This window comes from Rhipicephalus sanguineus, chromosome 1, assembly GCF_013339695.2.
Source record: "Rhipicephalus sanguineus isolate Rsan-2018 chromosome 1, BIME_Rsan_1.4, whole genome shotgun sequence".
Lineage (NCBI taxonomy): Eukaryota > Metazoa > Arthropoda > Arachnida > Ixodida > Ixodidae > Rhipicephalus > Rhipicephalus sanguineus.
The window spans coordinates 129295129-129367217 of record NC_051176.1 but is presented as its reverse complement, the minus strand read 5'-3'; the positions used below and the strand labels follow the sequence as shown (position 1 = coordinate 129367217).

Below are 72089 nucleotides of genomic sequence, written 5' to 3'. Positions count from 1 at the left end.
ATATTGGCGAAGTTTGTGAGGTTCGACAGGAAGTTTTATTAAAAGGTGCATTGCAGCGAAACCACCTTATAGGGGTGCATTCGCTTCATAGTGTTTTCGGTGGCCCCAAAGCACGTGAAAATGTCAGTGTTTTTATACAAGTTTGTTTTTCTTGAAGCTGCTCAAGATATAGAGTATATGATTACTGTGGAGGTCTTCAGTTGATAATTAGCAGTGAGAAATCGTAGGTTAATTAGAGCAGATAAAGAACGAGAATAGGTCCTCGTAATTCAAAGCAAGTAAGAATTAACAAGAGACATTGATACGCATGCGAATATTCCTCTATTGAGTATATGTAATCAAAGGTAGTAATGAATTTAACAATTTATTTAAGACTTAAAAACATAGCTACTGTTATAGCTAATTTCGAATCAAAGGTATAAAAGATATGGTAACCGTACTCCGGAATTAGAATACTTGCACTTAGTGTTAAATAGGAAAGGGGTAATTAAGAATGAACTGATCGGAGGATTGCGTTGTAATGTGTCACATGGAGTGGAGACGAAGAGGATGAAAGATATAAGAATCTTAAGTTGCGATGTCGACAAACAGTCATCATGCCGGCGCGCTAAACATAGCTGTGCCTTGCTAAGCCAAATGAATCGTAGCCAATCCTATTTAAGCCTAGTTGAGCAGGGCAGAACCTAATTAGCCAGGCATAATTAAGTCAAAGGCTAATTAGCCATAAATAAAGGGACACTGAAGCACTTTTGAAAAAAAAAAACGAGGTTATCGTGTCATGTTAAGTAATTTCGTTGCGGCAAACTCGAAAATCATGTCGAAAATTTGCATAGACTAATGCAAATAACTATTTTGCCGAAAACGAGCAACAGGCGCCTTGGGAGGCATTGCGAGTCTCGCCGCCGCCTGTGATTGGTCGAAGCTCCATGACATCATCGACGGTGTCGTTAAGACAGCTGACGGCGCATTCCAGCAGGCAATGCCGTGTTTGAACAACATTAGAATTCAATTAACCAAAGGACCAAGCAGGATTTCGTACAGGACACTCGACAATAGACCACACTGACACTATCAATCATGTGATAGAGAAATGCGTGGAATATAACCAACCCCTATTATAACCTTCGTAGATTACGAGAAGGCATTTGATTCGGTCGAGTATCAGCAGTTACGCAGGAACTACGGAATCAGGGCGTCGACGAACCATATGTAAAAATACTGGAATACAGGTGGTCAATAATTGCGGAGTCAACCCACTACGGCGTCCCTCATAATCATATCGTGGTTTCGGGACGTTAAACTTCAACAATTATTATTATTATTATTAACACTTGATACTGGTAGAGTATTGGTTTATGTAAATTGAATTACCAAAAATGAAAGCTCGAAGCCTTCATATTCAACCTGGTTGAATGTTTTCCCCGCAGTGCATTGGTTTAATCCGCACTCGTCTTAAGCGTCTAGTCGTGTTTTGGATTTATGAACTTGCTATATGACTGAAAAAAAGTCAGTTTCGCCGCAAGGGCGAAGCAATGAATGCGATAGCAAGAAATTAATGCTATACGAAGTGAGGCTCGCCAATGGATACTCTCAGTTTGAACAGCGCTCCTGTTGCAAAGGCGGCCGAAGCAGCGAAGGAAACTAGCGTGCTTCAAGTGTCGAGCTCCGACACTTGATAGTTCGCGCTCATCTTCTGTGTGCTCGTTTAGCGGCGTCTCTTGAGCTCGAGCGACTTTCGTACGTTCCGTAACATGAGCGCGGACATCACGGTGAAAGGTTGAAACATCCCTCTTGCCCTCTCCACGAGAAAACCGCGCGAGCAGACAGCGGAAGGCGAAGGTTCTCTCTCCGCAGATATACGAAGAAGCGAGCGAGCTCGCCGACGACTTTTAAATGCACCCGTTGCGCTCCTAGCGCCATCTCGCTGGTAATGAAGAAACGCTTATCAGCGCCGGCCGTCTCTGAGTCCGTCCAGCGGTAAAGGGTGTGTATATAACGCTCGCCGTTAGCTACGTGGAGGATCTGCGTTTCGTGGCGTAGTGGAGAGCGCCACTCGCTGCGGAGCAAGAGGTCCCTGGTTCGATTGCGCGCTTCGGAAGCATTTTTCTGGATTATTTTTCTTTGGGGCTTTTATATATATATATATATATATATATATATATATATATACATATACATACTTGTACATATACGGTGCATGACGGCGGCGACGGCAAAATCCAGCCGAGACTGTCCATATAATTGCTATCGCAATAAAAAGAAAACAAATATATATAATTATCCTGCGGCAAGAGCATCCACATGTACATACACGTGGATACTTGCGAATTATTAATAAGCAGATGACAGAACATGCCCAACATTAATTTAGGCAAAACTCGGTGCGTGACACTCTGGCGTTAATGATGAAGCGTGTGTAGGGGGTTGTTTTTCACGTATTATTTCTGTTATCCCCTAGCATCCTATGTAAATAGTAATAATTTAAGGGATTTTACTTGCCATAACCACATTGTCATTATGGGGCAAGTCGCAGTGGGGAATTCTGTAATAGGTTTAAACACCCGGGGTTCTTGAACGTGCGCCTAGGCCTAAGTGAGCGGATGTTCTTGCATTTCGTCCCCGCTGGAATACGGCCGCCATGACAGAGAATCGAACCCGCGACCTCGCGCTTAGCAGCGCCACACTTTATCTGCCAATCGCTCGCCCGGCGAGTATATACATTGTCTCGGCGGCGCTGGAATAAAATGTAACCCCTTTAGCTCACGCTAAGGAGACCACAGTAGCCTATGCTCTGGAGAGACATTCATTAAACTACTTTATTAGTCGATTGCATTGTTCGTCCCACCCTCACCCTGAAGCATTTTCCACATCACCCGTTGTTGCACAGCCTGCGGTATCGGCCCACTCGAGTTTTGGTACCAATGGTATTCGCGCCGCCGAACGCCGGATATTTAAAATCACGAGCCATACAACACTCTCTCTTTAATGAATGATAGTTACTTAGCACCCTCTGACGGTGCGATGTGTTTATTGACATTACTGTATAATTGCGACGATGGTGATGAGTGATATGGTAGTCGAGGAAACCGTAAGGTTTCTGACAAATTAGGTCTGTAGATTAGTAGGTGAACATCGTGTCTGCCAAGCATGAAAATAATAAAAAGTAGTCCGCGCATCTCAGACGGAGCCACACTTCCTGCAAGACGCGCGTCGCGCACTGCAGCACACTGCTTTCAGCGTCATTGATTACAGCACGTGACTTCAGTTAACTTCGCATTGCGAGACGCTCAATGTGGTCACTCTAAAGGCGCCGCGAAGAAAAACAGAAAGAAGGTGGGGCTCATCACGTAAGCAGAACAGGGTACATTGCCTACGATAGCAAGGGAAGGCAGGGAAATAACTCCGCTTGCAGGCCATCACCTTGGCAAAGGTAAGAGCAGCGTTAATGATACTATCAAGGGTTTTACGTCCCAAAACCCCGATATGATTATGAGAGACGCCGTAGTGGAGAGCTCCGGAAATTTCGATCATCTGGTGTTCTTTAACGTGCACTGATATCGCACAGTACATGGGCCTCTAGCATTTCGCACCCATCGAAATGCGACGGCCGCGGCCGGTATTGAACCCGCGGCCTTCGGGTCAGCGGCCGAGCACCATAATCACTGCTCCACCGCGGCGGACAAGGCCTGCGTTGACAGCAATGTTTATCTTCTGGTGGCACGGTAACAAGGCAGTTCAATGCCTTCCAACTCTTACTAGTGCACAGCGAACTTATTGTCAAAAAAAAAAAAAAAAAAAAAAGGACATTTGTGAAAGGTTGCTCAGCTTGCCCCAAACATCGCCTGGTGAGGTGCTATACGTTGTCTTACGGTAAACAAACACGACACAGCGAATAAAAATAAAACGGCTTTTCGAGAACCTTCCAGGTGTCCTTGCTCACATACATGAAATATTGCAGCTCGTAATCAATATATTAAACGGGTACTGACGAGGGGTATTTTAGCGAACTTTACCACGTAAAAATAGAACGCGCTATTCTGTCCCGAATAAAGCTGGCCGCAAGAGCGAGGTTCCAAGCCGCGACCTCCAACATTTCTGCAGACCAGCATAGGCAGTCAAACCATGCGGGTTTCTCGATACGTTATAGGAATCTAATCTGTCTCATTACTCCTTCACCAACACCTAACAGAGTAAAACGCGGCCTGTGTAGCATGTCATGCGTATAATGAAGTCAGTGCTTTCCGACGTCTTTAGTTACGTTATTTAGAAACAAAAAGTGCGCTTTTGAAACTAAAGCGACTTTATTAAAACCATTCTTTTTAAGAAGATCATCCAACACTATTCTGCTTGCAAAGGTATTTTTCCGTTCCTTCTGCTTCTTATTGAGCTTTAAAGAAAAATGTCTGTGGCAGCGAATATAACACGGCCAGGCGTCTTCACGTAATAGTGCGAAATGTCGATTTTATAAATTGACGCCAACAGAAATTAGGGACGTCAAGACTCTCTGCACATTCAGAAACCCGCGATCGTCGTTACCACCTCCCAAGCTTGCATTATTTTCTGGAAGTTAGCTTTTTTTTTCACATTTACAAAAACAGCAGCGCTAAAAGATGTCCTTGCTTTCTTTTAAGAAACCCGTTGGAGCGAACATCATCGGACGAAATATTTTGAAGAGGCAGGGGATGAGAGGAAGGGCAGCGCTCTCTTTCAAGAGTTCGTCGTCACCAAGCACAGCCAAGCGACTCGTACACGTGTGCACCCTTTCATTGGAACAGAACTGCTGATTCACAGTCGAGCAGCCCAGCCGGCCGCTCGTTGCATGCGTTGCGGTTATCTGTCGGCGACTGAGGTTTGCGCTCGCTGGTTGTAGTGGATGTCGTCGTCGTGCTTTTTTTAATGTATTGTGGTGTTCTCAATTCGTGCGATTACGGCAAGCGTCATCGCGCGAATTTTGAACGCTGATGGTTCGTACGCCACGTAGTGTGAAAAACTGAACTAGACGCGATGGCCCGAATTCCTGGGTACGCATATAGAGCACGTCAGAATATTTTTCAAATCCGCCAAGTTCGGTAATTAACAAAGATTGCTTAATGAACTTTTTAAATAGTAGCTCTAGAAAAATTTCAATACAAAAGTTGTAGCGCTTGTTTAATCTATGCTAACTCGCCTGCTTAATTTTTTTATGGCCTTTCTTTAAAGCACGCGAATGTTAAAAAATACCACGTGACTGCAGCCTAACGCGCGGCGCTTTTAGTGCCCTCAAATGCAAGTTGAACGAATTATCAAAGGCTGCTCCGCGCACGAAGCTCGATGGAGCAGGCTACCGGTGACTGCGATGGACGCTAAATGATAGGGGCGTACCGTCTAAAGAAAAAAAAATTGCAGTGGCTTAGCTCGGCTATGCCAGGATATACGTAGCGTTAGCAAAGGTTCAGCTGATTATTCTTAGCTTTCCAGATCGTCTAGGATTATTAGCCTTCTGTTCATTCTTCGTACGCTGAACCGCTAATTGCCAGGCAACTACTTCGGGATCCGATGAGAAGTTCTCGGCTCTTATGCGTCGTTGAGCAGCATTTGCGCTCTCCTGCTCCATGGCGTTACTCACTGCAAACGGCAGTCAGAGGCGCTATAAAGCGGCTCCAGCACAGTGTCAGACGGCGACTGCACAGCGAAGGCAAATAGCTGCGCGCGCGCTGGCGCCAATACGTCTGCCGCGGCTACGACGCCACTCCTCCCGAACGCGCAGACAAGCAGCGGCGAGCCGCGCGCGGCGTTGGCGGAGAGCGCGTGAGATGCCGGATCCGGTGAGCCAGCTATGTGACATTACTGATCCTCGCGCATGCGCAGCACGGCTCATGACGATCCACTCGAAATCGGCTCCGGCTAGGCAAGTGTAGCTAACGCTACAAAATCATACCATCTCCCGCTAAAGGGGACCATGAGGCGATGCGAAGCAGCGTTTCGGCATGTCGAGCCCGCGTTTCAGAGGGGGAGTGGAGAGGAGAAAGGGGCAGTGAGAGGAGGTGTGTGGAGTGTGTTTGCGCATGCGCAGTAAGGGTGGTCACGCCGCAAACCACCACCATCAGTTTGAACTCCGCCATTAAATGCTTCGCATCTAAAAGTCTACGAAAGAGCGGCCGCCACGTGTGAATGAATCTTATCTCGGTCCTTCATCGCGCTGTCACCCTCGCCCCTTCCAATGTCTGTTTAACAAAGTGACTGGTGCTGCATGGTAGACAAAGAACGAAAACAGCGCTAAACACGGGACGAGAAGAGGACACAAACACAGCGCCGTGTTTGTGTCCCCTTCTCGTCCTGTGTTTAGCGCTGTTTTTGTTCTTCGTCTTCCAATGTGTGTCTTCATCGGTGCGAAAAAAAAAAGAAAAAATGCCTACACGGCATAAAATGCTGCCTACGGTCTCATGTGGCATTTGCTCCGTGGCTGCCGCTTTTTCGATGAAGAATTTTTTTGTTGTTGAAACGGTATGCTCATTTTGTCGCTTAACGTCCATCGCAGTCACCGATAACCTGTTCCATCGATCTGCGAGCGCGAAGCAGCCTTTGATCATTCGTTTAAGCGCCGCGCGTTTGGCGACAGTCACGTAATATTTTTTTTTTAATATGTGCGCTTTAAAGAAAGGCCGAAAAAAAAAATAAGCAGGGGAGTTATCTTAACATAGATTGAAAAATTCGATGTTCCTGAGCAAGCGCTACAACTTCTGTAGTTGTAGTTTTCTCTAGAGTTACTATTTAAAAAGTTCATTAAGCAATCTGTTAATTGCCGAGCTTGGCGGATTGGAAAAAAAATGTTCTGACGTGCTCTATATGGCTCAGAACAATACTGCGCTAATTGAAGACGCGTAGCGCCTATGCTTAATTTTTTAATACTTGGTGCTTTTTAGCTGAAACACTCTGTATAGCATGACCTTTGAGGCTGGTCGTGCAGCTATTTGCTTGGTCTCGCGCAACACTTATTGTATCTGCGAAGCAAGTGATTGGGTTTGTTGCTCCCTACGTCACTGTTTCTGAAACTTATGGGAGCGATTATGCAGCACTACTCGCGATAGCACTTCGCGATAGCAAATTTATATATGAAAAAAAATATGGGAAGGTATAGCTACGTTAGAGCCGGCTATCCCATCATCATTATAGTAGTATTGAAGAAATACACAATGACAAGAAAATTAGCAAGAATAATAGAACAAGAAAATAAAAAATAATCAGAGGCACTTTGTACATATACAATATGTGGCGTATAAAGCATCAGCAGATGCTAAGGGCATAGTCCAGTACATATAGCGGATAGAGTCCGTTGAAACCAATCTTATGTTCAATGAATTAGTTAACCGGTCTTTTCGTGAATCACTTCCCTTGATTTTTATTTTTTTTTGTGTGAAAAACGTACAAATGTCCTGGGCAAGTGACAGGTGCGGAAAAAGGTCAGGCAGGCCGTGGATGTGATTGTACCAAGCTTTCTGAATAGGTTCGACTATAGCATCGCGCGGCGTTCTTCGCGATAACTTACCTATACCACATTTCGAGCCCACTTCACTAATGCATACTGTTGTTTTAATAATCGTTAGAAAGAAAACAAAAGGGATGCATCCTAAGTGCATCAGAAGGCCAACTGCAATGAAATTTAATTTTGTGTAATGTAGTTACAAGGGAGCAGTATTAGCCCCCACCACATCTCTCACTGCCGTCCCATCGCGTATGACGACAGCAGAGAGTCGTCAGCCGCGCTGCACGTGTGTTTGCTACATGAAGGATGCTCAACGCTATCGGCCAATCTGCGCCGCTTTTGAAGCAACACTTTTTCATGTTTTGTTGAAAAGTGGGCGAGATCATCCACAAAAATGTTACCCGCAAAACTGAATCGCAGTCGGCAGCACAATAAGGGTGGATTACTCCTGGTGGTCGCTATCAGTGGGTATATCTGCATGTGCGGTCTTACGGTTTTCGGTCACGACGATGTCGTGGCCGTGACTGCCTGCATGAAATGCCCCCCCCCCCCCCCCCCGCCTTTTTTTTTTTAGTTGGCGATTAGCTTGAGCAATCTGCCTTCTGCCACCATGTCTGCGCAATAGTTCGTACAACGTTTTCGCTCAACGCGCGGCGCGCATCCGGCACCGCGCTATGTTGGCCACAGATCTCTCAACTTCGCTGCAGCCGTGAGCTACAAAATGGTTATCGCTAATCGCACTTATGCAATTAAAAAAAGAACACAAGAAAGTGGCTGCATCGCGTTAATGGATGTACCGCTTTAGCGGGATGGGTTCAATCGGTCGAAGAGGTGAGTGAGCTTTCAAATTGCAGAGATGCAAGCTGAACGACCCGCCGCGGTAGCTTAGCGCGTAAGCTGTCGCGCTGCTAAGCCCGAGGGCGCGGGCTTTGTTTCCGGGCGATGCCGGCCAGATTTCGACGGAGGGGAAATGCGAAGAACACCCGTGTTCTCAGAACTGGATGCAATTTATGAGTAATAATATCTGGTTTTACGTCCCAAAAACGATACGATTATGAGAGACGCCGTAGTGGAGGGCTCCGAAAGTTTGGACCATCTGGTGTTCCTTAATGTGCAACGACATCGCACAGTACACGGGCTTCTACCACTTTGCCTCCGTCGAAATGCGACCGACGCGGCCGGGATAGAACCCGCGACCTTCGGGTCAGCAGCCGAGCACCATAACCACTGCTCCACCGCGGCGGACTTGCAATTTAAGTAAATCCAGGTGGGTCTACAGTAACCCGGAGTCCCCACTATGGCGTTCTTCAATCATATCGTGGTTTGCACATGCTTTCTCAGGAGTTATATCATGCAAGCGAAAGATGCCTCGAGAGCATCAGTGAATTAAGATACCTAAAATTGTGTTGCAGCAAGTCACGTACTAGGCCTGCCCAATCTTTCACAAATTCTTACTTAGAAAATGGCATTTGTACGTGAACTTGTACGGTGTGTATGGTTTTTGAAAAACAGCAACAAAAAAGTGACATCCGGGTTTGTTTGAACACCAGGTTTTGACCGCAGTCACACCGAAGTGCTGTTGTCTAAATTTCAGTGTATACCTGTGGCCGCCCCTACAAGAAAACGTTGCATGGTCTTATGGAAACACATCTAGAACATCTTGTACCCGCACGGACAAAATTTACTGGTAAGGAGACAATATTACGCAGTCATGTATTTGCTGCACCACTGACCACCTTGACTACGCCTATGATTCAGCTAACGTGCACATGTTAATCTATACAACGTAACGTCACTTATTCGCTCCTGCATTGCTGAATGGGCGCATTTCGAGGGCGAACTGCTACATCTGACAAGTACAGCATACGACAAAAAGCAAGAATCTGTTTGAGTTTTCAACAGAAGTTTTTGTGCAAGCGCGCCATTCAGAAACAAAAGTGGAAGTTATCGATATAGATCACACACGCCGTGTGTACCACTGATCAGCTTTCAACATGCGGTCTTGCACGGTTGTCTCCTTTTTCAGAAAGTATGGGAAACATGTACGTCATTTCGAAGCGCAGCGCCGGCAGGCGAAAAAGGGAGCGCGTAGCGAGATAGAACAGTTGACACGCCGCGGACAACTGAGTGAAGTGCTGGGTGTAAAAATTTGAAGACCACATCAAATATGTCCCTTTAACCGTACAGTGAATGGATCAAGAACTACTCGTCTTCGACGCAATAAAGATAGCGAGTTTGTTCAATCATGCGCGAGGAAGGCGTCCCAGTCACGCCGAAGATTTATAGCCAAATCGTGAAGCATATGTGGCGTTTTTTTCTCTAAAACAGCTAAATCCAGAAATCTAAAACTAGGCGAAATTTCATGGGAGCGTAAAACGCTCTAATTATCTGACTTCTAACACAGTTGGAATCAAAATGGGGCAATTCCCGATTATAACGTGAACTCAAAAATGCACTTCCGAATTTTAAAAAAATGAGCCAAATTGTACCTGTTTGAATCAACCTCAGCCAGATGCATTGAACCAAAGCTGCGTCAACAATAGCGAGAAAAAAAAAACATGCCCGCATCCAATCTCTTTCATTTTGTATCCTAGTTGATGCTATCGTGTCTTTGCGAGTTCGTACGTACAGCCGTGGCCACGTCTGTAGAGCGCGCGAGCAGCCGGTTTTTGCTCTACGGGGCGACACCCTGAGGCAGTTTCGGGATATGACGTGGTCAGCCTGACTACTAGGCCGCGCACGCTCCTGACACACCACGTCAGAGCCCGAAACTGCCGCAAGGTGTCGCCCCACCGTACCTATACTTAAAGTCCCTGGATATTTTTGGTAAAGTACCGTCTTTCTTTTAACCGAGCCGCCACGCCGAGCGCCCTCCTCTCCCGCCTTCCACCTCTCCGCTTCACGGGCCGTCGCCTGGGAAACGCGCGCGTTATCTGCGTGACATAGCATTCTTGATAGGAAGTGGCGCGAGCGGGGTTATAGGGCCGGCGCCCGCATGGTGGTCGTTTGGGAGAGGAGATAGATACGGTTTGGACACTTGGGAGAGGAGGATTGGACACTTGGGAGAGGATATGGAGGAGAGTGTCGCTACTTTCTATATATCAAGGGACTTTACCTATACTTAAAGTCCCTGGATATTTTTGGGAAAGTACCGCATTTCTTTTAACCGAGCCGCCATGTCGATCACCCTCCTCTCCCGCCTTCCACCTCCCCGCTTCACGGGCCGTCGCCCGGGAAACGCGCGCGAACATCTCTTTTTTCTTATGTTCTCATTTTTCGCGGAACCCGACTTCGCGGTCACCAACGTTGCGCGCGTTATCAGCGTGACATAGCATTCTTGATAGGAAAGTGGCGCGACCGGGTTATAGAGCCGGCGCCCGCATGGTGGCCGTTTGGGAGAGGATATAGATACGCTTTGGACACTTGGGAGAGGAGGGTTGGACACTTGGGAGAGGATATGGAGGAGAGTGTCGCTACTTTCTATATATACCCCCTCGAACGCTCCACGTGGATGCGTGAAGCTTTCAGGCCGGTTTCGCGATGGCGCTGCCACTTTAGCCACATCCTCTCGAGTCCAGCCGTGGCCGCGTGTCATGTCTCGCATACGGCTGTGTGTAATGATTCTCTTTATTTCTGCATTCATTTTCTCTGTGTGGGTGTGCGCACGATCTAATTCCCTTATAGCGCGCTAGAAGAGCTGCTGCAAGCCATGTACAATTTGTAGCAAATTGCACGTCGTTTACGGTTCTTTTCGGAGCGTAGCGTTCCCCGTGTATCTGGCGCGGATATCGTTAACTGGGTTTACTTAAAAAGGTTGAGATAAAATTCTGTAAATACGACGCCCTATTTATTGCATCGGTAAGAAATATTTACATGGCAGCTGTGATGTCAAGCCACGCCGTTTGGGAAGGAATAGTTCCCGTGCGTACAAACTATCTATCATATAACTGCAGCAATGCCTGCAATTCCCATGAAGGTGCCCGATCAAAACTTCATGATGTTTCACATATGTTACTTCTCCTCGGCCTGCCCGCCGCGGTGATGTAGCGATTTCGGCGCTCGCCTGCTGACCCGAAGGTCGCGTGTTCGGTCCCGGCCGCGGCGGTCGCAATTCGATAGAGGTGAAATGCTAGAGGCCCGCGTACTGTGCGACGTCAGTGCACGTTAAGCAACACCAGATGGTCAAAATTTCCGGAGCCTTACACTACGATGTGCCTCATAATTGTATCGTGGTTTTGGCTCGTAAAACCACATGTATCATTATCTCCTTTGCCTGCCCAATGACGTATGCTCGCAGTTCGTCGTTCTTGGATGTCTGGCCTGTGCGGAGCAGCTTGCACCCATTGGTGTATGCATGACGCTTATATGTTAACTGACAATAAATGAAGTTATTAAACCATCTATTTTCTGCCAATAGTAAGATGCAAGAAAGATTTAAAACCATTATGCTAAAACCAATGAAATTAAACCACTCATTCTATTGAAGTGTCGGATTTCAAATGGACATAAATTCTGCGAGCTAGGTTTTTTTTTTTTGTTATCGCAACTTTCATTCCGACAATCGCTCCGTTTTCGCCCTTCCATCTGCACATCACAGGGAAAGGTTAGTAGAATGTATGGAACACAACCTCGTGTTGCAGTGCACGACGCTCGTTCTTTCAGACTTAATATGCGGGGCTTTATGTGCCAAAACCGCGATATGATTATGAGGCACGCCGTAGTGGAGGGCTCCGAAAATTTCGACCATCTGGTGTTTCGCAAGTGACTGTCTTGGTGCATGACCAATTGCACAAAACTTCGCGTGACATTGAGTAAGTAATGCGCCAAATATGTCACACGTAGGGCAAAGCAAGACGCCTGTCAAGAGTAAAAACGCACGAGCACTTACATCACAAAGCCGCGCCGATCTCGGCTCGAAGTTTGCTCGACCTATTCTGTGGATCCAGACTTTGCGACGACCTGCATTCTCTTTTCCGCGCGGAATAGCAGAAACCTTTTCACTTGGGTGTCACGGTTATGGCAGCCAAACGCACAGCAACCCGCCATCACGACAAAAGTGAGACGCACACGTGCACTTCACACTTCGTGCACTTCACATGGGGTGAACTCGCAACACATGGCACGTTGGAGCCTTCAACATGGCGCCGAGTGGTGAAGGAAACAAAATACCGAGAAAGAGGGCGCGCCCTACCACGTGACCGCAGCCGCCCTATCAGAGGCGTGGAGAGGAGGAAGCGGCGTAGATCAAGAGAAAGCTGTACTTAAAAACCGGCTGCTCGCGCGCTCTACACACACGTGACCGCAGCTGTACTTGAACGGCATGCAGGGAAAAACTCGAATATACAGAGGAACAGGCCGACCTTCCTACTTTCTGCCTTTTAGTGTTTCTTTTCGAGTTTTTCGCTACGGTATCATGTCCTTCTTTCGTTGCAAGACAGTACATTTGAAAATGAACACAACTGAAATGAAGATTTTGAGCACCATGGAATCCATTCTTCGAAGTAGTGGTCCGAAAGGGTGCGGCATAAAATGAGCTAAGAATAACAAGAATAAGAATCGCTGAAGCATTTTTCGAAGGCCTTCAACAAATGTCAAGAACAAGAAAACGCTGCCGACAGTCCAGAATGGTGCGCCTTCTGCCTGGAAAGACCGCTTGATCTAGTCATCGCCATTAGAGTCATGCAACGAAGGACGGCACTGTGGGAAGCACGAGGATGGTGTTAATTTTATCGCAAAATATTGTATCGTTCATTCGTCGCGATTTAAACTTTTTACGAGCTACTTCAACCCAAATGCAATGTTCAAATGTATAAGAGCCAAATCCAAATTTTACTCCTGAATACCGACGATAGTGGGCTATATAGATTTTAGCCGCGTTATATATGTGAGGTAATTTGGTGACATGACCGTCCTGGCAAAATATGTTGGAGCAGCCCCAACCAGATTTGCAGCAGCAAAAAACTGCGTTTTTCTCGGTGGACCTGGCTATTTTAGAAAAAAAAAACGATGGAGCGCCACACATGTCTCGCACGAAGACAAGTTTCAGGACTGAATACAAAAAAAAAAAATAAAAACAGATCACCGACTGCTAGCTACTCCTTCATAAGGGTACGCGCCTGTACCATCAGCGAAAAGTAGTTTACCCAGTAACAGTCATCCTGGTGCCCCCCTCGATAAAATCTTAACACCAGCCCCCAGTTCCACAATTTAAACGAAAAGTCAGGATTATCACAGCTAACGTTGATAAAATGAGTTGCGTTATCATATGTACTGGACTACGTTTCAAACAACAGGTGCAACACTGCAGGGGCTAGTGAGACCTTGCAGTAAGCGCGTTCGTAACAACAAATAATTTAAAGTTTTTACCACTCGGAATGAGATTTATTCTTTCTTAGGCTGAGTAATGCGTGAACGTGTTTTGAGCATTAGAAAGAAACTCAGTTATACGAATATCAATGTATCGTTACGCATCACTTAGCGTTTGGTTGTTTTCGGTGTATCGCATTTCATTTCCAGCAGGTCGCGATCGCCTCACGCGCAGGCTCGTGCTCGACTCGAGCAGACCACGAGACTTGCGGAGTTACATTTTGTTGACTGGAGTTCTTGCATATCTGCGACAGCATTGCACCTCATCTGTTAAACTGAGTGTAAACGTAAACATTCTCTTTGCAAAGAGTATCGAACCTTCTTTCTCGCTTAAACCAAAGTGCGAGAGGCTTTCTTCGTTCGAGATATGGAGGAAACATCTATGCGCATGCGTGAATTTTGTTCCGCGCGCGGAAAGCGTCAGTTCCTGGCAAGCGGCCCACGACTGAGGACGTTTAAGGAACGCTATCCGGATTCCAGCAAGTTGTAAAAAGACTGAACAACAAGAGCAGCGATGTTGAATTGAGTTTCGCCGAAAGCATGGCCACACTTGAGTGGAAACCATCTGTAAGATTCATCAGGCTATCGGTGACGATGACACGAGCACCCCTCGGACACAGGAGTGGTACAACCGCTTCACAAGTGGCCGCACATCAGTGGACAGGGAACCGGGTTCAGACAGAGCTTCAACAAGCCGAAATCAGAATGTAACTGCAAGCGCGGAGTTTGGTGAAGGAGGACCGCCACATCACAGTCTCAGAACTTCCGAACGAGATAGATGGAGTTATGCATTGGATCAGTATACGCAAGGATTTGGGCATGAGGAGAGTGTCCGCAAAATTGGTACCAAAACTGCTTGCAATGGAGCAGAAGAAACTCTGTCAAGAAAACATTTATGCGATTCGTCAAGCTCCCTACTTCCCTAACAGGCTCCGTGTGACTTGGCGTTTCTCAAGCTGAAAATGCCGCCGAAACGAATCAGATCCGAGCCAAGAGATTTAAAGTGCGACGACCCGATTGATCATTCCTAAAGGTGCACATGCCAGAAGTGTGTCCAACAAGGACGGGAGCGCTAGGAGAAGTGTGTCCATTACAGAGGAGATATATTGAAAGGAATGAGGGTTTTGTACCTTCTACTCAAATTTATTTCTCATGACCTAAAATTCGATACTTCTCGGACGCACCTCGTATGTACAGTAGACTTTGTCAATGCTCCAGACACAGATCGCAACCTGGTGAAGGAAAGGGTCATTGCTCCTGTACACTAATGACTATTCTTCCACTGCAGGCCATCCTCTCCCATCCGCGAGTATGCAATATCTAGCTTCATTATCTTGATCATATGAATCTATAAGTACCTTGGAATATGCATGCGCTCCGCTACGCGAGAATGTGTGCCATAAGTACCCATACCTGCAGTTCACGTGTAATTAGGAAGACTACATACTTGGTTATACCTCCGCCGCCCTGTCCCAATATACCGGGTGTCCCAGCTATCTTTAGCAAAGGGTTAAAAAATACAATATTAGAGGCAGGCGAGTGAAATCAGTTGCAAATTGCTGACAGTCATCTCGTATGCACTACAGACAATTTTTTGTGTGGTAATTAATTTGTTAATTAGGATTATTTAACTAAATCGCTAAACATTGACTTTAGGGAAGAATTGCAACTTTCAAAGTTCGAGAGCGTCTTCAGAAACCCCAATTGCATTATTTGCTATAAAGAAAGTCTCACGTATACCATTCTTTCCAAGCTGCAAAGAAAGCCCGCGAAATACAAAAAGACCCACATGACTAGCGCATTCGCGCGCAGCGAACATGCTGCTCTCAGCCGTGGTTTGAGCGAACGAAATCAGCTGCGGCCGCGACACGCCGGCTCTGTTGCAGCGGTAGGCCGATAGCGCGTGACGGTGAAAGCTGTAGCGAGCGCGGGCCAAGAAACCACCGTTAACTTATCGGCCAGAATACAATCTGGCACGCATCTACGAAGTTTAGTTCTGGGTGACCATCAAGTCTTTGTTCTTTGCATGCAAGACATGATTTCAACTTCGTGAAGTGTTCCGTACCTTCCTGCATGACGAAAAACACCACAGGGGAACTAACGCACCCTATCGTATACCTAATTTGTAGAGCACTACATGCACTTCAATCTATTCCCAGTGTATTCCACAGAATAGAGAACAGAATTTTCATTACACTTTAGGGTTAGTTGATTCGGCGCAAAATGCTCATGTTCTGCCATAAAAAACAAACTAGCGTGACTAAGACGACTGGTCGACGGCACTGAACCTGCGGTTAGATTGTTTTCAATGGTTGCCAGCGGTGCGGCTACATTTATCGGCAACGGTAACAGATATGTAGCACCATATAAAGGAAACCACGACAGGACAAAAGTCACGGCGCTGATTTCGAAGCTGTGGAACTCGCTGAATCCGCGAAAACAGGAAGAGTGCAAACACGCGACTACCTTCGACCAAAACTGAAGTGAACACATCACGGTATCGCACTCAAGTTACCTTACTCGGTAGGCTTTGCGATGTATAGGACGGCAACATGCCAGGTTCCGACGGAAGCCGATCGAGCTGAAAGAAGCGTCGCAAATTCTTCGCAGGAGCAAATAAATGAAAGAATAACAGGACTACTGCGTATTATTAAAGCACTGCTCTCATCATCAGATTTCTTTCTCTGCAAGAGTAACTATCTGCTGCTTTTTTGTTGGCCCGTTCTCCGTTATTATACTGAAGCGCGTTCTTCATATTCATATTGTGGTTCTGGCACGTAAATCCCGACGAATTGTTATTACTCTTGAAGGCTTTTTGTGCTAATGTCAAATTTATTACTCTGAACAAATGAAACTTCGTTGGCACCTGCAGCGAAACACGAATGCTCCAACGAAAATATTACAACGCATAACTCACCTTCACTTAGAGCGCTGTTGGTAGAACCATGAGGCCTAGCTCCTGGTACGCAGACACCAAGCCATGCCGATACGCAGATGCTCGATCGGTGAATCGGTCGTCCAAGCACATCTGCAGGAAGAGGCGAAGTGCCCACCGCGGGAAGAAGCCGCACGAATCGTTGCCAACACAGAGTTACTTGTCGACCATGCGGCTTTGCCTTTTATACCAATGTCGCTCACACACGCATGCGCAAACTGCTTCAAGAATGGAACATTCGTCATGTTTTTTTTTTTGGCTGCAGTACGCAAAGTCTGGTCTGGAATGAACGCTATCAGAATCCAGTCGTAATTTATATTTTTATTTAAATTTTCGTTTTTATTTGTCCAGCAAGTGTCACGATTTCTTTGGGCTTATCAGCTGCCGATGCTGCCTGTACGCGGGACTGAAGAACAACGCACGCGCTTTTACGTGACCGTAGTATAACTACGTGCAATTTGCGTGTCTTAAGGAGGGGTGACAGAAAATTTGTGAACCTCTTTTTTTTTTCTCCCAATAAGTGGCGACAGTCTCGTTAATAACGGCAACGAAACTCATTTGCCCCGGCGCGAGACAAATGTTTATTTAAATGCTCGTATATTAGGACCTGAGGCAGTTTCGATTTCGAATAGCACTCCAGGGTCCCGTGACGTAGCCGGCCTACACGTTAAAGAAGTACTGACATTAATTTTAAACATTTTCGGATTGTTGCTCCAAATAAAAATTCGGTAGACAGGGGCGTAGCCAGAAATTTTTGTAGGGGGGGGGGGGTTCAACCATACTTTACTTTATGTATGTTTATGCGTGTGTTTGTATGTGTGCGTATATATATATAGGCAAGCAAAATCGAAAAATTTCGGGGGGGGGGGGGGTTCAACCACCCCCCCCCCCCCCCCCCTCCCTGGCTACGCCCCTGTCGGTAGATCCCATGCTTTCTGGGAATTGGTTTCATACGAAGCAGTCAGTGAGTACTTCTATGCTGTATTTTATGGCTTTGAGCCAAGCGTTACGAGGTTGATCAAGGTGATTTTGTAAGTGTAGTAGCTGTGTGCACATATTGGGCTTACCAGGCACGTCGAAAACACTGGCGTTTAAAGTTTAACTTATGGTGCGACGTAACGTCAGCCCTCGCGTTAGAGTACATACGTCAGTATTATCGAAACTAAATGCACTTTACGGTGCAATTATGGGAATATCATACGTAACTTTCGTTAATGTATTCTTCCGGGGTCGAGCAATGCTTCATTAGAGCTTGCTGAACCATGGGAATACAAATGTAATGTTTATTAGACTGCTATAAAAGCGGAGCCAACACTGGAACCACAGACGTTAACCTGACATGACGCCTGTATCGTAGGAGTACATGTTTATTGCATTGTTATACAATTATATACCCAGCAACACAACCACAATTGATGTTGCACGGACATTACGCCTGCATTGGGTGTTTTTCCAAAGCAGTTTCTAGACCTGGCGTGGCTCTGTGGTAGAATACCTGACTGCCACGCAGAATCCTTGGGTTCGATTCCTGCTGAGAACCTAGATTTTATTCTTTCCATTCGGGGGGAGGTCAACGCTGCCGATGTCGGTTTTTCTTAATGCTCTGGCATTTAAATTACCAATGTGTGTTCTCGCCGTTCCTGGGTAGATATAATGTGGCAATCACCTGTGGCGCATACCCGTACACCGCGGCCCGTGGTAAACGGGTGTGTGCCGCACGTGTCTGGAGGAAAGGGTTTGACGACGTACGTGACAGGATTTTCATATTATTCATGTCATGACCCGACAGTCATATTCGTCAAATCCTCTTACCTTCCCATGCCATTTTGGTCGACACCAAGTTAAGGAGGCGATCATGAGACCACCCAGACGTAGGCGGCTAGATAGATAGATAGATAGATAGATAGATACGTAGATAGAAACGTTCAAAGTGCCAAAGGATTGCTAAGAAATGCAGCATATAAGAGAATTCCTAAGCAGTAATCACAATAAAAGTGACCTATCAGTTGTTAGCATGACTCAGCCGGAGTGACATTCAAATTCGTCAATTGAGCGAATTGGTTAAGCATCATGTCATGATTCCTAGGTAGGTGGCGGTTCAAAATTCCGTGATCGAGCGTTTGAATTTCTTCGACGCGGACGGGAAGGTAGCAGCGGCCACACTACCGCACAAGCATTGTTCGTTGTCGAATTCTTCGGTAGCTGTTTTGCGCACTCCTTGAAATTATATATATATATATATATATTGTCACGTGGTTTATTCACGTACAAACGTGAAGGAACGTCGAGGGTCCAAAATCCAAGCAAGCGCAAGCTCGGGTCGCGTGGCTACCACCAACGATGCATGTGGCTTGCTTTCTTGGCTGCTTCGTCGTCGTCTGTATTGTTCACTACATTTGCCCCCGGTGAATAGCGTAGCTATCCTGGCGACTTAAGGCGTTGTCAGTATGGCGGGATCATAATAGGGCTTGAGGCGACTCACGTGGACGATTTCCCTACCACGACGACGTAAGTCTTGGGACGGTGTCAAAGGCTCAACCTCATAATTGACTGGGGACGTACGAGTGAGAATGCGGTAGGGCCCTTGATATCGGGCAAGTAATTTCGACGAAAGGCCAGGAGTGTTCGGTGGGATCCAAAGCCAAACCAGGGCACCTGTCGTAAAAGTAGGGAGAGATCGGTCGGTGTCGTGCCTTAGCTTCTGACGGCCTTGGTCCTCGGTTGTCAGCGAACGGGCCAACCGTCGGCAATCTTCGGCGTACCTGGCAACGTCAGAAATTGCAGTGTACTCAGATGAGTCAGGCGTGTAGGGAAGCATAGTGTCAAGCGTGCATGATGGATCGCGTCCGTACAAGAGAAAGAAAGGCGAAAAACCTGTGGTCGCATGCGTAGCGGTGTTGTACGCGTACGTGACAAACGGAAGGATGGTGTCCCCATTGGTCTGGTCTGATGCAGTGTACATTGTCAGCATATCGCCGAGAGTGCGATTAAATCGTTCAGTAAGGCCATTCGTTTGCGGGTGATATGCGGTCGTCATGCGATGAATGATGTTGCACTGAGCGAGCAATGCTTGAATAGCGTCAGACAGAAAAACACGCCCTCTGTCGCTCAAAAGTTCACGGGGAGCACCATGGCGAAGGACAAAGTTGCGTAAGATGAAAAACGCAACTTCTCTTGCTGTTGCTGTGGGCAGGGCTGCAGTTTCCGCGTGACGTGTGAGGGGGTCTATACGCCGACAATTATCCACCTATTTCCAGAAGAAGTCGAGGGAAGCGGTCCGTATAAGTCGATACCGACGCGATCAAATGGACGCGCCGGACAAGGCAGAGGCTGAAGTGTACTGGCTGGGCGTTGAGGTGGAGCTTTACGGCGCTGACAAGCAGTACAAGCACGTACGTACTTGCGCACAAAAGTATACATGCCGCGCCAGTAGTATCGCTGACGCAGGCGGTTGTAGGTCTTGAGAGCGCCGCATGAGCACTTTGCGGGTCGTTGTGGAAAGCAGTACAGATTTCCGTGCGCATGTGGCGTGGTATCACTAGCAGCCACCTCCGACCGTCAGGCGCGTAATTCCGCCGATAGAGGAGGTCGTCTCGAATAGTGAAGTGCGTGGCTTGACGACGGATAGTTCTTGAGGCTGGATGTGCTAATGGGTCAGTCAGAAAGTCGAGAAGATGGGAAATCCACGCATCCTTGCGTTGCTCCAACGGCATGTCTGCGAAGTCAATTGGCGTCAAGACAGCTGAAGAAGCTGACGACGAAGCTGTGTCAGCCGGTAGCGGCGAGCGGGATAGGGCCTCAGCGTCCGAGTGTTTGCGGCCGGATCGGTACACAACACGATTGTCGTATTCCTGTAGGCGAAGCGCCCAACGACCGAGGCGTCCCGACGGATCCTTCAGCGATGACAGCCAACATAAGGCATGGTGGTCCGTCACTACTTCGAAAGGGCGGCCATAAAGGTACGGGCGGAACTTGGCCAAAGCCCAGATAATGGCGAGGCACTCTTTCTCTGTGACGGAATAATTACACTCGGCTTTCTTGAGGGGGCGACTCGCGTAAGCAACGACGTATTCTTCATATCCTTGTTTTCGTTGAGCCAGTACTGCACCAAGACTGACCCCGCTGGCGTCGGTATGGATCTCCGTAGGCGCATTAGGATCAAAGTGACGAAGTATCTGAGGCGACGTTAATAAGCGCCGTAGCGTCATAAAAGACTCGTCTCACACTCCTGTGACCAAGCAGACAGGCCGTTGGAGGATGTCAGTAAATTGGTAAGAGGCACGATGATAGAAGCGAAGTCGCGCACAAATCGACGAAAATACGAGCACAGCCCAATAAAACTTCGAAGCGTCTTCATAGAGTTGGGCTTCGGGTATTCGGCCACGGCGCGGAGTTTCGCGGGGTCCGGAAGAACGCCTTCCTTGCAGACGACGTGGCCTAGTATTGTGAGCTGGCGCGCCGCAAAATGGCACTTCTTGATGTTAAGTTGAAGGCCAGCAGAGGTGAGACACGTGAGAATTAAGGCGAGTAAGGTGAGTCGGAAAATCGCGAGAAAAAACGACGATGTCGTCAAGGTAGCAGAGGCAGGTATTCCACTTGTAGCCGCGAAGGATGTTGTCCATCATCCGTTCGAAGGTAGCTGGGGCGTTGCAGAGTCCGAACGGCATGACGTTAAACTCATACAGCCCGTCAGGAGTGACGAATGCAGTCTTCGATCGGTCAGGGTCGGCCATCGGAACTTGCGTAACCCGAGCGTAAATCCAACGACGAGAAATATTCTGCTCCTTGCAAGCAATCGAGAGCATCGTCGATGCGTGGCAACGGGTATACATCCTTCCGAGTTATTTTATAGAGGCGGCGGTAGTCGACACAGAATCTAATTGATCCGTCCCTTTTGCGCACAAGCACAACAGGGGACGACCAGGGGCTCTGGGATGGCTGGATGACACCGCGCTTGAGCATATCGTCGACTTGTTCGTTGATAATACGCCGCTCTTCCGCTGAAACTCGATATGGTTGTTGGCGTAAGGGAGCATTACCACCGGTGTCACTGTGGTGCGTGATGCTTGTTGTACGCCCCAAAGATGGTTGAGCGCAATCAAAGGAAGAGCGGAACTCTCGAAGAAGGGCTAAGAGTTCGCGTCGATGTGTCGGCGATAGATCAGCGGCAACGGAAGGGTGGAAAATGTCTGGAGCGGAAGAAGTGGCAACAGATGGTGTCATGGCATTCAGCTGGAGGTCGGGTTGGTTTGCAGCAAACTCCAGAGAACGCAGCAGGTCAACGTCTTGTATGTTGCCCAAACATTCCCCGCGAAGTAATGTAACTGAGGATGTCAGTGAGTTCGCAACCAGCATAGTTGTAGCACCCGATTCAACGGCGAGTACGGCAAACGGTAGTCGCAAGCCGCGGCGGCGGAGAAATACCTCGGACGGGACGAACAGAACAGTTCCGTCTGGAGCGGCTTTACAGGTCAGGGCTACCAGGGTGGACGTTTTCGGGGCTATATCTGTGTCCGCAGCAACGACAAGTTTGTAAGCGTCGGGAAGGGGATCCACCGAAAGAGCAGTTTGCAGCGGCGTAAGGGCGACTTCTGCACGGGAGCAGTCTATGAGGGCACGATGACGCGAAAGGAAGTCCCAGCCGAGAATAACGTCGTGGGAGCATGACGCTAGCACGAAAAACTCGACGACGTACAGTTCGCCTTGAATAATGACACGCGCGGTGCACACAGCAGAAGGTGCTATGTACTGTGAGCTGGCCGTGCGAAGCATTAGTCCCGAGAGCGATGTGGTCACCTTTTTTAACTTGCGGCATAGGTTCTCGCAGATTACGGAAACGGCGGCTCCTGTGTCAATAAGCGCTTGTGCGGCGGTCCCCTCAACATTGACGTCGATAACGTTTTGCGGCGAAAAAGATGGAGGCCTTAAGCAGTTCGACTCGCATGCAGCTCTTGCCTCCGGAACTGCAGCGATCAGTTTCCCTCTTCCGTAGTAGGTCGGCGACGCATTGGTGACAGGGAGCGTCGTCGAGTGGATGGTGATCGGTGGTTGGCGTACGGTCGTTGACCGTCAAGGGTGTACCTTGGTGGCGCCCTTGACGACGACGCAACAGGCCTGACCACGGCGTCAAATGGAGGACATTGGCGACAGTAGCGGGCGACGTGTCCAGCGATACCACAGGCGAAGCAGATGGGCCTATTGTCTGTCGTTCTCCACACGTCTGAGCGGCGGTAAAATGGAGTCGAAGTTTTCGCGAAGGTATGCGACGCGGCGTTCACGGTCGTCGGCAAGGGATGGGGTGGCATGGCAGGTCGAGAATATGGCGTAGGCTGCTGCGGGCGAGCAGGTGGGAGGGCCTCCGCAACTTGGGTTCGAATGGCGTGTTGTAGGTCCGGCGCCAAAGCCTGCGCAGGCTCGTGCGTGAGCGGCAGTAATGATAGCCGGCGCGCTACCTCCTCGCGGATGAAGTCCTTGATCGTGGACAAAAGCGGCTGCTGATCGGCAGGACGGGCAGCTAGCTGCAAGCTTGAGAGCGTGTCGGGCGTCGTGAGCAGGGTGTCGGAACGGAACGAAAACCGAAAACGAAAAACGAAAAAAAAAACGATATTTTCGACCGGAACGAAAACGTAACCGAAACTTTATTTATTATTTCGTTCCGCAGTGAAACCGAAATTTTTTCAATCGTTTTTCGGTTCACGAGAAAACTTCCCTATCCGGAGCAACTGAGCCCATGCATTGTGAGCATATCTCAGGGTACAGTATTAGCGCCCCTTATGAAAATGAGTCTTGAGTGTCTAGTGTCGACTAGGTGCGCTCCTAATGAGTCACTAGACAGACATTAGACATGCAAAGCCTAATGTCGTTTAACATTAAGTGTACATCGGAGAGTCAAATGACCATGTGCACTTTAATTTCTGGTGACTGAAGTGTTCAGACTTTCAGTTGCCGTTCCTAATGTCAAAACGCGCATCACAACAAAGAAGTTAAAAAGCCTTAATCGCCACCGTAAAATCAGTTTATCACAATAGACTACAAGCAATAAACAATTTGTGTTGCAATGTACACAAATATCGTGTTTCAGTAGAATGCGTAAATATTTTACATATATCGCCCATGCACCCGCGATCGAAGAATTCTGACGACCCCAGCAAGGTTCATTATATTACCTGCCGCATATATAGAAGTAAGCATTTCCTTATTTTTAAAAGGCATGAGTCGATCACATATGCAAATATGAACAGATATGATCAAGTGACACTGCGAACACTCGCTCAGGGGCCCGTGTTGCCCATTTTTCCAGTAGAAGTTAACGGAGGAGAGTGGGGATTACCCGCACGGCGTCGCGAAGGATTTTGGGGGGCGGAGAAGAATTGGAACTGTGGACAATGGGTGACGTACAGAAAAAAAAGTTCGTTGTTGTTGTGATAAAAATTAGGGACTGTTCTTATGCATGGTGCACTTACATATATGTCCAAAACAGAATGTTGTTGGTTGCAAAGATACGCGGACAAGCGTTTTTCCCAACCTCAAACTACTGTCTCTATCTCTGCTCGCTGTTGCAACGCTGGTCAGAAGCAGCCGACAAGCAAAGTTCGATTTGGCCCAACGTCGCGTACATCCTTCTCCCGCCCCGCCTCCTCGTAATGTCGTCTCTACGCGACTCTCTTCCGTTCTCCACGGCGTCAACTCCTCTCTCCCTTCACTCCTTCCTTGTCCCATTCACCTCCTCTGTGTGCAACGTTGGGTGTCGCCTATCACACCCTACCCATTTCCTCCTCCCATCATAATCCCTACCTCTTTCTATCCACGGGAGAGGGCAGTAACTTGAAACAAAAAAAGCGTTTCTTTTGAGTAAGGACTCAGAGATGACCATCGTCTGGGATGCGAGTTTGAAAACTGCCCATTTCTAACTTTCATTTCCCCAAAACAAAATGTATAGTTGTATAACAAAATCGAACAGCCATAACACATTCCCAACATGCACACACGGGTGTAAAAAAGCCATAAATACACGTTTTTGTATGTACAGTGACAAATAAAAACAACATTGCTTTATTTTCTACGGAGCGCTGTTTGAAGAGAGGGTCAGCACGCACCAAGGAGATATTTATATTTGTTCTGATTTAAGCAGCGTCATTTCGCGTTTTTGCACTTGTGAAAACGTCGCACCTTTTACGTGCACCTCACAGTCAAAATAGCGCCTTCGTCTTCAAGTGAGCGCTCGTCACCCTCCAGCTTTCCCGACGACTCGCCGAGGGAGCTTCTGACGAATTTCACTAGCAAATGGCTGTATAAGCCTGAGACGGCCGCTCGAACAATGAAATGGCCGTCACATGAGGTACGGAAGGTTCACAAACCAAAACTAAATTCGAAACGCGCGCCGAACCGGACTATTTCGCGGAGCAGTACATGTGCAGTAGCTCCGCCCCCGTAGCCTTCCCTTCATTGCCAAGAAAAGTTGTCCTTGGGATGGGGGCGCTTTAGTTGTTTGACGGGTGCGCGCGGTTTGTGTGTGTGCCATGCTGTGTTCTACAATGCTTCGTTACCACGTTTATCGATTATGCACGTTGGTTACGTGATTCAATATCAAGTGTACCTTCCAAGACGATCTAGGTCCTAGTCTCGTGACTGACGGCGAGTGCGGACGTACAGCAGCCTTTTGACAAGACTGTCGCCGAGTGTACGGTACATTGTGGACTGTAAAGCTGAAGAGTGCGCAGTGGATGCCTGATTTTGGTAAGTTCTAGAATATTTCTGAATTACACAGCTAGGTTACTTCATTACATGACGTCTTTTACGCAGGAACCGAGTGTGATCGTCTGGGCGGTGTGTTCACTCTGCGGGGATGATGGCCAGAGGAAGGATGATAGACAGGTATGTTTTACGCTATGCTCAATGCTTTCTGTGCACTTTATACGGTCGTATGAAGCATTCACCAAGTGTGTTCACTACCTACAACTGCAACGGGTGGATGAAGGCGCGTTGCTTTGCGCGATACTCCGCTTCTGTAACGCAAGCGTTTCATGTAATGGCGCTCTTCTTCCTTGGCTGTTCGATTATTCCAAAAATGCCTGTCGCTCGGCCCGCCCGCTTCCCGCTTGCTGGAGTGCGAGGGTAGAGGGGGCAGAGCCATATATACCCTTCGGGAGAGTTTGGCGATTGTTTCATCTCGCCGCTCTCCGAGCTCCGCCCCAGCGCCGCCCTCTTTTCGTGACGTGAACCCTCTCTCCTCGCCGGTCTCGCCGGCGGCGGCGGGCGGCAGTGGCGACAGCGCCAGACAGCGCGGCGCGGAGTCCGGCGCTGCCGCGACGGAGAGACGCCGGCGCGCCGCACTTACACGATCGCTGAGGGGCGCGCGTAGGTTACGAAGCTCTTGTGCGAAGCCGCGCGTATTCATGGCGACTGCTCCTCGCATTCAAGCGTGAATTTGTTGCGTGCGATGGGCTGCTGTTGCGCGGTTGGCTGTTCAAACAGCAGAGCTCAGGGTTTCCGCCTTTTTAGGCTTTCGAAGGAAAAGAAGCGACGACGCCTTTGGATCAGAAACATCACACGCAGCAAATGGACCCCGACCGACTGCTCCGTGCTATGCGAGATACGTACCTGAGTATTTAGCTTGAATATTGTTGGTATTATAAACAGCGTACCATTAACACAAACTTATTATTTGTTGTGCGATGGGGCCCTTTCAGGCGCACAAACTTTAAAAATAATTTTGTCGCGCTGAAAAAAAGGCGTTTTATGGTTCGCGTTTCGATCGCTTGGGCAGATTGAAATTTTGCAGCGATCACGCTATAAGTGTCAAGCGTGATGTGTTGCGTTTACGTAATTTATCGCGCGTTCTGAGCACGAGCTTGGGATGTTACCGTGATGTTGTGAGGGCAAGATTTATTTCGATATCGCAGGTTAGTGCCGCCGCGCGTCAGCTGCGGCGGTTACCTGGCATGTGTTGTACGTTTTGTGGTCTGCGTTTCTGTGGCTGTCAGCCTATGGTGTCATTTACCGCTGTGTTGCCGCTTGTGTACTTGCTACCAGTTTCACGCTTAATTCGCGCATGTAAATTAATCTGCGCCCCTGTGCTAAGCGAATGTGCCTTGCGCTTTTTGGTCATGCGGGTATAGTGCACAATGTCTGTGCTCATGCAGGAAGCTCTTCTACTATAGCAAGGGGCCCTCATGTGCTCGATGAAATTTCATGATTAGGAAGTATAGAGCGCGAAGAAGTTGAGCATAAAAATGATTTTGTAAAGTAAACCAACAGGATGTCCGCTATCAGACTAGCCGAACGAGGTATTGTTTTCATTTAACACGCGCCTAAGGGGGGCCCTGCACATGCTCTGACGAAAACCTTAGATGCCTCAGCAAACGCGAAAATTGACCGCCGTCGTCCGTGGCGTCGGCGTCCCGCGTCGGCGGCGTCAACACGAGGGATGTCAAAAATCATCACGTAATGACGTGACCATACGACCAAAGATTGTGACGTCATCAAGACGTCGAATAACGTGACTTCACGCGATGCCGTCAGCACATGACCAGATGTGGGGTAGAAAGATTGCAGTGCCTCCGATCTTGGAAGCAGTGCAAGACAATGTTAGGTCACAAAGCTTTCGAGGGGGGGGGGGGGGCGTGTCTTAGGCGAATGCATAAGGGACCCTGTGAGTTCTTTTTTTCTCTTATTAGACAGTTTTAGTGCCGGGGACTCCAAGCCGCTTCCTTATTCACCCTCTTACGTTCCCTTGTACACTCAGCCGCGCCCCATGGACTATACAAAGGAACGCAAGGGGCTTACGTACGCAAGGCACTTTGGGGTCCCCGCACTAAAATTCTCTAAGAGGGAATTTTAGGGCTCGAGATCCCCAAGCCGCTTGTGTACGGCCGCTTTTACGCTTTTGTGGCCTTAATACAATTACGTGCGCTGGTATCTCTGTTTCTTTTAAAAGCAGAGCTGTTTAAGCTTGGAGAATCCCCGTTAGTGGAGAATAAAAATTGTCATCATCATGAACCGGCACGCAATCCGTCCTCTTCTTTATCTTCTGCTTTGCTGCCAGAACACGTGCACAGACTTTTCCGGCGTGGTATGCAATGAATCTCACGTAACACTTGTCACGTGACATGTTCCAAAAATCACACCTGTTATATATGCTCGTCACAGAGTCACATCACGCAATACCAATTTTGGTGTATATCAATCTGGCGGAACGGCCGCCATCGCACCATGAGCGTGGCACGTAAGTCATGCTGTACATGAAACGCGTGTCATGATATTCACATTAACTCCCGTTATTTATGTTCGTCACACAGTCATGTCGCGCACTACCAATTTTGGGGTATATCAAGCCAGCACAACGGCCGCCAGCGCACCATGAGCGTGGCACGTAAGTCGTGCTATACATGACATGCGTGTCACGATTTTCATAATAACTCCTGTTATTTATGTTTGCCATACGCTCTTGTCCAGCCATACCAATTTTGGTATATATCAAATTAACGAAACGGCCGCAAGAGCACCAATACTGTGGCATGTAAATCATGCTGTACATGACATGCATGTCATGATTTTCATGTTATGACCAGTCATTTACGTTTGTCATACAGTCACATTACGCCATACCAATTTTGGTATACACCCCATGTACGAAACGGCCAGGAGAGCACAAATTCGTAGGCGGCTAGATAGGTAGGTAGACAGATAGATACGCTTAAAGTCGCAGAAGTTCGCTAATAAATGTTTCGCATTTAAAAAAACCAAGATAGAGGCAAACGCACAGGTCTTCATAGCTCGAAAAGTCACCGATGATCACGATACTCCCTCATGCGAATTCTGAGCGCAGCTTTGTGTTGAGGCAACGCGAACTGTGTTTGAATTTCTGGCTATCCGCGTTGGAACATTCGTTACATATTGCCACAGAAACTGCCAGTGCTGGATTGCTACGCGCACCACTCTGTGGATTGCAGGCGTCATCGGCATCCCCGTCACGACAAGCGAGACAGTAGCAGCGCACCCACCAGCCCTGCATGCGCACGAGCTCCGACCGAAGGGCGAGCACGCATGACGGAGGAAGAAAGCGATGTTAGAGGCCAGTGGCTCGTGATATCGACAGAATCCACGTTCGCTGTCTTTCGTCTTCGTTCGCTCTATCGGTTACGCCGACTACGCCAACGGCGATGCCGAACAGCGCAGGAACAGACGCCTGCGTGTATCGTAGAACGTCGGGGACTCGAATCGGCGTGCACAACTCAGTTTCACGATGATTTGGACACGCCTAATTCACTCCATATTCTTCATTAAATTTGTCCAACAATGTTCTTGCACAATTTCGCTTTCGCAATTTGTTTAGGAGCGCTAGATTTGACGAATAAACAGCACGTACATAGCCTCAGCCGTGCGCCCGTCGCGCGGAAAGACTATATATGGCGGACGCCGGCGGAGCGGAGGCGTGGCGGTGACGTGAACAGCGTCATCGCCGCGCCGCGACGTCACTGCCCCGCCCATTCGCCAGACTCTCCCCATCGACGGCTCTGAGAGGGGGCATACAAAAGCGCCGCTGCCGCTTCTCTCCGGGAGCTGGATGACCTTGGGGACGCCTGCGCGATGTGTGTAGCAGGGAGGGTCACACTCGCGTTGTCCTTTTGGGCGCAGGGGACCGGAGTGGGGGAGGTGAGGAAGGAGGGGAGGACTGCAGTGCTTGAGAGCATGGCCAGCATGGCCCTTTCTCGTAGACGGGAGGCGGCCGCGACCGAGGAGAGAAAGTGGCCCGTTCTTGGATTCCGCCGCTCAGAAGCGATCGTAAACCGAAATAAGAATCATTTGCAAGATTTTTTGTAGCCCAGTTGTGATTCCGTAAGTAAACTTCTTAGCGTCGTCGAAAGTTATTGAAATCGACTACAGCTGTATACTGCACGAGATCATCGCCTGAAGCTACTTGTACGATGGCTTATCACTTCGGAAATAAAACTGCTTTAAACATAACGTTCATCGCCTAGCCTTCTCATGATGCAGGTACAAATGAAGTAACTCTTCAGGAAACTCAGTAATAATTGGCATGTAGTACGCGGGGAGGAAGATATCAAAACACGCTGCGGCTGCACATGCGCGCGCGGTGCTCTGCAGTGGCGTGTGTTTGTGGCTTTCTCCGCGACTACTGCACCGCGCTTGTTTTTGTTAGAAGTTAGTTGCACTATGGTTAGGATTTTAATCTGACTGTGCAAGGTCGTTGCTACGAGAAACGAACTTGCGTTGGGTGAAACCACTTGAAGATAATACAAGTCAGCGAATTACGTTATATTCTGGTACTAACACCATGTGTACATTAATTTGAAGTAGCACAAGATGTTTATAATTATCAATTCTAGACAAATATGCCAGTTAGTTGCGTTTGGCAAGGTGCCTTTTGTTGCAATATTTGTGTTTGAGAAAAATGATGTGAAATATTTTTCCCGTCGTTATATTGTTTCCTGAAGCATACTGGTTTATATTAACAGAAGTTGTTGTAATGGTTAAGCAGCACTGTTCCAAGAGCTTTTTATCCACTGTGCTGAGGTGGCAACAGCACACCTCAATTATGTGCTTATCTAAAGTTCATGTTTCTTTTGTGAGCTTTTCTTAAGGGAGCATGAAACTGAAAAAGCGCTCTTATTTGCAGGTTGTGCGACTAAGACGTAGCATTCATTGTGAGAGTGCTACTTTAATTTTATGAAGTAATTATTAGGGGAAACAAATCTAAATTCTCATATGTAACTATGTGTGCAGAAGTTTAGAGAAGGCTGACAAAAGTGGTTAACGGTTTTTTTTTTATGGCTTGCAGCACTACAAATTCAAACCGATATTCCAGGCATTGATTGGCTTTAACACGACTAGAATTACTTTCCTAAACGGCTCAAATTCATCATATAATACAATATGTAAAGCTCGGCATTATGGAGTGTGCACATGGGCCACACATACTCTTATTTTATCAATTTATGCATTTTATATTGTGTAGCAGAGCTGATGTAATTTTCGTCATTTAAATGACCTATATGGTAATCTGCGTTCTCCAACCACATAGTGTTTACTAAGTACATAACTTTCTGAAAGTTCGGCTTGCAATGGCACCATTACAGTTGTCTGCCATGAGCCGTTGCTCAGGTTATACCTGTTCTTATAGCGCAATCTGAGTCCATCATTCAAGGCCCTTGCTGGTATATAAACATAGACTTGCCTGAATACATTGTATGTATTGTGTGTGAGCTGTAAGGTCTGTGTGGTGCGCCAACTCATGAATGTTTTCTGGTATCCTTTACATATGTACCCGGTGATCTCACCTGTTCGTGGAACTGAAGCAGACGACAGCTTGCAGAAGAAGATGGGAGCGTTCTACCTGTGAGCCTGGTCGAGTTTATATTTTATGGTAGGCATTTGTTTCAATCTTTACAAAAAGCTTGGACATGTTGCGCCTGCTCATGAACCTATTGCACCTTTTTTGAGGGAATTCTAAGATCAAATAAACAAGACCCTAGACGTAACTCCATTAATGTATACTTGATGCTGGACTTGACCTTCTGTGTTGTTTTCCTGTTTTCTAACAGGATTTGCTGAAAGTTTCGATTGGAAATGCGATATAAGATGCAATTTTGACTAACTCTAACTTCACAAAAGTGTTTTTGTCAACTACCTGCACGGGGCCTTGGCAGTACATCTAAGTGTTCTAAGGTGCACGATGTGTTGGATAAAGTTTTCTTTGCAACTCTTATATATTTACTGCGATCTTTCGTGCAGGATACACATGCATGGATACACATACATGGATTCCCTACAAGGACCCTGCGCATCAAAAGCAATCTGTCATCAATGTTAAGTAGACAGATTAAACGAAACGAAGATATGACATGTGTACACCATATTTTTTTTTTCATTTAACCTCTGCATGTTTCCCAGTCAATAAATGTTTTTATCCATTTTCTTTTGTTGAGAAATGTCTTTCTACAGCACAGGTGTTGTAGAAGGTGCATACATGCACTTTTGTATGATGCTTGGCTGCATGTGTATCAACCAGCAAACACATTGTCAGGCACAACTAATATGTGATTCCGTACTATCATCCGGACATATCATAAATCTTATCATGCACTGTAATAGTTCTGTTTCAGGAATGTTATGAATGTCATTGGCCACGAAGCACAAGCTTGGCCGAGGGTCATCGCAAACAGGATGTTTCATACTGACAAGAAAGTCACTCATAAGGACACATTAGAATGACGGTGGCCAATATGTTTTTGAATGACATTATGAGTACATTAAAACAATTCTGAAGAAATACATTAGAGAATCAAATTAGTGTTGATGTCAAAGGTCGTTTCATGCTCACTAGACTATCACATGTTAATACGCATCGGACTATCACATGTTAATCCGCATCAGACTATCACATGTTAATACGCATCAGAATAATTGGCCAATATGTTTTTGAATGGCATTTCAAATACATTACAAAATTCTAAAGGGACACATTAGAGCGTCAAATGACTGAAATGTCAGAAGTCATTAGACTTTCTTTTTGAACTCGTCTCACATTTTCATAAGGGGCGTACCTCAGGCAGGAATTCCAAAGCAAAGATATGTTGAAATTGTGCGAAAAACAAAAACAGTGGCAGCCAGAGATGTTTATATTAACGCAAGTGGACTTTTGCGTGCCTGTCACGCAGGCCAGCGTAGAGAGGGCATTGTCGGCGGTGAAGTTTGTTACAACGAAAGCTGTCATGAGATCACAACAGCTGATTTTGGCGCCATAGTTATCCGCCGCCGCCGGTGTCCGTGACCGCTATCGCGTGATATAGAAAAATTAAATGAGAAAAAAATCCAGGATCGGATGGGATTTCAATCCGCGCCCTCTGCGTGGCAGTCGGGTCTTCCACCACAGTGCCACGCTGGTGCTTGTAACTCCTTCGAAAAAATACTCTATACAGGCGTCATGTCGGGCACGGAATCGTGTTGATATATGTAATATAGCGTGGCAGAAGAGTAAAATAACAACCGGTCATTACGCAATTTTGCTAATAGCGCAAGGAGTGTGTTGTTTAATGCTTCCAACCAGTGTTGCGGAGTTGCCCCACCAGAATTGGAATGACTCCGGAATCATTCCACGTTTTCGCGACCCCGGATTGGAATGGGGACAACGCTTGGAGCAATGGAATGGAAATGGATTAAGCGCCTTTTGCACGGAATGGAATGGGAATGGAATTACGTGTTTTTCCGAAAATAGAGCACGTTTTCATCTACGTGCTGTTTTTTTTTCAAACTTCAAGTATGAGTAAGTCAGAGCCTCCGAATTAACAAAGCAGTATTTTTAAAATGGCTTGGCTGATTACAAGCACGGTACATTTATAAGCAACGCGCCTAGTAGAAACCGAGGCTTAACTCAATAAAACTATCAAGATGCCTTTCCTACGTCAAGGAATTACAGGATTGGAATTGAACTGCCCGACCATTCCCAGAGTGCGAATGGGCTAAGTTTTTTTTTTCATTCCGAGGAATTGAAAGGGATGGAATTGCGGCAAGTTCTAATTCCCCGGAATGGGAGTGAAATGGAATGGAGGCGCCCATTCCGCAATACTGCTTTACCACCCACTGCAATGTGCTCAGCCATAATTCTTTGTCATCATCAGTCATAGCACAAAGTGCCAGGGGCGTAGCCAAGGGGGGGGTTGGGGGGGTTCAAACCCCCCCCGAAATTTTTCAATTTTGCTTGCGTATATAGGCACGCACACATACAAACACACGCACGAACATACATAAAGTATGGTTGAACCCCCCCCCCCCCCCCGAAAAAAATTTGTGGCTACGCCCCTGCAAAGTGCACATGCCTTACAGATGTGTAGCGTGTACCACGAGACTCCGAAGAATGATGAAAAATGGCATAGTGGGAACTTCTCTACTTCAGAAAAATTGGGATGATTTATGGCGTTGTAGGTACCTTGCATGTTCACTTGTATTATTGCCCCAAGAGACTCTCCGACGGGCTCTACAAAGTGTGCCCTTCCAGCTTTCGCTGTGACTGTGCTGCGTGTTCCGCGCAGGCCTGGCGATCTTTTTATCAGAACAGCGGTCTCGCCTATCAGAGAGTACACTCAATGACGCGCTGCTTCGGAGATCGTGCTCACTCCCTTGACAGAAAGCGTTGAGCCCACTAAAAAAAATCGTATTTGTCTTTTAAGAAAGTAAATACTATCACTTTGAAATTATTACTGGTTTGTGCTAGTTAGTAGGAATTCGCGGTACAGTTACTTCCGCTCCTATGAAGCATGTGTTTTAGCCTTGTCCCACTTTCCTAAGAGGAGGGCAAGTAACTACATCACAAATCCAATGTTCTTTATGATTACCTTAACTTCAAATGTTTGCATAAAAAACCGTTACGAACCGTTACGGAACATTTTTTTTCGTTCCGGAACAGAAACGGAACGGAACTTTTTGCGGTGGAACGAAACTAAAACCGAAACGAAAAACATTTCGTTCCGACACCCTGGTCGTGAGGGCTTGACGGACGATCGCGCGCTGTCTACGCAACTCGTCGAAGCTCTGGCAGAGTGAGACGAGTGCCGCGATCGTGGTAGGGTTTCTCGCGAGCAGCATCTGAAAGGCGCCGCTCTCGATGCCCTTCAGGATGTGCCTGATTTTGTCCTTCTCGGTCATGGAGGAGTTCACGCGGTTACACAGATTCAGGACATCCTCGATGTAGCCCGTGTAGTTCTCGCCCGGTTGCTGCGCACGTTGACGCAAGCGCTGCTCGGCGTGAAGCTTGCGAACCGTAGGCCGCCCAAACACGTCTGTAACAGCAGTCTTGAAAGCTGCCCAAGTTGGAATTTCAGCCTCGTGGTTGTGATACCACAGCTGCGCGATGTCCGCGAGATAAAACGTGACGTAGCCAAGCTTCATTTGGTCGTCCCATTTGTTATTGGCGCCGACTCTTTCGTACCTCAATAACCAATCTTCCACGTCCGATTCACCGGAGCCGGAGAAGATGGGTGGATCTCGCTGGGGATACACGGCGCCGCAGGTGACGTGGACAGCCGAAGGTGCAGCCTGAGGAGGGGTCTCGTTGGCCATGTTGGTGTCACGGACAAGGGGGAGCTTGCGGGAGCGAAGTTCCGGGTTCGTACGGAGAATCCACGTACCTCCACCAAATGTCACGTGGTTTATTCACGTACAAACGTGAAGGAACGTCGAGGGTCCAAAATCCAAGCAAGCGCAAGCTCGGGTCGCGTGGCTACCACCAACGATGTGGCTTGCTTTCTTGGCTGCTTCGTCGTCGTCTGTATTGTTTACTACAATATATATATATATATATATATATATATATATATATATATATATATATATATATATATATATATATATATATATTGCCACGTGCGTTTCTTTATTACTTTTGCTGTATTCGGTTTTCGGGCACAAAGACTGTCAGCAACACTCAGCGCGAACCGCGCCTCATTGTTCGAGAACCTTCACGATCATTGCAGATCGTTTTGTTAAGATTGCGCGCAAGACGCGCACACTCGAGCTTATTCTAGAATTTGCACGACAGCCAGCGATAACGCTGGAATATTCGACGGCACACGTTTAAATGCCGACGCGCTTCAGCGCTGGGCAGTTGATCGACGGTCGACGATCTGTACGCCGCTATCAGTGTATACAGTGTGTATTCCTGTAAATTAACTTTCCGTTTCCCGGCCACAAGTTCGGCCAAATAAACAGTTTCATCTTGACAACGCCGACTGCTGTCTTCGTCGACATCACGACCACGTGACAACATATATATATATATATATATATATATATATATATATATATATATATATATATATATATATATATATATATATATATATATATATATATATATATTGTGATGACAAAGAACGACACTGGGGTCCGGGCGCGCGGGGAGCTGATCGAGGCAGAGGAAGAAGAGGTTCAGATTAGAACAGCTTGCCCGAGAAACGGGTGTTGTCTCTGTCTGGTTCTTCACAATGGCGCAGCCTCCGACGTCAATCGAACCTTGAAGCGGAAGCCACATGTCCTCGAGGGTCATCGGCAGCGCGGGTCTATCCATCCAAGGAACGCCGTCCACGCTTCCTCTATCATGGACTCCACGACTCGACCGCTGCTGCCGCTACTTATGGAATCATCCGCGGACGGCGTCCATGCCTCTTCGGTGGTCCTAGCGTACGACCTTCCAGGAACCTTGCTACCACTTTAGCCTGGGAATGTGCACGGGCTCCTGTCGTCTGGGAACGTCGCGTACGCGCCCCGTGACACGCATCCGGTGCCCAGGACTCTTTCAACGCGTGGGCATCCAAGGGACGCTGTTCAGGCTTCCTTGGACATGGATGTCGCCGTCGGGAGCACTGCTACCACTGCATATTCCGGAGACGTGAATCCTGGCTCCTCGTGCGCTTCATCCGACAGCGCCGCGGAGCTGTTGCGTACCATCGCACAACTCCGCGTCGAGATTAACACCTGGATAGCGCGGTGCTCCGAGCTGTACCCTGCCGCTATCCCATCATTGTGCGCAACGAATGGCCTGTTTGCTGCAGCTGCCTCACAAGGCCTTGATTCCAGCTCCGTCCAGAGCCGTAGAGAGCTCCGGTGTGCCCTGACGCAGCTCGCATCTCAACTGGGCTCCTTAGCGTCGGCATACTCCAGACTTTCGTCTGCCCCCCCCCCCCCCCCCCCCCCCGTCGCCGGCTGTCTCACATCCTTCGCACAGGCATTATATATCGAGCCGAGACGCAAACCCGGAAGACGACGAAGTTAATCAGAAGTGCCACCGCAAATGGCATGCGACCAGCGCAAACGTGCGAGCACAACGTTACAGACACCGCCATCAACCAGAGTCATCGCATTGCCAGCCAGACTGCAGAGCGTCCCGAAACCTGAAACCGCTACAACATAGCCAGTGTCGGCCGCCGGAGTCATATTTGGCAAACTTCCAAGTGAAGTTCCAGCGTCGCCGACCCGGCCACTACGAAATAGCCAGTGCCGCCCACCGGACATACTTATAGAAGATTCACGAGCCAAGCCGCAGCGTGGCCGGGATCGACCACCGCGATGCCGCCAGCACCGTCCACCAGAGGCACTGTCGACAGCTCCGCGCGCTCGCAGTCATGGCCGAGTGTGATGACAAAGAACGACACTGGGGTCCGGGCGCGAGGAGTTATATACTACTGCCTGTAGTGAGCCCGCAAAGAAAAAAAAAGCGATGTGTCGAATTACCTTACCCCAAAGAAACACAAGCGGAGGAGCAGTGATAATCAAAATATTTTTTCCTGTATCTGCAAATTTAACCGTGTTGCGTGCTCGGCTGTTCTGAGTCCTTAGAAGAACTCAAAATTAGCAACCAGTGTTCAGAATCTGCGCGAGAGCATGTACATCGACAACAATAATTAAAAGGGTAACCTCCTCATGAAACGAAAATTCGCCGATGACGGGCTGGAGTAGTGCTTGAGATAGACATTCGTAAGTCATGACAGGCAATTCACCGCTATTCGTAAATCGGGATGTATACAACAATTGCGCATAGGTCGGCAAAAAAATTGGAGCTCACTCAGACTCACTGAAGAAATACATTTTCCTCCTAAGGCTCACTCGGGCTCAGACTCACCAATTTTCGTCAATCAGACTCACTCAGATTCACTAAATGTTTTCTCAACCGGACTAACTCGGACTCAAACTCACCAACATATTACTCAGCTGGACTCACTCAGACTCAGACTCACGGCTTGACCTGTGTCTGAATGAATCTGAGTGAGTCGATTCATGAGTCTGTTAGCGTTAAATTAGCTTTTTCGGTGATGGTGCCGATGCTCTTTAACGCCAATATCTCACGTAATCGGTGCTCTACGATGCGCCTTTTGATCTTGCACCATCAAACACGTATTATAAGTGGCTTAAATCATGCAAGGACATTCTTATGAAATACGCGACTCACACGAGATATATTATGAAGAACTTCCCGTGAAAGAGTTTGCATGGGGAGGTCAACCCCCCCGTGACACACACACCTCACATATCTGATCAATAAATATTGAAGTGGCGCATTAACGCTCGTGCGTTGACATGTGTGTGAATAGACTTGGGTATAATGGTAAGCCGATATAAGACTGATAGTAATACTGAAGATGAGTAGATATGACCATAGGTCGGCAATAGACGGTGTAGCCCTCTCAGACTCACTCAAGAAATATATTTTGTGCTTAGGGTTCACTCGTACTCAGACTCACGAATATGTTTCTCAACCGGATGCACCTGGACTCAGGCTCACTAAAATTTTCCTCAGTCGGACTCACTCCGACTCAAACACACCAAAACATTACTTACCCGGACTAGCTCAGAGTCAGACTCATGGCCCGATCTGAGTCTGAATGAGTTTGAGTCGACTCATGAGTGAGTTTGCCGACCTGTGCAATTTCGTATTATTGGTAGTAACGTACGGGGCTGAAAACTTGGAGGATAACAAGGAAACTCGAGAAAAAAGTGAATTACCGCGCAATGTATGACGGAAGAAAAAAATGGCCCGCATTAAGACACCGAATGATACGTAGAGAAAATAAGGGAACAAACAGGCGTTGCCGACATCCTAGTTAACATCATCAGAAAAAAGTGGACTTGGGCAGGTCACTAATACGAAGGACCGGTAATTTTTTTTTTTTTTATTGGCGCCAGTATGCCCTACGGCATAAGTGGACCGGTAATTGATGTGCCGTTAGTGCAGCGTAATGGATACCAAGAGTCCCCGTCGAAAGTGCGCTACCTAACCATATAGGCATAATGATCAGTCACCAACTAGCAGCTCTCAACCTTATTGGATACCAAGAGAACAGAAACGAAGTCAATGACAGCAGAGTGTTAGGTCTAGGTGATGAAATTAAGAATGTCGCAGGAATAAAGTGCAATCAACTGTCGCAGGTAGAGGGAATGGGAGATCGTTAGAGACAACCTCAGTTTTGAAGTGGTCACTGAATAGGCTGAAGATGATGATAATTATGTTTATGATGCTCACAGAGGCGTTTCTTGGACTGACCAAAAGAAGGCTTAATCACAGCTGAATGAACAGTGTGCCCTAGCTGTTGAATATACAAGGTAACTGGATTTAACGTAACCTAGCGTTCTAAGCTATAAGCCCTGATGAAATACGTCAAATCAGTTAAAACGGCCGTTTTTTAATTGTCAACTCAAGCTGCTAATGTGATCGTTTACACTTAATTGTATTGGCAAAAATGAAAGCTCAGAAGCTTTCCATTGAAGCTGGTTCAACATTGTCTGCTCGGTGCACCGGTGTACGAACAATGAGCTACACAAGTATTAAGCCTCTAATCAGGCTGTGTATTTCCCAACCTATGGCGCGAGAAAGAAAAAGAAACGCGGATACCATGAGAATTAAATTGCTTGACTCGTATCCTACGAAGTAAAATGCACTGCAGTGAAACATTTCACGTGCAATAGCAGCGCCAGAAGACAGCCTAGGGAGCAGAAGCAAGATTGGAGGGGCGGGATAAACATCCGCCGTGATGACTACAATACGTCATCGCGAAGCAATAGCGTCCGTAATCTGGAAAAGTTCACATGCGCATAGCATGCGCATGTGAACTTTTCCAGATTACGTACGGACTAACTTATGCTTGCAATGGAAGATTCCCAAGCTTAATTTTGGCGAAGCTTAGTGCGTGACACTTCCGCGTTAACGACGAAGCATAAATGTGTGGTTGTGTTAACGGGTCTTATCTTTTTGCCCCCCAGTGACCCATGTCGGCGACTTTGGAGTAATAAATGTTAGTACTGCCCTCTGAATTTTGTGAAGTGCTTATTGGTAGCATCGCATGACTGAATTTGTGGAGATGAGGGACAGCGTAGTCAAAGGCACCGAATAGGTGTTCTATAGAGGTTGTCTGAACAGGAAAAACTCAGAGGGTCCCTTATGCAATCGCCTAATAATAATAATATCTGGGGTTTAACGTCCCAAAACCACGATATGATTATGAGAGACGCCGTAGTGGAGGGCTCCGGAAATTTCGACCACCTGGGGTTCTTTAACGTGCACCTAAATCTAAGCACACGGGCCTCAAACATTTTCGCTTCCATCGAAAATGCAGCCGCCGCGGCTGGGATTCGATCCCGCGACCTTCGGGTCAGCAGTCGAGCGCCATAACCACTACACCACCGTGGCGGGGCTATGCAATCGCCCAAGACGACTCGAAGGCGAAAGCCATTTTCTTGTTCTTTTTCTTCTCGGTCGATGTGCTGATCCTCCACTCCACCGTAACATTCAAAAGCTTTTCGAGTTCAACGTGCTTTTGCACTGCCTCCCGGATGATGGATCGGAGGAATTAGAAGCTTTCTGCTTCTGACATGGTTTTGCAGAGCCTCCCTGATCGGCCGGCCTTTAATCAAGTGACGATGCCCTTCGATGTCGCCACTACGATGTGTCAAATTCTAGCGATCTGTGACGTCATGCTGACGTCATGTTACACTGAGGTCATGTGACTTTTGGTACGCCGACTACACGCACGCACGCACGCACGCACGCACGCACGCACGCACGCACACACACACACACACACACACACACACACACACACACACACACACATTCACTTGAGTATCACGTGACTCTGAACCCACTTTTGCTACTTTTTTTTTTTGCATCCTTCAACGCAACGCCGGTCTCGCGAAGTATCGAGAGATATTGCCAAATCTCGAAGACGCCGACGGTCACTTTTCGCGTTTGATGAGGCATCTAAGGCTTTCGCCATAATAGGGGCCTCATACCGGTTAGCTGATGTTTCGATGGGTGGTATATTCGTCAAAGGCGCCATATGTTTGAAAGGGTTAGTCATTGACGGCCTTTGACCAAGATAGGCTCACCTACGAAAACATCGGCTAGCCTGCCTTATGCCCTTATTCCTCCCCTGCACTTCGGATTTTCTCACTGTGATCAGTGCGCACTACAAATAAATGGGCAGTACACATCATTCTGCAGTGATCGTGTCTACAAAACATGAGTGGCTGGTTCGCAGAGGGGCGGCCAAAATTTGATACAGAAGGTCATGCCTTTCTGAGGGAGCCGGGCTTTCTGCGAATGTGAGCCACGGACTGCAGCGCAGTGATCGAGTCACTGACTATGACACGCAACTTCAGTTAACCCTCTAATCTGAGACGCTCAGTGACGACACTAGAATGGTGCCGCAATGAGAAATAGCGATAAAAACATGCGGGACCCATGACGTGAATATTACTACGTACTGAGGCTACAGTGTCCACAAGAAAGCGGGGGGTTCAAACCTCCTCCCCCTGACATTTTTCAATTTTGCTTGCGCATATATGTACACGCACACATGCAAACGCACGCACGAACATACATAAATTATGGTTGAACCCCCCCCCCCCCCCGAAAAAGATTTCTGGCTACGCCCCTGCAACTGCCGTAACAAGCAGGAAGTCGACAAAGTGCGGCAAAAAGTGGCGCAATGTAGCACACCGAGTTTGCGAATCTCCCTAACAAGATTCTACTTGTGCCGGGGAAACCCCTCATGCTTACTTCAAACATTGGCGTCACCGACGGTTTGGTAAACGGAGCAGTGGGAACTCTACGAACGGGAATCGCTGGGTGCCCATGCTGCGCACTTGCTCAGGTTTCACAGCAGTGCGTACGCTTGCTGAAACGCTTGCTGGCAAACGCAACTGAACTAACTTCTAGGGATGGGCGAATATTCGAGCGCCTCGAATTTTCGAACGAATACTTCAGTATTCGAATTCGCTTCGACACGAACTTGAATTATTCGAAATGAACGAATGGACGTATATTTGACCGCATGTGACCCGCCTGGAAAGGTTGTTTCACTGCAGCGTGGGGCTGCTATGCCTTGAAACCACTTTTCCAGGGGAAATCCGCACTGCCGCGAAGCCACACTTGAAAGTTAAATGTTTGTTTAAAAGCGTGTTGATGTAGCAAATTTTAAAATTTAACGTATTTTAAAGCTGATAACTTGCGCCCTATTACTATTCAAGTCCTGCCACTGTTCGAATTTGCTCCCACTTGGAATAAAAAAGGTGACAAGCAAGTTAGTTGGATCATGAGAAAAATGTTCATTTTTATTTATAATGTGTGATATGTACTATTCCAACTATTCGACAAAATCATTATTCGCTTCGAACTTTAATTTTACTATTCGCCAAATTGCATCGAATTACTCTATAGTTCAATGAAGGCCACCGGAAACGAAAGAAACGACTGTGAGTAATTTGCAGCTTCTTTTCTTATCCATTTCGTTGTTCAAGAGGTGCATGTGCAGTGACGTGTAATGCATCACATGAGGGCGGCTTGGCCTTCGCTCGGGATCGCTTGCGCACCGTGCGATGAGAGCTATCGGCATGTGCACAGCTACATTGGCTACGTATGTAGAGTGTACTCTATGCGGTACGTATCAAACCTGAGCGAGGGACACCGAAACCATATCGCCTGCTGCCGCAGCGGGCATATGCTTTCCGTCACGACGTCACGACACGAGGTGTTCTGTGACGCACCTAAAACTATGCCTAAACGCAAAAAGTTCCGTACTGATTCAGAATGTTCAGATGCGTGTCATCATGTAGGACGTGTAGGACCTTAATTTAGACTTTTTCAGCAAAATAAAAAAAAATCTCGCTAAAAATGTTTGTTTTTTCCCCCTTCGTTGGTGACCCTCATAGAGTTTCCTACAATACTTACTAGAGGGAACTCTGGCGCTAGTGTCTATGGGAGCTGCAACGCATGACGCTTCAGCCAGCATGGGAATGATGGGTAGTACACAAATTTGTCTGAACTTCGTACTTTCGGCTCCGTTTGGCTCTGCGTCGGCTGCAGCCGCTTTGTCGCAAAACGAATTTCAGTAAAAGTCAGCAGTTTCACTTCGCCACTTTATCTTCTTTAGGCTCAGCGATTCAAATCTGATCACGAAGTTCACAACGATCCATTCTTTTATCCGAAAGAAAACCAAAACATAGCAATAAACAAAGCCACAAGTACGTTTGAAGCCGTAAGCACGAAGACTAGGCAAATTTGTGTACTACCCATCATTCCCATGGTAGCTGAACGATCGCAGCGCCAGAGTCCCCTCTAGTTAATTTTAGGAAACTCTATGGTGACCCTAGCCCAGGATCATAGAGTTTCATACAATAACCTAGAGAGGAAACTGGCGCTGCGATCGTTCAACCACCATGGGAATGATGGGAAGTACAGGCTTCGGATTGGATAGCGTTAACTAGCGAACTGTTTACGAATCTTTTTCTACAGTTTCAGTTTCGTTCTTTGCGAGGCGTGGGCAGTGGGGTGCGTTGCAAAGCACTCAAGCAGTGCCTTTGTTGTTCAAAGAGGCTGAAAACCACTGGGTTTCTTGGTTTGCTGCCACGTTGCAGCTTTACAGGTTGTATTTGACAGTTTTAGCAAAGCGTCGTGCACTCACCGCTGCGCATAGATGTAGCGTCCCATGCCAGTGCAGGAAATTGCATGGAGTTCACGTTTTGTGATAAGCGCTATTTGCCAAACTCTTTCAAATCGACTGCAAAATGACGGCGACGCTAAGTAGACGCACCGTCGCGCTCATCTGACTCGACTTCACAACAAAACGAGAGCTGCGTTGGGGGCAGGCCACTTGGACAGACGCACCTGACGTCGCAGCAGACGATGCGTTAAGTGTTTCTCACTCAATACGGTACTGTTATTTCCATAAATAGGCAATGCGTACTTTCGAGGGAAAGACAAGCGCGTTTGTTTTAAGTGTTGTAAAGAAAATAATTCGTTATATTGTGCCGCCAAATCTGGAACACAATTGCAGAGCAATGCATACCCTGGTGGTTCAATCTGTCCAGGTTTCACTTCCATCTCACAGTCACGCAAACTTTTTGCTGTAAGTTTTACGTGTAAAAGAATGAAGCAAGTTTTAATGGGAAATAACTTCATATCGCTTTGTTTTACACTCGGCAAACAAGCGTTGCGAATCTCAAGAACCTAATCCATCCGAAGCAGATCCGAAGCCTGTACTTCCCATCATTCCCATGGTGGTTGAAGTACGGTCCCTAGAATAGTTGAAGCGCCGCTCAAGGATCCCGCGTAGACACTAGCGCCAGATTCCCCTCTAGGTATTAAATAAGAAACTCTATGCCAATGATAGAGTCACCCAGGATACAGTGCACCCAGGAAGCACAAGTTGGCTACTAGCCAGCTTGGTACGGCTTGATTCAGCCTGAAACAGCTAGCGCTAAGTCAAGCTACAAGTCGTGCCAAATACCCAACTGTTTCCCTTATTCTTTGCGTTTAATGTGTAGTGCTCATCTGTTTTTTTCGCGCTGTACCCAAGAAAAGGGCTTCCGCCTTTTCTTTTACTGTACAGCTTAAAACTAGGCGGCAGCCACTGCGGCGCTACTTCTCGCAGACAAGTGAAAGAGTTCTTTGCTTTTCATTAGAGTTTAACAAAGAAACAAATAAGCACTCCACACTAAGCGCAAAGAATAAGTGGCCCACTGGGGTATTTGAGACGACTTGGCGTTTTTTTCTGACTAAATTCTGCTGCGACGCGCCGTTTTTCAAAATTTGTCACGTGAGCTTTCCAGTATGACGTAACCCAAATGGCACATTCCCTTCGCACCCGGAGCGCTCAGTTCGGGTATCGCCTGGATTGGGGCCCTCAATTTCGATGATCAATATCTCAGACTACGTGTGTTTTTTTTCTAGATTAAAAAATGGGTATGCCATAAATTGTCACGTCCTACAACCTTTCAGTATAAACAACAGCCCTCAAGTTAATAATTGAAAAGCGAATTAATTAGTTTTTGTTAATTGCACATTTTTACTGTATTTTTAGGCTCGGCAAAGTTTTTACGCCTCGGGGTAGAGTTCGTTTGCGAAGACGACAGAGGCCTGGCAATCATAGCATTTTCATAAGAAATCTGCATTGTCTAAAAGAAAACACCCTAGTATATGCAGTGAAAACAAGTGTGCGAGGCAGGCCCGTAGCCGGGGGGGGGGGGTGCTAGGGGTTCCCCCCCCCCGACATTTTGGTGAATTAGGTGTTTTTTTACCAAAAATAAATAATGAAAATAGGTGTTTTCTCAAATAGTCAAGGTTTTCAGCAAGCGGGCCTCCGCCGAAAAAAATTCCTGGCTACGGGCCTGGTGCGGGGTTGTTTTGATCGTTTATCGCGAACAAATCAAAGAAAAAATAATTCTTAAAAGTGCTTTTTAGCAAGAGCACCCTCAGAAGCGCACATTGTTTTCACGGGAAATCAAAAATGGATATTCTGGTTTTTGATGAAAACTGGACATATCGCGACGGCGACGAATGAACCAAGCCTCTCCGAGTGGGTGCATTGAAATGAACGAGTTCGTGGATTTGAATATGGCGCCATTCGCGCTAGAGACACGGCGGCCGCGATGCGGCAGCATTGAACAACTTTAAAGTACAAATAATAAATATAATTTGCTAATAAAAATTTCGTTTTTATTGCATTTCCACTAGCGCATTTTCATTGCAGTAGCGTATCACGTTTACACCAATCTTTTTAGCGATAAATTTGTTTAGTAGCGCCACCAACGTCGTATGACGCTATTCGGCGAATCACGCGCGCTTTTCAAGGTTTCGGCGGGCTTCAGCGTGCGTCCTTGCCTGCAGGTTTCGCGCGCGTATCGTGGACGTAGTTTTCTTGTGCGTGCTGACAGATTTTGCTGTAACGCAGGATGGAGTACACTTCAGCTTTCGTAAGTGATTTGTTGTCGTTTCGTGGTTGAAAATTTTGCTCTTAATCGAAAACTTTGTGATATAGTTAACACGCGCAGCAATGCTACTGAGCCAAAGTTTCCTTTTTGTCGCTAGGTTTCCGGGGGTAATCGGCTAAGTAATTCGTTTCATGTTGACATACATGTTAACGTGAAAGTTTGGGCTAGTTGGTACTCCATTGCACAAGGCGCTGACAGCGCGAAAAATAAACGAAGCACAGCCGGCACAGCGCTTTTCTGTGTCCCCTCGATCGCTTGTCCGTTTATTTTTCGCGCTGTCAATATCTGTGCCGATTTAGGACTGCTGGCTTCGTTGGCAATTTTTAATTGGTTACGGTAGCGAGCCTGACTTGTGTGAATACAGCCATCTCGTTGAAATGTACAGTTCGCCGACCTGAACCGTTGCCACATTTTGTTATTTTTAGGTAAGTTAGGAGTTTTATTTTTGGGCCACTGGACACGCCAACATTCGTAAAGCGACAGTGAATTGATCAATTTAAGTCGTCCGAGCTAGTGTACGTACATGTGTTATTATAGTGTGTGCAATGCCTGCGTTCTGCGAATACGTCCGTTAACAAGCTGTGCGTGGGTTAAAAAAGAAAAGACTAAAAGCTGTAGTGAAGTAGTCATGACTACTTCACTACAGCTTTTAGTCTTTTCTTTTTTTGTTCTACTTCAGCCCGGCAGCTGACGAGTAAGAATCGCGTATCCTTAAGCGACGGCTGCAGATTATACACGATGGCGCCTTATAGAGTAAATACGGTAACCACATTGCTTGTTGACTATAAATAAATGAGTTCTATTCAGAACTTCAGACTGTATAACTTAATTAGCGAAATTGTGTGTTTCTGCATATCGTTATTGAAAGTGCTACTTTACATTGTCTGATGGACTCTGTGTATGTTTCAGAAGCTAGTACAACCAATTCAGCTTTCACAAATGCAACCACGCCGTAATGACAAATTTACAAGCTATGGCAGCGTGGTTGAAAAACTGCAGCTTGAGAGCACAGTCTGCAGCTAGAAAGTAAGTGGCACACATTGAATTATAAAAGACCTCATCCTATAAAGTACATTACATCGGTATTCACCCAGTCCTTGTTTTGACAAAAATTGGCTGCTTAAATCTAGAAAATAATTACATTTATGATAAGGAAATTATGTCTCGAGTTTTTAGACTAACATGACCCATTTTCCAAAGGAGCTGCCATAGCAAGGCAGCTGTATTTAACATCTGAAATCAAAACAAGTAGTCTTGGATGAAAGTGTGTCTTCACCTTTACTCGTAAAAGGCATGTAGCTATAAGGCAAGTACACAATTATACTTCAAGTAATTATTAAATTCATCACATTGTGAATATACCACGTTAATGCTGAATGTGATAGCCAGAGTACATATAACATCATTAGGACGGTGTCGGGCAATCATACCATGTTGTACCATTGCTAGCCATATTGGCGCAAGTGTATAGTTTCTAAATTTAGAGATGTAAGTTGCTTTATTTCGTAATACGGTGCAATACGGTGCAATTTAGAAGAGCTGTTGTGCTGTGTGGTATTAGAGGCACGCAAGATGCGATAGTAGTCTTCTGGCGACAAGGGGCTTTGGGAAAAGTGCACTGCTGCCTTTCGTCTTATGCAAGCTATTCTCACACAGAATATTCTAGACTCCTCGGCACATTTTATTGATGAGTACTGCAAATTGAGCATATACCTCTCGTGTGATTTCCCCATAGCCACTGTGGGAGGTCGCGAGCAGGAAAGATGCAGCCTGATACTGTGCCCACGATTTTAACAATTGCAAGGTGCTGTTTGGCCAGCTCTACTTTCAGTATATAAACAATAATGCATGGCAAAGATTTTCCAGCAGCACAATCGCCTGCCTCTATGTGCATAGGTTTGATTTAAGCCAGTGTGCATCAGAAACGCCAGCTTCGTGATCATTCATGCCCCTTCTTTATCGTTACGTACACAGTGTGCATACCCTTGGGAATTTTTTCTTATAGTTCACAGAGTAGCGTCTGGTGACTATGAACAGGGCTGGCTTAGTGAAATGCAAGCGGTGGTTCATAATGTTCATAGTCAATATACCACTGCTCACGCTGCTTGATGGCTCCGAGGAAATCACACAGCGCACTATTTCGTCAGTGTTTATAGTCTCCCAGGTCCTCGGGAAAGTATAATAAGGTAGACACATACACACCCTATATGGCTTGCAAAGTGCAAAGGACTGTGGGCAATAGTGATTGAGAAAGTGCCAGACTCAGGTGAAATACATCCCAAATGTAATAAATGCCTAGAAAACCGTGCGCACAATTTGTAACTGTTGCAAGGAGGTTTTACACATAGTTGCATAGGCTGATACTAACAACAATAATGACCAAACAGTGTTGGAAAGTAGGAAGCAAGCAGCTTCCTACATTCCTACACTAAGTGTCCTTTGTGATGTCCTGTGACAATGGCCATCGCTCATTGGCAGATCTGTAGGGGTTTTGTACACATGAAGAAACGGCTAAGTAAACAGTTGCATACACCTCAAACTCACTTGAAAAAATAACTGTAGGGTTTATCAAATGCTCAACCACATGTTATAAACCACAGTTTGTATTGTTTACAGCGCATGTTTGAAAATTTCTTTAACTTCATAAGAGCTGTGCAATGTGTGCAAAGGACCGAGTTATAAATACTACACATTAAGCTTCTGTATGTAGTTCAGAAGCTTTGGGGCACAATATAAGTAGACTCTCGTGAAGCAGAACATGAAGGGACCAAGAAAATGTGTTCCATTTAACAGGAGTTCCGTTTACTGAGAGATGAACAGGGGTGCAGAATTTAAGTGTGAAACCAATTTTAGTAGAGGCAGTCGTTCCATTTAAGCAGCAATTCCGTTTACCGAGAGTCTACTGTAAGTTGAACTTGGCTTCTAAAACTTTCTTGTAGTAGTGCTAGAAATTAACAGGATGAAAACAAGCTATGCTATTCCTGCTCATTTTTAGTACTCCAAGGAGAATATGCAATTTAAAAATTTGTAGGTGTTCACAATTTTGTGTACCATGGTTTTTGTTTAACTGTTTTTAGTGATGTACGTGGTTTTCGTGATGTACTCCCTAATTGTATTGGCATATTTAACCTCCAGGCAGCTGAAAGAGTCTGGAAGTGAAAACAGCCAAATAAGACGCATATTTGTGCCCACTATTTTCATGTAATCTTACGTCTCTGCCATCCTCAACAACCTTCACCTTTTGACATTTAACAGCGCTAAATGAAGTCCATTTTAGTTCATTTCAATTCTTATTTGTATCCTTCATTTTTGCATAAGGTGAAAGCAGTAAAACAACATTTTCAGGTATGCTAAGGCTCATGTGTAGTGTGTTTCGACTTCCAGTGTATAAGCTAAACATTATATTTTCAATGGAATTCAGGACACATAACGGAGTCTCTAGGATTCATTTTCAGAAGATCCCTTCTTTGACCTCCCATTTTCCTAAAAAGTACAGCGAGTTTGTATTTACCTCTATAATTTTAAATGCCACTTAAAAAACGTACGTACACACACATACACACCCACACACACTCACGCGTGCGCACTAGAAGTCTCCTCCTTTCCGCCATGGCCCTTGCGCCACAAAACCCCACTAATCTCTTCTTTTCCAGATTGCTGAACAAAATGCTTGGGGCAGCTTTCTTCGGCATTCTGGTAACAGCAAAATACACAAGGTGTACTACAGTGCAGGAACATACTTTCAAGGTGTTCTAAAATTCACCTAAGAAATCTTAGTTATTAGTAGTATGTAATCTAAACAACATAAATGTTCAGCAGAGGATGGAGGCTTCAAGTGAGGAAAAGTTGTTGAACAAGAGTGGCACGACAATGGAGCTTAGCAGCTGTCAATTAGATGTGGTGTGTTTATTTTCGACAAATTAATATTTGGACGGACTTGTGTAATAAACCATGTATTTCCAATTACCGTTCAGCAGATGCGCTACGAATTTACCCTTTGGATAAGGCAATATCTTTCTAAAGAAACATTAGCTGCAGTGTGTCTATTGCTTCTCGTGGTCATACTATATTGCATACTAAACTACATAGCATACTAAGTTTATGCATGTGACGCCTGTTTGTACTGGTGCAGGATCTTGAGAACCTGTGATATCTACCAGTTGCTGTGGTGTTTCCCATCCTGACATAGCACAAGCACAAGAATTTTTACTTCTGATGGCCTCATTCTGCATGTTTTCCAAGTGAAAAGCATTTGCTAATATTTTAATGTACATTTAGAGGGACTGTCTACCGCTCGGAAAATTTTTTCTGATTATGGTGAAAATGAGAAGATCGTTCATCACATCGGCAGCAACGAGCAAGCTTTTGCCCCATGAAAAAGGAATTATATTTTTAATTTGATGTTGAAAATCGTGAAAGAATGACCGCTAGTGTCACCCAACGGCGATGTGGTTCAATCTACTGGTAGTACAAGAAATCCTCGCAGGTAGACTGATTTTGCTTAAAAACAAACATATAACTTGAAATTGTATTTTACGCACTTGAGGCACCTTTCAGTTGCGTCAGAGAGTAATTTTTTTTTTTCACGCATCCGAAAAGGCGCCCGGTGGCGCTGCTTGCGACGCTGTCTTTGATTTCGTCTGCTTCAACTCGTGCGCTATATGCCATGCGGCGCTTCGCGCTGGTTGACTGCACTGCTGTATTGTTGTTAGGATGCCTCACATGTACTCCGCTGTGAAGATGCGCATTTATTGTCTCTATTTGATGAATCGACTTGGCTTGGATTGCGGCAGCAGTGCTAAAATAAACGCATATATTGCGATTGCAACAAAACGAGTGTTCTGTAATCGTATAATAAGGCTTCATTTAACCGCTAGCCCGCTGAAAACGATTGTTACATTCATTACAGTAGTGTTCAGCGAAACTAAAGTAATCCTACAGAAGTCACATGTGCTTTCGGTTTTAATTTTTAGCGGCACTACAATCCTCATCGCGTCCACCAACCAGTGTTGTGGGCACGTTTAACGCCAATGGAAGATGACCGAACGCAGATCGAAAAATTGTTTTAAAAATTTCTACTCACTTTCTAGAAAAACCGCTGTAAGGTTGGACACTTCAGACGGCACGCTTTCTATTGTGCTACAAAAGAGAAAAACGATGAAGGACGGTAGACAGTCCCTTTAAGCTCTTAGTCAGTTGCAAAGCTAGCAACATTTCTGTGAAATAAATTTTTAGCATGCTCACATACCATCTCAAAGGCTGTCTGTTTTTGAAGTCTGTGTGTAGAAATAAGCTGCAGCAATTTTTACGTTTTCTTCAACATTTTCTGTGGCACACTACACTCATTTGCAGTAAAATTTAGTTCGTGTATACTGACATGCAGTAATGGTTGTTAATTATTTTAAATTTCTAAGTACTGAACATATTTCAATACTGGCATTACATAGTGTATACAGGTGTAGTCCTTGCAACTTTTGAATTCTCAAAATAATTTGTCTATGGTGGCATATCAGGCTGTGCAGTTGGTCTGACACAGGTATCCCATTGTGCTTTGGGCTGATCTATAAGCAAACATTTCCAGCAACTGCACTTTTTGGTGCTGCATTATCTGCCGGAGATAATTTCCAAGCCCGTCAAATGTCAAGAAGTACGTAAAATAATATAGTGTCCGTGCATTTTTGCTCTTGTCATGCACTGTAGTCATTTCAAGCTACATTTGTGATGAAGTGCATTGAACATGAACAATCACAAATTCATTTAAATAATGCATTTGTGATGAAATTTCAACTGCAAGGTTACTTAGAAGAATAGGCTGTTGGGTGAGTTGGTAATCCATGATGAATGAAAATAGCGCGAAAAAACATAGGATGAGACGAAGAAGGCTACAGCACAAATGCATACTAACAACTGAACTTTTATTAGAAAAAACGAAAATATATAGGAAGCGCAAAATCGCCTGTTCACCACGAACATAACCGAAAAACCTCAGATGTGCGCATCCAGGTACCTTATCTCTGCCTTATTTAAAGCAAGGGAAGGCTTTGCCACACAGTTATCTCCAGCTTTCAAAATTAAGAAAGCTTCGATGAGCTCACGCGCCGTCTGGTCCCTATGACGTGCGAGCACTTTGTCATCAGACAGGAGAGGAGTACGCCTCCACTCACGGCAGTGCAGGGTCAAATTTGACAAAGGCTGACCTTTCAAAGATAGACTGTGATCTTGCAGGCGCGCATTCAGACAGCAGCCTGTGTCCTATATAGCATTTACCGCACGTAAAAGTCACTTGATACACAAATCCCTTGCAGTGATTCCACTCCTGCGCCAAAGTGCGCCAAATTGCATTTACTGCGCCATCCTGATAATATCGATGAAATTTGCGCAAAACTGCGCCAAAGTCTCGGGTTTGGGGGCGTCTATCACCGGCAATCGCACCGCCGGCGCGTCAGAACATGTGCAGCTCGATCTTGGGGCTGCCAATAAAGTCGCAATCATGGACCAAGAATTATTCCGCTGAATAAATAGCGCTCGCGCGTGCGTTCCGAGTAAGCCACGATGCCATGCACGGTGCCGACGCAGCTTCTGTTCTGCAAGTCGGCTCGACAGCAAAACGCGCTCTCCGCAGAGGCTCGTGACGTCTAGGCCTATCGGTAGCGAGAAAGTGCGACGGCGATTCATCGGCGGACGTCGTCTGTTCCAGAAACTATACCAGAAACGCTGCTGATAGCTCGTTTCAAGCGTCGCACGGCACGTAAGGAAAGCAATGTTCAGTAATAACTACATGAGTGCCGCTAAAATGTCTGTCACTTCTGTTTCCGGACATCGCGGAATGGAATCTGGGATCGCTCGCAGTAGATATATGGGACAATATCGAATTTTCCTTGCTTCGCGTTTATGGAAGAGTACGCGAACGGTGGAAACGCGTTGACACTTTTCCTCAGATATACTTTATCCATGGATCTTCATCCAGAACAGCTTTTTCGTAATTCCTTCCGCCAGCACGTCCGAGTTTGTAATCACTCTGCGCTAAATACCCCCTAAAAGACCCTGCCCTTTCGAGCTCACGTGCTAGGGTTCCACTTCGAATTTTTTGCTTGCTTTTTTAAAAATGTCATCTCATTAGTAAAATCATATCTCCTGGTCGGAGCAGCCGCAAATGCGCAGCTGTCAGTAGCGGGCCCGTCGCTGACGGCCCACAGTGAAGCGGCTACGCCATGTTACACGTCCGCCCCTCGCTCTCGGGGGTCAATAGCTAACGGTTAAAAAAACTCAGTTTCGCTTAAGAGCGAAGCAATGAATGTGATACCAAAAAATTGTATTGTGAAACGAAGTAAGACTAGCAGCTAACTCTTTTGGATCCGATTTCGCGTAACTCAACAAAACGCTGGTTTAAGCGAATATGGCCCCTCCAGGAACCGAAGCGTTTTCTTGCTCTGAGTTCTCTAAACGCGAAGTAAGCGTTGAAGGCACAGCAAGTTTACGAGCCGTCTCTTGATGACTCGAGATAGTGCGCGCGCAAGCGACTGTGCCCTTTGAACGATTCCCCCTCCCCCCTTCCGCTCCGCTGGCGTCCCTTCATACTCCTTACGAAAGACGGGTGGGGCGTTTCCTCTTTGTTTGATGAGCAATCGACGGCAGGCCCGCACGCGGGAAGATGTTATCTCATGCGCTGTCCGTGCGGCGGAGACAGACGGCCGGCTAGTTTAATCTCCGCTTCAGCCGCGTTCGTCGCCAGCGCTCGCGAGCTTTTACCTGCGGCTAGAATGCGCATGGTGATGTTATTAATTTCGACTTTATACGGAAAATTACAGCAACGGCGACGGCAAAAATCCGCCGAGAGTGTCCATATAATTGCTATCGCAAGGGTCAATGTACGGGACAGATTTTGCGCCCCCCCCCCCTCTTAGGTTCTTTCAGAGGCCACGGATGTGGCTATTTCGCGCAAAGAAATCACAAGGGGAGGGTTAAGGGGAGCGCGGTTAAGGCCCCCCCCTAATCACCCTCTTAGGTGATTAGGGGGGGGGGCCTGCCCCCCTGTGCACACGCCTATGCTCCTGAGATGATTTTTTCCATGAGATTTGCAATGAATCGAAATATTTCTAGCCTTCATAAGAGCCCCATAATAATACTCAGGTGCTTGAATGTTAATGCAATATGCTTCTGTATTGCACTCTAGGATGTAAAATTCGCTGCTCCAAAGTGCTCCCAGATGCAAAATTATCTGCTCCAAAGTGCTCCAAGATGAAAATTTTGCTGCTCCAAAGTGCTCCAAAACAGATATTTTGCTGCTCCAAAAATTGCTCCAAATCAGAAGTCCTCGGTAGCATCACTGCCCTTGCCACAAACTGAAGGGCTGTCCCTGTTCTTCACCATACATTCATGCCATTTCTGCACAGTCCCGTCCACCTTCCTTTCAACAGCGGTGCATACTCTACCCACCTTATTCTTAGCCGAAAAATCATCAATATCCATCTAGCACCAACCTTCTTGAGACGATGGGAAACACCGTGCAAGAAAGGGACACGACAAGCAGCTCTTTAGGTGGCAGCCATATTTTGCTGCTGAGTGTGTGTCATGGTTAGGCCTATTTGTTCAACTGTAAGAAGACATAGAGGGCGCCAATGATCATCTAGTATGCTCATAAACAAGCCATAAACACTCGGACATAACTGAATACCAATACAGTGTATCAGTCTCGAAATCTTTAGAAAACTCTAGCTGACCGACCACACCGTATTATAAAATGCTGCGACGTGCTATTCCATGCAGCAGGCAAGACTTGTTGTAGCGATAGTGGGATTTTTGGTGTAAGCCCACTGTCAGCAGGGTCTATGCAATTGCCCATATGTGGAGTATTATTTTATTTAAACTTTGTCTACATCGTCTCAAGGCATTGCAAACGTTGGTTTGGAGGGGTATTCGTGGGGATTAATGCCATTATTATTTCAACAAATACTATGAAGAAATTTAAGCAGGAGTTTCTGCCATCTTACTGTTAATGGCTCCCATCCAGATGTCCTTTTTATTGCGGAAATACTTGAAAATCAGTTATAGTCGTTACTTGCAAATATAGCTGCTTGATTTTGCACTTTTTACAGTCTGTCAATATCTTACCATTGATAAGGATCCCAAATTACACAAGCATAATCTAGAATGGATCTTACATACAGAAAGCAAAGTGTTTGTTTCACGGTTTGTGAATGCTGCTTAACATTCCTCAGTATGAAATACATCTTACTCGCCCTTGTCACTATATTTCATATGTTTCCGCCGCCGCGGCTGCAATTTCGATGGAGGCGAAAATGTCTGAGGCCCGTGTACTTAGATTTAGGTGCACGTTAAAGAACCCCAGGTGGTCAAAATTTCTGGAGCCCTCCACTAAGGCGTCTCATAATCATATCGTGGTTTTGGGACGTTTAACCCCAGATATTATTATTATCTTTCATGTGTTTATTCCACCTAAAGCTGTAAAAAAAGTAGATGCCGGGATACGTAGTCAGAGTTGTGAATTATTGAATTGTTAAAGGGACTGTCTACAGTCTTTCATCGCTTATCTGTTTTGTACCGCAATAGAAAGCGTAGCGTCTGAAGTGTCCAACCTTGGAGCGGTTTCTCTGGAAAGTGAGTAGAAATTTTTAAAGCAGAATTTTTCTATCTGCGTTCGGTATTCTTCCATTGGCATGAAACATGCCCACAACACTTGTTGGTGGACGCGATGACGATTGTAGTGCCGGTAAAAATTAAAACCGAAAGCACATGAGATTTCTGTAGAATTACTTTATTTTTGCTGAACACTAATGTAATGAATGTAACAGTCGTTTTCAGCGCACTAGCGGTTAAATGAAGCCTTATTATACGATTACAGAACACTTGTTTTGCTGTAATCGCAGTCTATGCGTTTATTTTAGCACTGCTGCCGCAATCCAAGCCAAGTTGATTCATCAATAAGAGACGATAAATGCACGCCTTCACAGCGCAGCACATGTGAGACATCATAACGACAATACAGCGGCACAGTACGACCAGCGCGGAGGGCCGCATGGCATAACGCATGAGTTGAAGCAGACGAAATCGAAGACGGCGCCGCAAGCAGCACCACCGGGCACTTTTTTGGATGCGTGAGAAAAAAAAAAGCAAGAAATTACTTTGACGCAACTTAAAGCTGCCTTAAGTGTGTAAAATACAATTTCAAGTTATACATGTTTTTTTTAAGCAAAATGAGTCTACCTGCGAGGATTTCTTGTCCTACCAGTAGATTGACCACATCACTGCTGGTTGACACTAGCGGTCATTCTTTCACGATTTTCAGCCTCAAGTTAAAAATATAATTCGTTTTTTTATGGGGCAAAAGCATGCTCGTTGCCGCCAATGTGACGAATGATCTTCTCATTTTCACCACAATCAGAAATTTTTTTCCGAGCAGTAGACAGTCCCTTTAATGGCATAACTTGTCCCTAATTGATGAATGGTATGCAGCATTTCCCGACGTTTACGCTCATTTACTATTTTTGACATCATAGCGATGTTGTGCACAAGTCAGTCTGTAAAGTTTTGGCATCTCTCTGAGATTTGATTACCCTAAAAACTACGCAGTCATCTGAAAATAATTTGATGACAGAGATAACTTCTTCAACAATGCTATTAATATAAATTAGGAACAGCGGTCCTAATATGCTTTCTTGTGGTACTGCAGTAAATATGACACCAGACGTCATAATTACTGTAGATGATTTTGAACCATTAAGAACTACGCTTCTTTGGCAACTGTTTAACTTTAAAGGGCCTCTAATAACTTTGGTGCTCCCCTTGACGACCTCTGAAAATACAAAGAACGAGTGTGTTATTCTCCCCTGGTGTTTCCAGTCTTTTAGGCACAATTTGAGACTAGCAGTCTGCTTCACGTGAAGTCATGAGGAAATAAGCTCTAGATACTTCCATATGCGAGGGATATCAGTTTTGAATTGTGTCCTACCCTGCTTTGCCATGCAGTCACATGCCTGTTCAGCCTTGTATTGCATGACTATTGTGTACGATCAACTAATTTCACTTCGTTTTGTACACTTTCAACTTACATTTTCGACTGTGCGAGATTACATGCTCTCTGTTTGCGCAGTCCGTGAAATCCTGATAGGCTCAACACTTCGTGCTGACATTGTCCACATGTTTTATGAAGAAATAAGTGACAAGGAGGAGATAGCATCTGTAGGAAGGTTAGTGAAGGCAAGAAAGAAACCACTCTCACCTTTGAACTCAGAGTTGTTTAGGGGCCCTTTAAACCCACCTGGTGGGTCGTGCTTCAAAGCTTCTTACAAGGTTTACAGAAAGCATTGCAAATTCTAATAGGCTGTGTGGTGCGGTGTTCAAAACCTTAGGGAAATCAAGAAACACTGCATCTACTTGGGAATTACTGCATAAAGATTGAAATGTAATGCTGAAATTCGACTAGCTACATAATACATAAGCGTCCATTTCTAAATCCATGCTGAGTTGGTGTGGGGAAGCTCATTGAATCAAGATGTTGGACCATTTCAATGTAAATGATGTGCTCAAATAGCTTGCAGCAAATTTCTATTAAAGAGATGGGCCTTTAATTTTCTGCGAGTTTTCATCACTCCAGTATTAAGTGGGGTTTTATACATAAAGTTCAAGTAGTGTGCGACAATATTGACATTTTTTAGAACTGTCCATAACCCATCGGGACCAACTGCCTTCGATGTGTCCGTTGTAACAAGTGGTCAACACCATTAACGTCAGTTTGAACATACATCATTGAAGGCTTGGTAACTGGGAAGTGCCGATACCCTGCCGGGTGCACTTTGGGTAAAAACTGACTTCAAATATTTGTTAAAAGCCTCAGCCTTCTCTTGATCAGTGTTTACAAATTTATCCTGCATAGCCAAAGCAGGAGTGCTCATATCGTCTTTCCTGCTCTGTGTTATGTATTTCCAGAACTCTTTTGGGTTTTTCCTATCATTGAACTGGCCAAAAAAACGAATCCTTCCTATTTTTTACTGGATTTGAGTCATGTTAGCATTTCGTAGTTCTTGCTCATTCGGAAGAGTGCTGTTATTGCATAGGTTTTTGTACGAACGTCTCACTTTTTGAGCCAACCTACAAACGTCATCATTAAGCGAAGGTTTTTGTTTGGTTCTCCTCTTTTTCCTGGTACGAAATGCTCAACTGTGCCCAGTGACTTATCACGAAAAGTGTACCATAGCACCAAAGAACAATGGCTTTCTGCCAGCTGCAATTCTAACCAGTGCAATTCTAACTAACTCTGCAGAAATATAGTTATATTCGCCATGCTCATTCATGAATATTTTTCATGGAATCGCCTGCGCTACTCGGGCACCCGATAGGTTTAAGTCTGTCACAATGGTGCTGTGGTCATTTATGCCAGGGATCACACATACTGTGCAAACAATATTTGGGCTATTACATAAGATTAAATCCAGGATGACATTATGTCTTGTAGGATCTTTTACATACTGGGAAAAATCAGAAACACTCAAGAATTTACCAAAGTGTAGACTGGCAACCTATTTGGTGCACTTCTGACAGTCCAATCAAAACCTGGCAAGTTGAAATCCCCGCTCTGGAATACACTGTCTGGAATGGTCTGTTGCATTTCAAAAAGCAGTGCTATCAGAGTGTCATTGCTGTCTGGTGAATGATAAAATTAGCCGAGACAGTATTTCCTTCGGGCAGGTAAACACTGCACCACACTGATTAGGCTGCATTTCGAAATTTCCTCACTAGTCCACTTGTTTGCTTGACTTGACCTTTTGCAGGTCTTCAGTGCTGTAGTTCTCTGCTGTCGCTAGTGTTCTTTACAGATAATAAAGTTATTTAGTGTTGTTCCTCATATAAGCAAATAATCGGTTGCTACGCTCATAGGATTGGCCATCCTGGGCCATCACTATGTACTTCCGTGGCTGTGGGCCTCCTTAAGGGACCACTGCTTCACTCAGGGATGTCCCACACCAGCACCAAACTGGCTGGCCCTGATGCGATGGTGGGAGAACCCTAATGTTCTGTCCAGCATAGTCATGCTGTACCTGCTGCCTGCATATGTGTTTCTCTTGGAAACGTTTGTTTGCATAATGCAGCAGTAGAGTCTTTTGACGGGCTGGAATCTGCATTCTTATTCTTCTTCCCATTAAGATCTCTGCTGGAGATGGGAGGCCATTCACTGGGGTAGCTCTATAGCTCATCGGTTGTGGACTTGGTCGTCATTAATTTTATAGTTCGTACTGTCTCTGCCTGTTCATTCGATCCTGGGAAAAGTGGTGATGATGGATATTGAATGATGTCATTTTTTGTTTAATTTTCGAATTCACATGAACAGAATGGAGGACATTGGTCATTGACCACTCCTCTCGGTATGCCAAAGCATGCATGCGCTTCTCTGAGCACTTAAATGAGGGCAGATGCCATTGTTGCCATTTTCTCGACCTTCACAAACTTTGAATAATAATTTACAATTAGCAAATAGGTTATGCCACTGTGATGAAAGAAGTTCATGGCTACTTTCTCCTTTGGACGAGTTGGAAGTTCCCAGTTGAGCAAAGACTTTGTTTGGCTTGTTGGTAACGATGGCAAGCCTCACAGGTCACGATTTCCTCAATCTTTCAATTGAGTATAGGCTGGCAGACAATCTGGCATGCAATCATTTTTGCACGAAACTACGCCACATGTAGCCTTGAAAGCACATCCTGCCGTCTTTATCGGATTATCAGCCGGTCACCAAAGCAGATAAGGCTTTCTGCATTGTACAGTTCACTTATAATTGCATAGAAAGGATTGACTGAGGATGAACCTTGGAGGTCTTGTTGGACTATCTATTCTGAATGTAGGTAGCTAGTCGTTAAAGGACTACTTCAGCCATTGTGCTAACTTGCAGTTCAGCGAGCTTTGGTATAGATGCTCAAATAAGAAATGCATGCAAAAATACCATATTCATCATCAGCTGTCTTCAGGCACGTAGCCAGGACTTTTTTTCGGGGGGGGGGGGGGCAAGGCCTAATTCTTCAAAAGAAGTCTTTCCATGGGAAAAAGAAAAAAAATGTTGCCCGGAAATATAGAAGGCTGGACGAATTTCGGGGGGGGGGGGGGCTTGCCTACATGCCTGGCTGTCTTGATTGTTTCTGTATGTTGATGAGCATGAGAGTACATCACCTTGAGCTGCTTTTCTAGTGTTGTATAGATTAACTTGAGATCCGAGTGGTGCACTTGTAGTAAGAGATTCTGAAAGCCTCAGTGAGATCTTGTGGAACTCCTTGACGTAAACCTATGAGTTGCCTGTTATCCATTTCTCTTGTCACACTACAGGCAATAGTATACATATAGTAACTGTACTGTTCGCATGCAAACACAACAGCTGAAAGTTCCTTTTCAGTCTATGCATGGTGCTTTTGTGCCTCTGTGAGGGCTGTAGATGCAACCACTGCACGGCCATTCTGGAAGAGGACACTGCCGATGCCATAGGAGCTTGCATCTGTCTATATGACAACAGGCTGAGTTTGGTCAAGCCAATGAAATGCTCATGCACTTGTGAGGCTCTGCTTTACTTTACTGAATGCATCTGACATATAAGAGTCCAGTGCCATGGTGCATCATATTTCAAAAGCACATGCGACGGTTGATTCTTCGAGAAGTTCCACATCATTTTCCATTAGAAATGTTGCCATATTTCCAAGGGAGCGCAGGAGCTCTGCTTTGTTTGTTGGTTCTGGAATGGCATTAATTGCCTGTACCATGTTGGTTTCTGGGGCAACACCTTTTTGGTTTGACTTTGTGATGACCAATGATGTATCACTGATCTTTCAGGTTCAGGTTGTTAATGGCTTTTGAAGTACTTTTCACAGATGGATAGTGTCTTCATGTTTAGCTGTGTGGTGACCAAGGTATGTCACGGATGACAGTCCTAGCTTGTGATTTTCCAAGTGCAGCTTCTAGTTGTTGTTAAGCGCTCTTGAAGTACTTTTTACAGATGGGCAGCACGTTCATTGGGTGTTTTGGATGCAATTAGTTTATCATCAATGTAAGGCATCATAATGGCTTGATGCTGAAAAATTCTTTCGATTGCTTCTGCTGCACTTCGCTTTCTTGGTTCGAGGTAGATTCGCACAGTGCCATTTCTTCTCAATAAGGACAATGGGATAGACCCACTCACTTGGCCCTATCGCACGCTTAATTATACCATTCTCTTCCATTCGTGTCAATTCAGTCATTGCTGCACCTTCTAGTGCACTTGGTATTCTACAAAGACTGCTGAGCTTGTGCATTTGGCTTGAGATGTATGCCATATTCATTTAGGAGCCTTTCAGATTCTCTTAAAGCACATCAGGAAGTTCTTTAAGGGCTTCTTCAAACTGGGGGAAAGAATGAGTAACTTCAATTGCCTCAATATGTCTGTTTTTTTTTCAGAAGGTCGGGCGCTGTGCTTGCTGCTGCCCCAAGTATCAGCTTAATATCCCCTTTTACAAGACGTTTTTTACGCTTTCACCTGGGTGTCGTTTACACTGCAGTGAGTTCAGACTCACTTTCTATGCTCAGTTGCTTTCCCAGGTAGGCTGCAACCCTCGCTTGAGTGTGACTGAGCGGAGGGTGATGCATCCAACTCAGATGTTCAGACACAATGTTAACATCTGATTCGGTGTCAAGTTTAAATTCCACACTGTGCCTGTTTGTGGCGACTATCTCCTGCCAGCCTGGTCTGCCTTTAAAGGGGTCATGAACCACACCTTGGATTTGGTAAAAAAACACATTCTGCGGAAAACACATTTCTATGAACAGTTCAGCGAAATCTTGCAGCTGTGCATGGCAAGGAGGGTTTAGAAGTGCAGTGTGAAGTTGCCATTTTATCAGGTGCCCTCTTTTTATTCAGAGGCCTGTGCTTACTCTCTTTGGAGCTGCCGGTGCCTGCTGTTTGACATCAAACAACAGATAGCATGATATTGGCCAATAGCCAATATGAAGAGTGGCATTTGGATCAGATGCGCTTCTTGCCATAAGGTGCCGCCACATGCCAGCGCCATGCTCCTTAGTCTGCTAATGTTGCACAGCAGCCACACTAGCGCACGCAGGAATTACAAAAAAAAACGATCATGTTTCATCACACAAGCTCAAGGTCATGACGCACCCTGATGTAACTTCTTTACCCTGTGCCACCCCTCCGTGTGTAGCTTCCAGTGCACTCGTGGAGACGAGAGAAGAGAGGAAGCGCTTAAAATGTGCGACAAATCCCTGTAACTCTGCTTGTTCTTGACGGATTTGAGAAATTTTTGCGGTAATCTATTCGTGGGGCATTAAACTCTGATACTGAGGTTATTTGATTACTTAGAAAAGTGGTTCAGGACCCGTTTAGCAGTGTTGACTGTTGGGCTGCCCAAAAGTAAATCAGTGGAGACATCCTAGTTGGCTTCAAGCATGTGAACACCACTTAGATTTTCACATTACCTTTGTCTGCAGAATTAATCAGAACTAAGAGACAATAACGCCAAGGAAAGTATAGGGGGTGTTACCTGTAGTATTTAGAATATAAATGTGAAGAAAGTAAAGTGGACGAAAAGATAACTTGCCGCCGGCAGGGACCGAACCTGCGACCTTCGAATAACGCGTCCGATGCTCTACCACTGAGCTACGGCGGCAGTCATCCTCCCGTCCACTTTGTGGGGTATGTATGTGGATTTAAACCTAGGAGTGTTAGTCAACGCCAATCGCAGCCATGGCGGCGAGTGTGGAACACTTTTTTTTCTACCTGTTGGTGTCACATAGCACGTGATCTTTTTGCAAGCTGCCAGCTGACCAATTGTCTGCAAACTCACACGAAATGTTCTAACTTGCCACATGCATCGGTGTAGTCGGCAGGATGCTGTCTGGCTTTGTGCTTTGTTTTGCATCTGCTGCATGAGTTTTCCTGTTCTGTCTCTCTCTGGATGCTGATGTCCAAACTGCTGTTGGTAGTGTTGAGGCTGGTTGTCTGCTGTCTTATGTGGGGCTGCCTTCTGTTTCTGGTGACCTCAGCCTACGCGTTAGATGTTACAAAACCACCGTTTGCTATTTCCACACTGTGGAACCGACACAGCAGTGGTGCAAGGCTCATGTCTTGTAACACTGCCCTGTAGTGGCCCTGTTATGGCCCCGTAGGTACCATTTACGGGGCGAGGGGGGGGGGGCGCCTAAACCACCCACGCCCTGCATTTTATCACGACCTTTTTCTGCTGTATAATCTAGTCATCCCTCGTAGCACATCTGTGGAGCACTTTTTTACCGCTTAAGGCCATATGTTTTCAAAAAAGAAAAAACGAGGAAGCTCTTGGATGAGCAGTTCACAAAAAAGCTTGTCTGCAGTTCACAAAAAAGACCAAAATAGCTTGTTGGCAGAAGACCATTTCGTTGCACTTTTTGAATTTTTGAAGAAAGCGTATCTTGGGCGTATCTTGGCAGCAGTGAAATACTTTTGCCATGTATTTTTACTCAAATACTTCTTTGTGCAATACCCAGTAACTTACATGAAGTACATTTTTTAAGTATCTTGTACCAATCTGGTGGGGGTAACTTGCAAGATTGCGTGTCTGAAAAATCTGACTGTTGTGCATTTTGTACACCCAAATAAATAAACATTCTGTGTCTTTTCAATGCATGTGCAGTTTTCAGATTAGCTTCCAGCAGGTTTACTTTGCGTTTAGAATATTTTATGTTCAGAATTATTAATATATTAACATATTTCACAGTCCTCTTCAAGTTTCATATATCTAATGATCGACATATATTACTCATTGATAATTAGCTAGTTCATCTAAAGTGGAGATTTGTTACAATGGACCATAAGGGGATTGCTAACTGAGGTGCTGTAGCATTGGTTCATATCAGAAATGCATACTGTCTTCTTGCTTCAGCACATAGCACAAACCATGATGTAAAATATCAAATTTGTCAACATACGATATCAACAGGACACAAGAGATAAAAAACCTTTAGACTACAGTAGAGGCACTCCTTGTTTACTCACTGGTGTTCGTTTTTCCAAGTCCCCTTCCTTCTGAAACCTTTGTCTCTTAAATTTCAGCATATGTGTGCATTATAAATTAAAAAGTTTCCCTTTTGACTGCCATGAGCGTTAAGCATACTGCTGCAATATGCTTTGAGGCAGCTACATGACTTCATGGTAAAATTTGACGGTTGCACAGGTTGAAAGGCTATGCAGGGCATTTTCTTTTAAAACAAAATCATAAAAAAATAATGCTGACAGTGAGGCACCCTGTCATCTTGGCGATATTAACACCAGTGTCATTAGCGATATCAAAACCGAGCACACCGAGAGCACAGAAAAGGAGGCCATTCTATTGTGTCATCGGTATCATGTTGTGGAAAGCGGAAAGCTGTCATACTTGCACCAGCGGGAGTCTGCTTACCTTTGTGTATGATGTTTGGTGTTTATCTGTTCTTTTTTTTCACTCTGTGTGCAAGAAAACAGAAATTTCCACCTCTTTCACTGTACAGCGTATAAGACTCGGGGCGGGGGGGGGGGGGTGCGGCGCTAGTCACTGTGCCTCTTGTAGACAGTGCGACAGGGAAAAGAGTGGGTGCTTTGTGCCTATTATTGCGATAGCAATTAAATGGGCACTCTCGGAGAGCTTTTGTCGTGTCTGCTGGCAGCCCGAATCCCGAATCAATAACATCGCCCTGCACGTCTTATGTTCTATGTGCCATATAAAGCGTGTAAGGGCCGCCGTCGATCGCTGCTCAAGCAGAGAGGAAAACGCTGCGCCTGTCTTTCATGGCACAAAAGGTGCATGGAGACAGGAGCCAGAGGAGGGGCTGTGTGCCTCCAGAAGGAAATGCGTACTTTGACTTACAGGGCGTGCTTACCCGTGGTCACGAGTGTATTCTCATGGGGATCAGCAGATAACTCATAGCTCTGTAGATGTTCTGCTCTTATCGCAAAGTTTGTGTTGAAGCCATAGACAGCATTAAGGCCACTTCGCTCGCTGCAGTAGCCGTGTTTCCTAAAGGAGTGAGCTACTAGCCTTTCTTCATACAACATTCCAATTTGTTACTATCGCATTCATTGCTTCGCCCTTATGGCAAAACCGATCTTTTTTTTCAGTTTCAGAAAGAAACGAATAAGCACCACACTTCACGTGCAAAGAATAAACAGTACATCTATGTAATCAGCCCGTTTTTCCTGATCATGCAGATTGTGCTGCAACGCACCTTCATAAAAATTTCGTCACTTTCTCATCATGGGTCATTGGTCTCGCGTAAAGGAGCAACAGCTTTTTCTGCATGCCCAGCATGCTTGGTTTTAATATCCCCATTGAATTTAGACTAAAGAATGTCTCAAATTATGTGCAATATTTTTTTTTATTTCTAAAAAATTGGTATGCCATAAATAGTGACATCCTACAACCTTCCTATTACTGCCCGCATGTTCGTTATGAAAACATTCATTAACAAGTTTCTGTTAAATTGTCTATGCAAGGTAATGTTACCTGTGGCAAGTTATTTCTGCCTCGACGTAGAGTTTGTGTGTGAAGACAACAGATGTCTCGCTATCATAGTATTTTTAATAAAAAATCTGTGTTGTCTAAAAAAAAACAACAAAAGAAGCACCCTGTATATCCTATACACCTCAACTTAAACCATTACCCCCTTTTTTATTGGTTTTATTTTTTGAGTTTCACAACATTTAAGCAAGCGCTCAACTTACAGTTGGCTGGGGGCGAATTCCGGTGTACTCCTTGAGAAACATAATGTCGCTAGGTGCAAGCGCTGTAAAAAAAAATTGACACCCCTTCCACAATGTCAAGATGGAGGACTAGCAAAGCTGTTTGTTTTGTTTGGTTTTGTGTAAAATATTCTATTTACATAGTCATTTTCCTAGCAACGTCATCAGCTGCTTCTTGCTACCATACTGGCCACTGCTGTTGGTCAAGTGAGGCATGAACATGAACGGAAGGCGTGGTGACAGTATCGCCATTGAAATTCGGCCATTATAATGTCTCAAATTACGTGCAGTATATATTCTTTATTTCTAGTATGCCATAAATAGTGGCCTCCTACAACCTTCCCACATGTACTGCCCTCATGTTCATTATGAAGAAGTTCATTAACAAGTGTTAAGTTGCCTTTTCAAGGAAACTTCACCTGTGGCAAGGTATTTCTGTTCGCTGTCACAGCATTTTTATTTTAAAAATCTGTGCGGTCTAAAAAAAAAAATTCTGTGTAAGCATACGAAGCCTAACTATCTTTGATGCCAGCTACAACCTGTTATATATTGTTGACAATACCCGGTGTCACAACTACATGAACAATATGTACCAGGTTTTCTTTGCGTTAGGCTGTTTTTCTGTTTCACGTCCGGGTCACCAAATGTAGCGAAAGAGGGGAGACGTGAGACGATGTGACGCCGGCCAATGTGGCCGTGCTGTTGTCTCGCCACTTTATTGGAAGGCTAAGCGAAGCGGCGGCGGCTGCAGGCATCTGGGCCACCAGGAGCATGAGCACGTTCCTTTTAAAACTCGTGAGGCTCGATAGTTGGGACACCCTGAAGAGTAAAACATTAGATGAATACAAATCTGTAGTATTATAACCTATGCTAGAGGTGTGTTAAAAGAGACTTGTTTATTTTTGTTTTTATGAAAATATAATATAATTACTGTATTGAACTCGTCAGCAAAGGCACTCAAACTTTTCTCCAAAAGTAAGACAATTGTTCATTACAATAGGACAAGGCCAGCACAGTGTCTAAGACTTGCAGAATAATACATGTAAGCTCGGGGCCAAGGGTCGGCTGAAGCCCTCAGAGAGTACACAGAGGCAGAGCAAGAAAATGCACCTTTACTGCCCGGAGTCCCGGGCTCGACTGCCAGCCGCCGTTCCGCCGTGAGTGCGTGCGCCCGAGCTGCGCATCGTCTTCGCTGAAGCCAGAGCGAAGAGCGATACCCACATACATTAGACTAATGCAAATCTATAGTATTATAATTTTGGTAAAGATATGCGTGTTAAAAGGAAGTTGGTTATTTTTACTTTCAGGTAAATATTGCCGAAAACACCGAAGTTTTAGTGCAAAGCTAAGACAACTGTCTCTTACATGTGATTAGGCCAACACAGTGATGAACACTTATAGGATAATGCATTGTACTAATACGAATCTATAATCTTTTATTCTTTGCTTGAGATATATGTGTTAAAAGGAACTGGGTTGTTTTTCTTTGAGGAAGATGTAAATATAATTACTGTATTGAACTCGTCAACACTTTACTTTCATGGTATTTTTATTAAAAGAAACTGTGTTGTATATAAAAAAAAGGACACCCTATAGAAGCGTAAACAGACTGTCATTGATGCCAGCTAGAACCTGTTCTATTTTGTTGACAATACTGATTGTCAGTGGAACTTGTCAATGTAATGTAAGGTGTTTTGCATTGTTGAAGAAACTTGTAAAAGTTGCCCACGGCATGTAGCACACTTATACATTTTGCATCAGTTTACTCTCACATGTGGGCATTATGTATGCAAGAAATAAAAAAATGCTCTATTTGTGAACTTATTACTTTAGCGCACATAATACAATTTATGAATTGCAGCTGTCGACTTACAAGGACAGGTTAAGGTAAAATGAATTGTCATGAAGGCAACACTTTCAAGATGACCATTCCTGAAGTTTATGAATGCATTGATGTTCCCGTAGCATTTGATCTTCAATGCACAAAGGTATACGTTTTGGTAAACCAGAGAGCATTATTACCACAACTTTGACAGTGCTCATATTGCAAGACTGGTTCTAGTTTCCACCTTCGTTCCAAGTAGATGACCTTTGTGAAATCACTGGCATCGCTTTTGTATTACAACATGTGTACTAAAGAAATTGAAAGGTGGATTATCGAACATTTTTCATTTAGTTAATTAGTCAATTATCCAGTTTGATTGCACTTACTACAAGCAATGTCCATCTCCTTAAGTAATATCGATACGAGTGAAAAGATCTGGGCTATATGCGACAGGCAATTAATTTAAAAATTATGTCAATGCTACAAAAATTTAAGCACCAAAGAATCATTTTGCCATTGTCGCACTTTGTCTTCCTGATCATACTTCCTCATTTCCTTCCGAACACTTCTGACTAATGCAGTGACCAGCCCCCTATAAAGCTTCGAAGGCGCTGATCCAACCGAGAAAGGCATGCCTCCATTCTGTTGAATCACATGACACCAGCACATCAGGTTAGTGCTGAAAAAGTAAAATGTGCATGCTGTCAACATGTAACACTAGCTCAACGACTGTGAACATTCTGCTGATTAGGGCCTCACGTAAGCTTAATTCTGAGGTAACGCAACTGCCTTGCATGGATGCTTAATAATACGAAAACTCTTGTTTCAAGAACTGGGGAAATATTGACAGATCACCAAAAGTTCTCTTCACTTTTCAGATGTTCAATTTACGATACGTTTAAAATTGTATTTTTTCCTAAAAGTTCATGCTTACAATGACAGAGCCATTCCATCTGTCATTGCACGGAGGTACAGGCATGAACAAATGAAACATCACAAGAAATTAATTGGGACAGCTTCCGCTAGTGATAAATCGAAAGCACAATTTTGCATGAGAAATTATGCGATTGCAAAAAAAATTTTGGGCCCCACACTTAGTGTGCAATGTGAAATCGGGCTGCATTAAACATGCTGTTGAAAATAAAAACGAGATAATGTGTTTTTGTTAGCCCTGTTTGTATTTTAATAGGGGATATCCATAATGCTTTGTGCATTGGCAACAGTGGGGAATCCACCATTCTTAGTTTGGTGCAGCTGCAAGTTTGCCTGCTAGTGCATTCATTTGGAGAGGCTAAGCATCAGTTGTTGCCAGAATTTTGGGCCAAGGAAAGGAAGCCGTTTCTTTCAACATCCATCAGCAAGTGGTCTGTGGACCTTACTTTACTGCTATAAGTCGATGAGAACATAATATTTAGTGCGTTAAAAAACTCATCTAGATGGCTGCTGCATAAGGTGTTCGGCTTTGCAACCTAAACTTTTGGTGAAACTTGTTCTGCTGCGATCTGCACTTCGGCTGATTCTGCATTCCAATTCAATGATCTGTGTTTATCACTGCACCTCTAATTGCATATCATATCCACACTGCACATGCTCTAGGGCCTTTCTGTGGAGACCACATTGTTTCTGCACGACGCTGAGCATGTTTGCTTCACTCATTTCATTAGGCACAAGTGCCTCAGTACTAAACACAATTGCATATGTTTCATAATCTATCGAACCAACAGCCTAAACTTTAGTTACTATAGAGGAGCTCCTATTAAGGAATCTATGCAGTATCTCTAGGTTGAAAACGTTCGTTGTGCAGCTTATTGACAAAAGCAAGAAAGAAAAATGGGAATCATTTATAACGCAAAAGTGAAATGTCCCCGTAGAGTCGTCGCAGCTGCACCTAGAATGCGTGAAAGTGTTGTGCTTCCCTCTGGTGTTCGTCTTGCTGTTCAAACGCTGTCATGGGATGCTCATGCAGTGCTCTGTCACATCAGACGAGCTCAGCTCATCGGCACTCTCACCACTGTCTGCGATCTTATTTCATTGACATGCTCCCAAAGCTGCTCATTCTCTGTGCCATCCATGGTGTTTGATAGTCCCATGACTCTAAAGCTCATTACGATGGCGTCCACTGACCATGAATACCATGTGTTCAGGGTCCAAACACACACTTAGCCTACTGTAGAAATGCTTGCTTCAGTCGCCCTGTGAGTGTTTCGTGGTTGCCAGCTGCCGCCCACTAGGAGTAGCACGGCCAAAACTTCGTCTTGAATGGCTGATTTACGCAAATGGCGAGCAGTTGCAGCACTGAGCCTGTCAAGCACAAGGGCTTTGTGGCGTGGCAGGCCACCTAGTTGGTTCTGCTACAGTTTAGCCAGTCTATGACCAATTCATCAGGCATCCATCCTTTTCTTGCACCCGGACTATGATACCCTGAGGGAACTTCTCTCTTGGCAGCATCTTTCTGTAAAAGACATTGTAAGGTGGAAGCTTCTTTCTGTCAGCGGTGATGCAAAGCATCACTGGGCACCTTTGCTGTTTGGTGCTAGTCATGCGCACGAAGACTCTTTTTGCCCTTTTGGCTTCCACTGTGTGATCTTCAGGGGCATCGAACCAGACAGGGTCTGGTCAGCATTGCCTATCTCTGACAGACCATGTTCGTGCTCTCTCTGAAGCGCGTTGCCAAAGTGATAAAATTTCATTATTTGGCCCTCGTACTCGGCTGGCAGCTTCTGGCACATCATCATTGGATGGCAGTTGGAAAGTTGGTGCTGGTTTAGGAAGCATTGAAGCCATCCTGGACTTACTTTTACAATCAAAACTGAAACATATGCCACCAGTAATGGCAAGACATTTTCTCGTGTGTCCTACAAGGTTTTGAAGTCCACAGTTCAAAAGTTCATGTGCATAGTGAAAGCGATTGCTTTCATGCAGATCATATCTATGGGCACTGCGAAGCCGTTGCTCCTAGTAGTGTGAACGTACTCGACAAGGTCCATTTTAAGCTTTGAGAACTTGCATTGTTTCCCATGGAAAGCCTTACGGGTTCGGGTGGTCTCGGCGAAGTCTTCCATTTGCATACACAATCAGCAAACATACTTTTTGTCGACGTGTAACTTCCACCCGGCCTCCTGTTAGCCTGCAATATAGGACTGTCTGTACTTGCCCATTGCTTCTGTTTGTTCACGTTTGAAACCATGCAGCCTGCCACACGACGCTAGAGTGATGCAGTGCATGCAATGCTCTGCAAGTAGTGCTCACACTGCACAACAATGCACCGGATAACAAAGGCCAAATGGCACTGGGCGAGGCACCGTAAAAACCGAAAAACGCAAAGCAGCATAAACGTCTTGCCGCGCAACAATGATGACTATGGTGTGCAGCGAGTGGCAAGAATTAACTGGTGCCATCTTGTAGCACTTTGTAGGACTAGGTGTGTTTTAATTTTCTTTTTCATATTTTTGCATCAAATGGGGGGGGGGGGGGGGCTCGCAGGCTCAGGTCAGCTTATACACGAGTATATACGGTTGTAACCAACTTGCTTTGCTATGCGAACTTTCCAGCAATGAAAGCTTCTTTGGATAAACTGCTAATGCTGCAGTGATTCAACCACAACAGGAGATTAGTACATATTTTCTGCACACAAGTGAAAATTTTCTGAGGCTTTTTTTGACCATGGATATCTTGTAAGACAAATTTGGGGCTTTACTTGTTATTCTTCAAGGTTGTTTAGAGTCAATTGTCTCCCCGCTTTGCAACTTTCTCAGGTGTTAACTAGCTGTTTACAAATAAAGTCTAAGCTTTGTAGCGTTCCTCTAAGGTAAATTACTCAGACATTGAGCTAGAGAGAGACGGATGTCTTCCGCCATTTATTATCCCTGTTCTCTACCTCTCTTCTTCTTCTTCTTCACCCTGATTCCTTCGCGTTGATGCTTCAGGCACAGACCACTTCACTCTCCCGGACTTCATTGTTCACGCCTCCTGGTGTAATATTTAAAAATATTTCTGATGGAGGCGCGTTCTGTGTGCCCAGAGATTCCCAGGTACCAGATGGTCTTCAAGATACCCCATTGCGAAGCCGTCTTGACGACTTGAAAGGGCCCACAAAACTTATCATTGGAACTCCTTATTCCTTTCCGCACCAGGACGAAGTCTCCAGGTTGTATGTCTGGTATATCACTGCTCCGTCTGCTGTCGAAGTTTTTCTTCATTTTATTTTTGTACGCCTCTTGCTGCTTCTCCATTTTCTTTTTCTCAAAGAGCACCAGGTTTTCAAGAAGGCCCAGTTCGCGGTCTGCTGGAAGCACCGGTACAGTCCCTGAAGCGGCAAAAAGAGGACTGCATCCAAGACCACTAGTGCAAGAACGGTTGTGATGTCTCACAGTGGCTTCGAGGCAGCATTTCCAACCACCAGGAAAGTTCGGGTACATCTTCATTTACTGCTTGACGTCTCGTATTGCACGCTCAGCGAGGCCATTAGCAGCTGGGTGGTATGGTGCGCAAAAGTTGATTGTCACTCCATGGTCGTTTGCCCATTTGGAAAGCTTTGTGCTACGGAAAGCCGGACCATTGTCGCAAACTAATGTCTTCGTATTCCGAAAACATTCTGCCTTCAGTAGAGCCATGATGCTGTTGGCGTCTTCCTTTCCTGCCCTGGCCGTAACCATTCTCGTGCACTCTTCGATAGCGAGCAGGAAAGCTTGCGTCTTCCTGACCCCTTCCCCTTTCTTTTTGAGCTCCGCGAAGTCCAAGTGAACAACGTCGAATGGAACATTGGAGTGATCTGTTGTTATCGTAACGTCCGTGGGCTGCTTGTAAATTTGACTTTGTTCATTTGGCACTCATGGCATGTACGGATATAGGTCCTGATGTCATTTTTCATACCTGGCCACTTAAATCTTTTTAGTAGTTTGCCGTACGTGCGCCTAAAACCGTCATGTCCGCCTGATTCGGGGGTGTCGTGGTAAAGATGCAGAATCTTGGGAATCATTGTTGGTGGCAC

The 72089-nt window shown here is 45.7% G+C and overlaps 2 long non-coding RNA genes across 2 annotated transcripts; both read left to right on the top strand.

Moving 5' to 3' along the window:
• Positions 1 to 25240: 25240 nt before the first annotated feature.
• LOC125758754 (uncharacterized) lies at positions 25241 to 31664 on the top strand. Its single transcript, XR_007416394.1, has 4 exons — positions 25241 to 25499; positions 25566 to 25637; positions 31085 to 31149; positions 31518 to 31664. It is a non-coding gene; the product is annotated as an uncharacterized LOC125758754 (long non-coding RNA).
• Positions 31665 to 45410: 13746 nt separating this feature from the next.
• On the top strand, positions 45411 to 67698 carry LOC119386705 (uncharacterized). Its single transcript, XR_005182348.1, has 3 exons — positions 45411 to 45524; positions 46452 to 46568; positions 67681 to 67698. It is a non-coding gene; the product is annotated as an uncharacterized LOC119386705 (long non-coding RNA).
• Positions 67699 to 72089: the final 4391 nt, after the last annotated feature.